Consider the following 72,089-nt stretch of genomic DNA (forward strand, 5'->3'; position numbering starts at 1 on the left):
CACATTGACGAATTAACACAGAAATTGCGTCGCTATGAAATACTATGGTTTCAATGACTTCTCTTTTTAAATCTAGTAACGTTTCTATGGTAACGACAGTATTTTCTTTTGGGATACGTGTATCTCCTTTCCGATGCACTATTCCTTCTTTACTACATCCCTCGCTCCCTCACAGTGGCGAATTAACACAGAAACTGCGTCGCTATGAAATACTTTGGGTTCTATGACTTTTCCTTCTAATCGAGTAACGTTTCTATGGAAACGACAGGATTTTCTTTTATGATACGACTATCTCCTCTGCGATGCACTATTCGTTCTTTACGGCATCCCTCGCTCCCTCACTTTGACGAATTGACATAGAAATTGCATCGCTATGAAATACAATGGCTTCTATGACATCACTTTCTAAATCGAGTAACGTTTCTATGGAAACGACAGGTTTTTCTTTGGGATGCGAGTGTCTCCGTTCCGATGCACTATTGCTTCTATACTGCATCCCTCGCTCCCTCACTTTGACGTATTTACACAGAAATTGCGTCGCTATCAAATACTATGGGTTCTATGACTTCTCCTTCTAAATCGATTAACGTTTCAATGGAAACGACAGGATTTTCTTTTGGGATACGCGTATATCCTTTCCGATGCACTATTCCTTCATTTCTGCATCCCTCGGTCCCTCACATTGACGAATAAACACAGTAACTGCAGCGCTATGAAATACTATGGGTTCTATGACATCTCCTTCTAAATCGACTAACGTTTCTATGGTAACGACAGTATTTTCTTTTGGGATTCGTGTATCTCCTTTCCGATGCACTATTCCTTCTTTACCACATCCCTCGCTCCCTCACATTGGCGAATTAACACAGAAACTGCGTCGCTATGAAATACTTTGGGTTCTATGACTTTTCCTTCTAATCGAGTAACGTTTCTATGGAAACGACAGGATTTTCTTTTGGGATACGACTATCTCCTCTGCGATGCACTATTCGTTCTTTACGGCATCCCTCGCTCCCTCACATTGACGAATTAACACAGAAATTGCGTCGCTTTGAAATACTATGGGTTCTATGGCTTCTCCTTCTAAATCGAGTAACGTTTTTATGGAACCGACAGGTTTTTCGTCTGGTATACGACTATCTCCTTTCCGATGAACTATTCCGTCTTTACTGCATCCCTCGCTCCCTCACATTGACGAATTAACACAGATATTGCGTCGCTATGAAATACTTTGTGTTCAGTGACATCACCTTCTAAATTGAGTAACGTTTCAATGGAAACGAGCGGATTTTCCTTTGGGGTACGAGTTTCTCCTTTCCGATCCACTAATCTCTCTTGACTGCACCCCAGGAGCCCTCACATTGACGAATGAACACAGAAATAGCGTCGGTATGAAATCCAATGGCTTCTATGACATCACTTTCTAAATCGAGTAACGTTTCTATGGAAACGACAGGGTTTTCTCTTGGGATACGAGTATCTCCTTTCCGATGCACTATTCCTTCTTAACTGCATCCCTCGCTCCCTCACTTTGACGAATTGACATAGAAATTGCATCGCTATGAAATACAATGGCTTCTATGACATCTCCTTCTAAATCGAGTAACGTTTCAATGGAAACGACAGGAATTTCTTTTGGGATACGAGTATCTCCTTTCCGATGCACTATTCCTTCTTTACTGCATCCCTCGCTCCCTCACATTGACGAATTGAAACAGAAATTTTGTCACTATGAAATACTATGGGTTCAATGACTTCTCTTTCTAAATCTAGTAACGTTTCTATGGTAACGACAGTGTTTTCTTTTGGGATACGTGTATCTCCTTTCAGAAGCACTATTCCTTCTTTACTACATCCCTCGCTCCCTCACATTGTCGAATTAACACAGAAATTGCGTCACTATGAAATACTTTGGGTTCTACGACTTTTCCTTCTAATCGAGTAACGTTACTATGGAAACGACAGGACTTTCTTTTGGGGTTACGACTATCTCCTCTCCGATGCACTCTGCGTTCTTTATGGCATCCCTCGCTCCCTCACATTGACGAATAAACACAGAAATTGCGTCGCTATGAAATACTATGGGTTCTATGACTTCTCCTTCTAAATCGAGTAACGTTTCCATGGAAACGACAGGATTTTCTTTTGGGATACGAGTTTCACCTTTCCGATGCACTATTCCTTCTTTTATGCATCCCTCGCTCCCTCACATTGACGAATTAGCACAGAAATAGCGTCGGTATGAAATCCAATGGCTTCTATGACATCACTTTCTAAATCGAGTAACGTTTCTATGGAAACGACAGGGTTTTCTCTTGGGATACGAGTATCTCCTTTCCGATGCACTATTCCTTCTTAACTGCATCCCTCGCTCCCTCACTTTGACGAATTCACATAGAAATTGCATCGCTATGAAATACAATGGCTTCTATGACATCACTTTCTAAATCGAGTAACGTTTCTATGGAAATGACAGGATTCTCTTTTGGGATACGAGTATCTCCTTTCCGATGCACTATTCCTTCTTTACTGCATCCCTCGCTCCCTCACATTGACGAATTAACTCAGAAATTGCATCGCTATGATATTCTATGGGTTCTATGACTTCTCCTTCCAAATCGAGTAACGTTCCTACGGAAACGACAGGAATTCCTTTTGGGATACGAGTATCTCCTTTCCGCTGCACTATTCCTTCTTTACTGCATCCCTCGCTCCCTCACATTGACGAATTAACACAGAAATTGCGTCGCTATGAAATACTATGGTTTCAATGACTTCTCTTTTTAAATCTAGTAACGTTTCTATGGTAACGACAGTATTTTCTTTTGGGATACGTGTATCTCCTTTCCGATGCACTATTCCTTCTTTACTACATCCCTCGCTCCCTCACAGTGGCGAATTAACACAGAAACTGCGTCGCTATGAAATACTTTGGGTTCTATGACTTTTCCTTCTAATCGAGTAACGTTTCTATGGAAACGACAGGATTTTCTTTTATGATACGACTATCTCCTCTGCGATGCACTATTCGTTCTTTACGGCATCCCTCGCTCCCTCACTTTGACGAATTGACATAGAAATTGCATCGCTATGAAATACAATGGCTTCTATGACATCACTTTCTAAATCGAGTAACGTTTCTATGGAAACGACAGGTTTTTCTTTGGGATGCGAGTATCTCCGTTCCGATGCACTATTGCTTCTATACTGCATCCCTCGCTCCCTCACCTTGACGTATTTACACAGAAATTGCGTCGCTATGAAATACTATGGGTTCTATGACTTCTCCTTCTAAATCGATTAACGTTTCAATGGAAACGACAGGATTTTCTTTTGGGATACGCGTATATCCTTTCCGATGCACTATTCCTTCATTTCTGCATCCCTCGGTCCCTCACATTGACGAATAAACACAGTAACTGCAGCGCTATGAAATACTATGGGTTCTATGACATCTCCTTCTAAATCGACTAACGTTTCTATGGTAACGACAGTATTTTCTTTTGGGGTTCGTGTATCTCCTTTCCGATGCACTATTCCTTCTTTACCACATCCCTCGCTCCCTCACATTGGCGAATTAACACAGAAACTGCGTCGCTATGAAATACTTTGGGTTCTATGACTTTTCCTTCTAATCGAGTAACGTTTCTATGGAAACGACAGGATTTTCTTTTGGGATACGACTATCTCCTCTGCGATGCACTATTCGTTCTTTACGGCATCCCTCGCTCCCTCACATTGACGAATTAACACAGAAATTGCGTCGCTTTGAAATACTATGGGTTCTATGGCTTCTCCTTCTAAATCGAGTAACGTTTTTATGGAACCGACAGGTTTTTCGTCTGGTATACGACTATCTCCTTTCCGATGAACTATTCCGTCTTTACTGCATCCCTCGCTCCCTCACATTGACGAATTAACACAGATATTGCGTCGCTATGAAATACTTTGTGTTCAGTGACATCACCTTCTAAATTGAGTAACGTTTCAATGGAAACGAGAGGATTTTCCTTTGGGGTACGAGTTTCTCCTTTCCGATCCACTAATCTCTCTTGACTGCACCCCAGGAGCCCTCACATTGACGAATGAACACAGAAATAGCGTCGGTATGAAATCCAATGGCTTCTATGACATCACTTTCTAAATCGAGTAACGTTTCTATGGAAACGACAGGGTTTTCTCTTGGGATACGAGTATCTCCTTTCCGATGCACTATTCCTTCTTAACTGCATCCCTCGCTCCCTCACTTTGACGAATTGACATAGAAATTGCATCGCTATGAAATACAATGGCTTCTATGACATCTCCTTCTAAATCGAGTAACGTTTCAATGGAAACGACAGGAATTTCTTTTGGGATACGAGTATCTCCTTTCCGATGCACTATTCCTTCTTTACTGCATCCCTCGCTCCCTCACATTGACAAATTGAAACAGAAATTTTGTCACTATGAAATACTATGGGTTCAATGACTTCTCTTTCTAAATCTAGTAACGTTTCTATGGTAACGACAGTGTTTTCTTTTGGGATACGTGTATCTCCTTTCAGAAGCACTATTCCTTCTTTACTACATCCCTCGCTCCCTCACATTGTCGAATTAACACAGAAATTGCGTCACTATGAAATACTTTGGGTTCTACGACTTTTCCTTCTAATCGAGTAACGTTACTATGGAAACGACAGGACTTTCTTTTGGGGTTACGACTATCTCCTCTCCGATGCACTCTGCGTTCTTTATGGCATCCCTCGCTCCCTCACATTGACGAATAAACACAGAAATTGCGTCGCTATGAAATACTATGGGTTCTATGACTTCTCCTTCTAAATCGAGTAACGTTTCCATGGAAACGACAGGATTTTCTTTTGGGATACGAGTTTCACCTTTCCGATGCACTATTCCTTCTTTTATGCATCCCTCGCTCCCTCACATTGACGAATTAGCACAGAAATAGCGTCGGTATGAAATCCAATGGCTTCTATGACATCACTTTCTAAATCGAGTAACGTTTCTATGGAAACGACAGGGTTTTCTCTTGGGATACGAGTATCTCCTTTCCGATGCACTATTCCTTCTTAACTGCATCCCTCGCTCCCTCACTTTGACGAATTCACATAGAAATTGCATCGCTATGAAATACAATGGCTTCTATGACATCACTTTCTAAATCGAGTAACGTTTCTACGGAAATGACAGGATTCTCTTTTGGGATACGAGTATCTCCTTTCCGATGCACTATTCCTTCTTTACTGCATCCCTCGCTACCTCACATTGACGAATTAACACAGAAATTGCATCGCTATGATATTCTATGGGTTCTATGACTTCTCCTTCCAAATCGAGTTACGCTTCTACGGAAACGACAGGAATTCCTTTTGGGATACGAGTATCTCCTTTCCGCTGCACTATTCCTTCTTTACTGCATCCCTCGCTCCCTCACATTGACGAATTAACACAGAAATTGCGTCGCTATGAAATACTATGGTTTCAATGACTTCTCTTTTTAAATCTAGTAACGTTTCTATGGTAACGACAGTATTTTCTTTTGGGATACGTGTATCTCCTTTCCGATGCACTATTCCTTCTTTACTACATCCCTCGCTCCCTCACAGTGGCGAATTAACACAGAAACTGCGTCGCTATGAAATACTTTGGGTTCTATGACTTTTCCTTCTAATCGAGTAACGTTTCTATGGAAACGACAGGATTTTCTTTTATGATACGACTATCTCCTCTGCGATGCACTATTCGTTCTTTACGGCATCCCTCGCTCCCTCACTTTGACGAATTGACATAGAAATTGCATCGCTATGAAATACAATGGCTTCTATGACATCACTTTCTAAATCGAGTAACGTTTCTATGGAAACGACAGGTTTTTCTTTGGGATGCGAGTATCTCCGTTCCGATGCACTATTGCTTCTATACTGCATCCCTCGCTCCCTCACCTTGACGTATTTACACAGAAATTGCGTCGCTATGAAATACTATGGGTTCTATGACTTCTCCTTCTAAATCGATTAACGTTTCAATGGAAACGACAGGATTTTCTTTTGGGATACGCGTATATCCTTTCCGATGCACTATTCCTTCATTTCTGCATCCCTCGGTCCCTCACATTGACGAATAAACACAGTAACTGCAGCGCTATGAAATACTATGGGTTCTATGACATCTCCTTCTAAATCGACTAACGTTTCTATGGTAACGACAGTATTTTCTTTTGGGATTCGTGTATCTCCTTTCCGATGCACTATTCCTTCTTTACCACATCCCTCGCTCCCTCACATTGGCGAATTAACACAGAAACTGCGTCGCTATGAAATACTTTGGGTTCTATGACTTTTCCTTCTAATCGAGTAACGTTTCTATGGAAACGACAGGATTTTCTTTTGGGATACGACTATCTCCTCTGCGATGCACTATTCGTTCTTTACGGCATCCCTCGCTCCCTCACATTGACGAATTAACACAGAAATTGCGTCGCTTTGAAATACTATGGGTTCTATGGCTTCTCCTTCTAAATCGAGTAACGTTTTTATGGAACCGACAGGTTTTTCGTCTGGTATACGACTATCTCCTTTCCGATGAACTATTCCGTCTTTACTGCATCCCTCGCTCCCTCACATTGACGAATTAACACAGATATTGCGTCGCTATGAAATACTTTGTGTTCAGTGACATCACCTTCTAAATTGAGTAACGTTTCAATGGAAACGAGAGGATTTTCCTTTGGGGTACGAGTTTCTCCTTTCCGATCCACTAATCTCTCTTGACTGCACCCCAGGAGCCCTCACATTGACGAATGAACACAGAAATAGCGTCGGTATGAAATCCAATGGCTTCTATGACATCACTTTCTAAATCGAGTAACGTTTCTATGGAAACGACAGGGTTTTCTCTTGGGATACGAGTATCTCCTTTCCGATGCACTATTCCTTCTTAACCGCATCCCTCGCTCCCTCACTTTGACGAATTGACATAGAAATTGCATCGCTATGAAATACAATGGCTTCTATGACATCACTTTCTAAATCGAGTAACGTTTCTATGGAAATGACAGGATTTTCTTTTGGGACACGAGTATCTCCTTTCCGATGCACTATTCCTTCTTTACTGCATCCCTCGCTCCCTCACATTGACGAATTAACACAGAAATTGCGTCGCTATGAAATACTATGGGTTCTATGACATCTCCTACTACATCGAGTAACGTTTCTATGGAAACGACAGGAATTTCTTTTGGAATACGCGTATATCCTTTCCGATGCACTATTCCTTCATTTCTGCATCCCTCGGTCCCTCACATTGACGAATAAACACAGTAACTGCAATGCTATGAAATACTATGGGTTCTATGACATCTCCTTCTAAATCGAGTAACGTTTCAATGGAAACGACAGGAATTTCTTTTGGGATACGAGTATCTCCTTTCCGATGCACTATTCCTTCTTTACTGCATCCCTCGCTCCCTCACATTGACGAATTAAAACAGAAATTTTGTCACTATGAAATACTATGGGTTCAATGACTTCTCCTTCTAAATCGAGTAACGTTTATATGGAAACGACAGGATTTTCTTTTGGGATACGAGTTTCACCTTTCCGATGCACTATTCCTTCTTTTATGCATCCCTCGCTCCCTCACATTGACGAATTAGCACAGAAATAGCGTCGGTATGAAATCCAATGGCTTCTATGACATCACTTTCTAAATCTAGTAACGTTTCTATGGTAACGACAGTGTTTTCTTTTGGGATACGTGTATCTCCTTTCAGAAGCACTATTCCTTCTTTACTACATCCCTCGCTCCCTCACATTGTCGAATTAACACAGAAATTGCGTCACTATGAAATACTTTGGGTTCTACGACTTTTCCTTCTAATCGAGTAACGTTACTATGGAAACGACAGGACTTTCTTTTGGGGTTACGACTATCTCCTCTCCGATGCACTCTGCGTTCTTTATGGCATCCCTCGCTCCCTCACATTGACGAATAAACACAGAAATTGCGTCGCTATGAAATACTATGGGTTCTATGACTTCTCCTTCTAAATCGAGTAACGTTTATATGGAAACGACAGGATTTTCTTTTGGGATACGAGTTTCACCTTTCCGATGCACTATTCCTTCTTTTATGCATCCCTCGCTCCCTCACATTGACGAATTAGCACAGAAATAGCGTCGGTATGAAATCCAATGGCTTCTATGACATCACTTTCTAAATCGAGTAACGTTTCTATGGAAACGACAGGGTTTTCTCTTGGGATACGAGTATCTCCTTTCCGATGCACTATTCCTTCTTAACTGCATCCCTCGCTTCCTCACTTTGACGAATTCACATAGAAATTGCATCGCTATGAAATACAATGGCTTCTACGACATCACTTTCTAAATCGAGTAACGTTTCTATGGAAATGACAGGATTCTCTTTTGGGATACGAGTATCTCCTTTCCGATGCACTATTCCTTCTTTACTGCATCCCTCGCTCCCTCACATTGACGAATTAACACAGAAATTGCGTCGCTTTCAAATACTATGGGTTCTATGGCTTCTCCTTCTAAATCGAGTAACGTTTCTATGGAAACGACAGGTTTTTCTTTTGGGATGCGACTAACTCCTCTCCGATGCACTATTCGTTCAATAAGGCATCCCTCGCTCCCTCACATTGACGAATTAACACAGAAATTGCGTCGCTATGAAATACTATGGGTTCAATGACTTCTCTTTCTAAATCTAATAACGTTTCTATTGTAACGACAGTATTGTCTTTTGGGATACGTGTATCTCCTTTCCAATGCACTATTCCTTCTTTACTACATCTCTCGCTCCCTCACATTGGCGAATTAACGCAGAAACTGCGTCGCTATGAAATACATTGGGCTCTATGACTTTTCCTTCTAATCGAGTACCGTTTCTATGGAAACGACAGGATTTTCTTTTGGGATACGACTATCTCCTCTGCGAGGCACTATTCTTTCTTTACGGCATCCCTCGCTCCCTCACATTGACGAATTAACACAGAAATTGCGTCGCTATGAAATACTACGGGTTCTATGGCTTCTCCTTCTAATTCGAATAACGTTTTTATAGAAACGACAGGTTTTTCATCTCGTATCCGACTATCTCTTTTCTGATGAACTATTCCTTCTTTACTGCATCCCTCGCTCCCTCGCATTGACGAATTAAGACAGAAATTGTGTCGCTAAGAACTACCATGGGGTCTATGGAAACGACAGGATTTTCTTTTGGAATACGCGTATCTCCTTTCCGATGCACTATTCCTTCATTTCTGCATCCCTCGCTCCCTCACACTGACGAATCAACACAGTAATTGCATCACTATGAAATACTATGTGTTCTATGACTTGTCCTTCTAAATCGAGTAACGTTTCTATGGAAACGACAGGAATTTCTTTTGGGATACGTGTAACTAATTTCGGATGCACTATTCTTTCTTTACTACATCCCTCGCTCCCTCACATTGGCGAATTAACACAGAAACTGCGTCGCTATTAAATACTTTGGCTTCTATGACTTTTCCTTCTAATCGAGTAACGTTTCTATGGAAACGACAGGATTTTCTTTTGGGATCCGACTATCTCCTCTCCGATGCACTATTCGTTCTTTACGGCAATTCTCGCTCCCTCACATTGACGAATTAACACAGAAATTGCGTCGCTATGAAATACTATGGGTTCTATGGCTTCTCCTTCTAAATCGAGTAACGTTTCCATGGAAACGGCAGGATTTTCTTTTGGGTTACGAGTTTCACCACTCCGATGCACTATTCCTTCTTTACTGCATCCCTCTCTCCCTCACGTTGACGAATTAACACAGAAATTGCATCGCTATGATATTCTATGGGTTCTATGGCTTCTCCTTCTAACTGGAGTAACGTTTCTACGGAAACGACAGGAATTTCTATTGGGATACGAGTATCTCCTTTCCGATGCACTATTCCTTCTTTACTGCATCCCTCGCTCCCTCACATTGACGAATTAACACAGAAATTGCGTCGCTATGAAATACTATGGGTTCAATGACTTCTCTTTCTAAATCTAGTAACGTTTTTATGGTAACGACAGTATTTTCTTTTGGGATACGTGTATCTCCTTTCCGATGCACTATTCCTTCTTTACTACATCCCTCGCTCCCTCACATTGGCGAATTATCACAGAAACTGCGTCGCTATGAAATACTTTGGGTTCTATGACTTTTCCTTCTAATCGAGTAACGTTTCTATGGAAACGACAGGATTTCCTTTTGGATTACGAGTTTCACCTTTCCGATGCACTATTCCTTCTTTACTGCATCAGTCGCTCCCTCACATTGACGTATTAACACAGAAATTGCATCGCTGTGATATTCTATGGGTTCTATGACTTCTCCTTCTTAATCGGGTAACGTTTCTACGGAAACGACAGGAATTTCTTTTGGGATACGAGTATCTCCTTTCCGATGCACTATTCCTTCTTTACTGCATCCCTCGCTCCCTCACAAGGACGAATTAACACAGAAAATGCGTCGCTATGAAATACTATGGGTTCAATGACTTCAATTTCTAAATCTAGTAACGTTTCTATGGTAACAACAGTATTTTCTTTTGAGATACGTGTATCTCCTTTCCGATGCACTATTCCTTCTTTACTACATCCCTCGCTCCCTCACATTGGCGATTAACACAGAAATTGCGTCGCTATGAAATACTTTACGTTCTATGACTTTTCCTTCTAATCGAGTAACGTTTCTAAGGAAACGACAGGATTTTCTTTTGGGATACGACTATCTCCTCTGCGATGCACTATTCTTTCTTTACGGGATCCCTCGCTCCCTCACACTGACGAATTAACACAGAAATTGCGTCGCTATGAAATACTATGGGTTCTATAGCTTCTCCTTCTAAATCGAGTAACGTTTTTGTGGAAACGACAGTTTTCTCGTCTCGTATACGTCTATCTCCTGTCCGATGAACTATTCCTTTTTTACGGCATCCCTCGCTCCCTCACATTGACGAATTAACACAGATATTGCGTCGCTATGAGCTACTATGGTTTCCAAAACTTCTCCTTCAAAATCGAGTAACGTATCTATGGAAACGACAGGATTTTCTTTTGGGATACGTCAATTTCCTTTCCGATGCAGTATTCCTTCTTTACTGCATCCTTCAATACCACACATTGACGATTTAACACAGAAATTGCGGGGCTATTTAATACTATGTGTTCTATGACATCTCCTTCTTAATCGAGTACGTTTCTATGGAAACGACAGGATTTTCTTTTGGGTTACCAGTATCTCCTTTCCGATGCACTATCCCTTCTTTACTGCAACCCTCGCTCCCTCTTTTGAATAATTAACAAAGAAATTGCGTCGCTATGAAATACAGTGGCTTCTATGCCATCTCCTTGTAAATCGAGTAGCGTTTCAATGGAAACGACAGGATTTTTTTGGGATACGTCTATCTCCATTCCGATGCACTATTCCTTCTTTACTCCAACCCTCGCTCCCTCACATGGAAGAATTAACACAGAAATTGCGTCGCTATAAAATACTGTGAGGTCTATGACTTCTCCTTCTAAATCGAGTAACGTTTCAATGGAAACGACAGGAATTTCTTTTGGGATACGACTATCTCCTCTGCGATGCACTGTTCGTTCTTTACGGCATCCCTCGCTCCCTCACATTGACGAATTAACACAGAAATTGCGTCGCTATGAAATACTATGGGTTCTATGGCTTCTCCATCTAAATCGAGTAACGTTTTTATGGAAACGACAGGTTTTTCGTCTGGTGTAGGACTATCTCCTTTCCGATGAACTATTCCTTCTTTACTGCATCCCTCGCTCCCTCGCATTGACGAATTAAGACAGAAATTGCGTCGCAAAGAACTACCATGGGTTCTATGGCATCTCCTTCTAAATCGAGTTACGTTTCTATGGAAACGACAGGATTTTCTTTTGGAATACGCGTATCTCCTTTCCGATGCACTATTCCTTCATTTCTGCATCCCTCGCTCCCTCACATTGACGAATTAACACAGAAATTGCATCGCTATGAAATACTATGGGTTCTATAACTTGTCCTTCTAAATCGAGTAACGTTTCTATGGAAACGACAGGAATTTCCTTTGGGATACGTGTATCTCCTTTCCGATGCACTATTCCATCTTTACTACATCCCTCGCTCCGTCACATTGGCGAATTGACACAGAAACTGCGTCGCTATTGAATACTTTGGGTTCTATGACTTTTCCTTCTAATCGAGTAACGTTTCTATGGAAACGACAGGATTTTCTTTTGGGATCCGACTATCTCCCCTCCGATGCACTATTCGTTCTTTACGGCATCTCTCGCTCCCTCACATTGACGAATTAACACAGAAATTGCGTCGCTATGAAATACTATGGGTTCTATGGCTTCTCCTTCTAAATCGAGTAACGTTTCCATGGAAACGGCAGGATTTTCTTTTGGGTTACGAGTTTCACCTCTCCGATGCCCTATTCCTTCTTTACTGCATCCCTCGCTCCCTCACATCGACGAATTAACACAGAAATTGCATCGCTATGATATTCTATGGGTTCTATGACTTCTCTTTCTAAATCGAGTAACGTTTCTACGGAAACGACGGGAATTTCTTTTGGGATACGAGTATCGCCTTTCCGATGCACTATTCCTTCTTTACTGCAACCCCTCGCTCCCTCACATTGACGAATTAACACAGAAATTGCGTCGCTATGAAATACTATGGGTTCAATGACTTCTCTTTCTAAAGCTAGTAACGTTTCTATGGTAACGACAGTATTTTCATTTGGGATACGTGTATCTCCTTTCCGATGCACTATTCCTTCTTTACTACATCCATCGCTCCCTCACATTGGCGAATTAACACAGAAACTGCGTCGCTATGAAATATTTTAGGTTCTATGACTTTTCCTTCTAATCGAGTAACGTTTCTATGGAAACGACGGGATTTTCTTTTGGGATACGACTATCTCCTCTGCGATGCACTATTCTTTCTTTACGGCATCCCTCGCTCCCTCACATTGACGAATTAACACAGAAATTGCGTCGCTATGATATACTATGGGTTCTATGGCTTCTCCTTCTAAATCGAGTAACGTTTCTATGGAAACGACAGGTTTCTCTTATGGGATGCGAGTATCTCCTCTCCGAAGCACTATTCGTTCAATAAGGCATCCCTCGCTGCCTCACACTGACGAATTAGCACAGAAATTGCGTCGCTATGAAATACTATGGGTTCTATGGCTTCTCCTTCTAAATCGAGTAACGTTTCCATGGAAACGGCAGGATTTTCTTTTGGGATACGAGTTTCACCTTTCCGATGCACTATTCCTTCTTTACTGCTTCCCTCGCTCCCTCACATTGACGAATTAACACAGAAATTGCATCGCTATGATATTCTATGGGTTCTATGACTTCTCCTTCTAAATCGAGTAACGTTTCTACGGAAACGATTGGAATTTCTTTTGGGATACGAGTATCTCCTTTCCGATGCACTATTCCTTCTTTACTGCACCCCTCGCTCCCTCACATTGACGAATTAACACGGAAATTGCGTCGCTATGAAATACTATGGGTTCAATGTCTTCTCCTTCTAAATCGAGTAACGTTTTTATGGACACGACAGGTTTTTCGTCTGGTATACGACTATCTCCTTTCCGATGAACTATTCCTTCTTTACTGCATCCCTCGCTCCCTCACATTGACGAATTAACACCGATATTGCGTCGCCATGAAATACTTTGTGTTCAATGACATCACCTTCTAAATCGAGTAATGTTTCAATGGAAACGACAGGATTTTCCTTTGGGATACGAGTTTCTCCTTTCCGATCCACTAATCTCTCTAGACTGCACCCCAGGAGCCCTCACATTGACGAATGAACACAGAAATTGCGTCGCTTTGAAATACTATGCGTTCTATGACTTCTCCTTGGAAATCGTGTAACGTTTGTATGGAAACGACAGGATTCTCTTTTGGGATACGACTATCTCCTTTCCGATGAACTATTCCTTCTTTACTGCATCCCTCGCTCCCTCGCATTGACGAATTAAGACAGAAATTGCGTCGCAAAGAACTGCCATGGGTTCTATGGCAACTCCTTCTAAATCGAGTAACGTTTCTATGGAAACGACAGGATGTTCTTTTGGAATACGCGTATCTCCCTTCCGATGCACTATACCTTCATCTCTGCATCCCTCGCTCCCTCACATTGACGAATCAACACAGTAATTGCATCGCTATGAAATACTATGGGTTCTATGACTTGTCCTTCTAAATCGAGTAACGTTTCAATGGAAACGACAGGATTTTCCTTTGGGATACGAGTTTCTCCTTTCCGATCCACTAATCTCTCTAGGCTGCACCCCAGGAGCCTTCACATTGACGAATGAACACAGAAATTGCGTCGCTTTGAAATACTATGCGTTCTATGACTTCTCCTTGTAAATCGTGTAACGTTTGTATGGAAACGACAGGATTTTCTTTTGGGATCCGACTAACTCCTCTCCGATGCACTATTCGTTCTTTACGGCGTCCCTCGCTCCCTCACATTGACGAATTAACACAGAAATTGCGTCGCGATGAAATACTATTGGTTCTATGGCTTCTCCTTCTTAATCGAGTAACGTTTCCATGGAAACGGCAGGATTTTCTTTTGGGTTACGAGTTTCACCTTTCCGATGCACTATTCCTTCTTTACTGCATCCCTCGCTCCCTCACATTTACGAATTAACACAGAAATTGCATCGCTATGATCTATGGGTTCTATGACTTCTCCCTCTAAATCGAGTAACGTTTCTACGGAAACGACAGGAATTTCTTTTGGGATACGAGTATCTCCTTTCCGATGCACTATTCCTTCTTTACTGCATCCCTCGCTCCCTCACATTGACGAATTAACACAGAAATTGCGTCGCTATGAAATACTATGGGTTCAATGACTTCTCTTTCTAAATCTAGTAACGTTTCTATTGTAACGACAGTATTTTCTTTTGGGATACGTGTATCTCCTTTCCAATGCACTATTCCTTCTTTACTACATCCCTTGCTCCCTCACATTGGCGAATTAACGCAGAAACTGCGTCGCTATGAAATACTTTGGGGTCTATGACTTTTCCTTCTAATCGAGTAAAGTTTCTATGGAAACGACAGGATTTTCTTTTGGGATACGACTATCTCCTCAGCGATGCACTATTCTTTCTTTACGGCAACCCTCGCTCCCTTACATTGACGAATTAACACAGAAATTGCGTCGCTATGAAATACTATGGGTTCTATGGCTTTTCCTTCTAATTCGAGTAACGTTTTTATGGAAACGACAAGTTTTTCGTCTCGTATCCGACTATCTCCTTTCTGATGAACTATTCCTTCTTTACTGCATCCCTCGCTCCCTCGCATTGACGAATGAAGACAGAAATTGTGTCGCTAAGAACTACCATGGGGTCTATGGAAGCGACAGGATTTTCTTTTGGAATACGCGTATCTCCTTTCCGATGCACTATTCCTTCATTTCTGCATCCCTCGCTCCCTCACACTGACGAATCAACACAGTAATTGCATCACTATGAAATACTATGTGCTCTATGACTTGTCCTTCTAAATCGAGTAACGTTTCTATGGAAACGACAGGAATTTCTTTTGGGATACGTGTAACTCCTTTCCGATGCACTATTCCTTCTTTACTACATCCCTCGCTCCCTCACATTGGCGAATTAACACAGAAACTGCGTCGCTATTAAATACTTTGGGTTCTATGACTTTTCCTTCTAATCGAGTAACGTTTCTATGGAAACGACAGGATTTTCTTTTGGGATCCGACTATCTCCTCTCCGATGCACTATTCGTTCTTTACGGCATCCCTCGCTCCCTCACATTGACGAATTAACACAGAAATTGCGTCGCTATGAAATACTATTGGTTCTATGGCTTCTCCTTCATAATCGAGTAACGTTTCCATGGAAACGGCAGGATTTTCTTTTGGGTTACGAGTTTCACCTTTCCGATGCACTATTCCTTATTTACTGCATTCCTCGCTCCCTCACATTGACGAATTAACACAGAAATTGCATCGCTATGATATTCTATGGGTTATATGACTTCTCCTTGTAAACCGAGTAACGTTTCTACGGAAACGACAGGAATTTCTTTTGGGTTACGAGTTTCACCTTTCCGATGCACTATTCCTTATTTACTGCATCCCTCGCTCCCTCGCATTGACGAATTAAGACAGAAATTGCATCGCAAAGAACTACCATGGGTTCTATGGCATCTCCTTCTAAATCGAGTGACGTTACTATGGAAACGAAAGGATTTTCTTTTGGAATACGCGTATCTCCTTTCCGATGCACTATTCGTTCATTTCTGCATCCCTCGCTCCCTCACATTGGCGAATCAACACAGTAATTGCATCGCTATGAAATACTATGGGTTCTATGACTTGTCCTTCTAAATCGAGTAACGTTTCTATGGAAACGACAGGAATTTCCTTTGGGATACGTGTATCTCCTTTCCGATGCACTATTCCTTCTTTACTACATCCCTCGCTCCCTCACATTGGCGAATTAACACAGAAACTGCGTCGCTATTAAATACTTTGGGTTCTATGACTTTTCCTTCTAATCGAGTAACGTTTCTATGGAAACGACAGGATTTTCTTTTGGGATCCGACTATCTCCTCTCCGATGCACTATTCGTTCTTTACGGCATCCCTCGTTCCCTCACATTGAAGAATTAACACAGAAATTGCGTCGCTATGAAATACTATGGGTTCTATGGCTTCTCCTTCTAAATCGAGTAACGTTTTTATGGAAACGACAGGTTTTTCGTCTGATATACGACTATCTCCTTTCCGATGAACTATTCCTTCTTTACTGCATCCCTCGCTCCCTCACATTGACGACTTAACACCGATATTGCGTCGCCATGAAATACTTTGTGTTCAATGACATCACCTTCTAAATCGAGTAACGTTTCAATGGAAACGACAGGATTTTCCTTTGGGATACGAGTTTCTCCTTTCCGATCCACTAATCTCTCTAGACTGCATCCCAGGAGCCCTCACATTGACGAATGAACGCAGAAATTGCTTCGCTTTGAAATACTATGCGTTCTATGACTTCTCCTTGGAAATCGTGTAACGTTTGTATGGAAACGACAGGATTCTCTTTTGGGATACGACTATCTTCTTTCCGATGAACTAGTCTTTCTTTACGGCATCCCTCGCTCCCTCACATTGACGAATTAACACAGAAATTGCGTCGCTATGAAATACTATGGGTTCTAAGGCTTCTCCTTCTAATTCGAATAACGTTTTTATGGAAACGACAGGTTTTTCGTCTTGTATCCGACTATCTCTTTTCTGATGAACTATTCCTTCTTTACTGCATCCGTCGCTCCCTCGCATTGACGAATTAAGACAGAACTTGTGTCGCTAAGAACTACCATGGGGTCTATGGAAACGACAGCAATTTCTTTTGGAATACGCGTACCTCCTTTCCGATGCACTATTCCTTCATTTCTGCATCCCTCGCTCCCTCACATTGACGAATCAACACAGTAATTGCATCGCTATGAAATACTATGTGTTCTATGACTTGTCCTTCTAAATCGAGTAACGTTTCTATGGATACGACAGGAATTTCTTTTGGGACACGTGTATATTCCTTTCCGATGCACTATTCCTTCTTTACTACATCCCTCGCTCCCTCACATTGGCGAATTAACACAGAAACTGTGTCGCTATTAAATACTTTGGGTTCTATGACTTTTCCTTCTAATCGAGTAACGTTTCTATGGAAACGACAGGATTTTCTCTTGGGATCCGACTATCTCCTCTCCGATGCACTATTCGTTCTTTACGGCATCCCTCGCTCCCTCACATTGACGAATTAACACTGAAATTGCATCGCTATGATCTATGGGTTCTATGACTTCTCCTTCTAAATCGAGTAACGTTTCTACGGAAACGACAGGAATTTCTTTTGGGATACGAGTATCTCCTTTCCGATGCACTATTCCTTCTTTACTGCACCCCTCGCTCCCTCACATTGACGAATTAACAACGAACTTGCGTCGCTATGAAATACTATGGGTTCAATGACTTCTCTTTCTAAATCTAATAACGTTTCTATTGTAACGACAGTATTGTCTTTTGGGATACGTGTATCTCCTTTCCAATGCACTATTCCTTCTTTACTACATCTCTCGCTCCCTCACATTGGCGAATTAACGCAGAAACTGCGTCGCTATGAAATACATTGGGCTCTATGACTTTTCCTTCTAATCGAGTACCGTTTCTATGGAAACGACAGGATTTTCTTTTGGGATACGACTATCTCCTCTGCGAGGCACTATTCTTTCTTTACGGCATCCCTCGCTCCCTCACATTGACGAATTAACACAGAAATTGCGTCGCTATGAAATACTACGGGTTCTATGGCTTCTCCTTCTAATTCGAATAACGTTTTTATAGAAACGACAGGTTTTTCATCTCGTATCCGACTGTCTCTTTTCTGATGAACTATTCCTTCTTTACTGCATCCCTCGCTCCCTCGCATTGACGAATTAAGACAGAAATTGTGTCGCTAAGAACTACCATGGGGTCTATGGAAACGACAGGATTTTCTTTTGGAATACGCGTATCTCCTTTCCGATGCACTATTCCTTCATTTCTGCATCCCTCGCTCCCTCACACTGACGAATCAACACAGTAATTGCATCACTATGAAATACTATGTGTTCTATGACTTGTCCTTCTAAATCGAGTAACGTTTCTATGGAAACGACAGGAATTTCTTTTGGGATACGTGTAACTAATTTCGGATGCACTATTCTTTCTTTACTACATCCCTCGCTCCCTCACATTGGCGAATTAACACAGAAACTGCGTCGCTATTAAATACTTTGGCTTCTATGACTTTTCCTTCTAATCGAGTAACGTTTCTATGGAAACGACAGGATTTTCTTTTGGGATCCGACTATCTCCTCTCCGATGCACTATTCGTTCTTTACGGCAATTCTCGCTCCCTCACATTGACGAATTAACACAGAAATTGCGTCGCTATGAAATACTATGGGTTCTATGGCTTCTCCTTCTAAATCGAGTAACGTTTCCATGGAAACGGCAGGATTTTCTTTTGGGTTACGAGTTTCACCACTCCGATGCACTATTCCTTCTTTACTGCATCCCTCTCTCCCTCACGTTGACGAATTAACACAGAAATTGCATCGCTATGATATTCTATGGGTTCTATGGCTTCTCCTTCTAACTGGAGTAACGTTTCTACGGAAACGACAGGAATTTCTATTGGGATACGAGTATCTCCTTTCCGATGCACTATTCCTTCTTTACTGCATCCCTCGCTCCCTCACATTGACGAATTAACACAGAAATTGCGTCGCTATGAAATACTATGGGTTCAATGACTTCTCTTTCTAAATCTAGTAACGTTTTTATGGTAACGACAGTATTTTCTTTTGGGATACGTGTATCTCCTTTCCGATGCACTATTCCTTCTTTACTACATCCCTCGCTCCCTCACATTGGCGAATTATCACAGAAACTGCGTCGCTATGAAATACTTTGGGTTCTATGACTTTTCCTTCTAATCGAGTAACGTTTCTATGGAAACGACAGGATTTCCTTTTGGGATACGACTATCTCCTCTGCGATGCACTATTCTCTCTTTACGGCATCCCTCGCTCCCTCACATTGACGAATTAACACAGAAATTGCATCGCTATGATATTCTATGGGTTCTATGGCTTCTCCTTCTAAATCGAGTAACGTTTCTACGGAAACGACAGGAATTTCTTTTGGGATACGAGTATCTCTTTTCCGATGCACTATTCCTTCTTTACTGCATCCCTCGCTCCCTCACATTGACGAATTAACACAGAAATTGCGTCGCTATGAAATACTATGGGTTCAATGACTTCTCTTTCTAAATCTAGTAACGTTTCTATGGTAACGACATTATTTACCTTAGGGGATACGAGTATCTCCTTTTCGATGCACTATTCCTTCTTTACTACATCCCTCGCTCCCTCACATTGGCGAATTAACACAGAAACTGCGTCGCTATGAAATACTTTGGGCTCTATGACTTTTCCTTCTAATCGAGTAACGTTTCTATGGAAACGACAGGATTTTCTTTTGGGATACGACTATCTCCTCTGCGATGCACTATTCTTTCTTTACGGCATCCCTCGCTCCCTCACATTGACGAATTAACACAGAAATTGCGTCGCTATGAAATACTATAGGTTCTATGGCTTCTCCTTCTAATTCGAGAAACGTTTTTATGGAAACGACAGGTTTTCCGTCTCGTATCCGACTATCTCCTTTCTGATGAACTATTCCTTCTTTACTGCATCCCTCGCTCCCTCGCATTGACGAATTAAGACAGAAATTGTGTCGCTAAGAACTACGATGGGGTCTATCGCATCTCCTTCTAAATCGAGTAACGTTTCCATGGAAACGACAGGATTTTCTTTTGGAATACGCGAATCTCCTTTCCGATGCACTATTCCTTCATTTCTGCATCCCTCGCTCCCTCACATTGACGAATCAACACAGTAATTGCATCGCTATGAAGCACTATGTGTTCTATGACTTGTCCTTCTAAATCGAGTAACGTTTCTATGGAAACGATAGGAATTTCTTTTGGGATACGTGTATCTCCTTTCCGATGCACTATTCCTTCTTTACTACATTCCTCGCTCCCTCACATTGGCCAATTAACACAGAAACTGCGTCGCTATTAAATACTTTGGGTTTTATGACTTTTCCTTCTAATCGAGTAACGTTTCTATGGAAACGACAGGATTTTCTTTTGGGATCCGACTATCTCCTCTCCGATGCACTATTCGTTCTTTACGGCATCCCTCGCTCCCTCACATTGACGAATTAACACAGAAATTGCGTCGCTATGAAATACTATGGGTTCTATGGCTTCTCCTTCTAAATCGAGTAACGTTTCTATGGAAGCGACAGGTTTTTCTTTTGGGATGCGACTATGTCCTCTCCGATGCACTATTCGTTCAATAAGGCATCCCTCGCTCCCTCACATTGACGAATTAACACAGTAAATGCATCGCTATGATATTCTGTGGGTTCTATGACTTCTCCTTCTAAATCGAGTAACGTTTCTACGGAATCGACAGGAATTTCTTTTGGGATACGAGTATCTCCTTTCCGATGCACTATTCCTTCTTTACTACATTCCTCGCTCCCTCGCATTGACGAATTAAGACAGAAATTGCGTCGCTATGAAATACTATGGGTTCAATGACTTCTCTTTCTAAATCTAGTAACGTTTCTATGGTAACGACAGTATTTTCTTTTGGGATACGTGTATCTCCTTTCCGATGCACTATTCCTTCTTTACTACATCCCTCGCTCCCTCACATTGACGAATTAACACAGAAATTGCGTCGCTATGAAATACTATGGGTTCAATGACTTCTCTTTCTGAATCTAGTAACGGTTCTACGGTAACGACAGTATTTTCTTTTGGCATACGAGTATCACCTCTGCGATGCACTAGTCGTTCTTTACGGCATCCCTCGCTCCCTCACATTGACGAAATAACACAGAAATTGCGTCGCTATGTAATACTATGGGTTCTATGGCTTCTCCTTCTAAATCGATTAACGTTTCTATGGAAACGACAGGTTTTTCTTTTTGGATGCTACTATCTCCTCTCCGATGCACTATTCGTTCAATAAGGCATCCCTCGCTCCCTCACATTGACGAATTAACACAGAAATTGCATCGCTATGATATTCTATGGGTTCTATGACTTCTCCTTCTAAATCGAGTAACGTTTCTACGGAAACGACAGTATTTTCTTTTGGGATACGAGTATCTCCTTTCCGATGCACTATTCCTTCTTTACTGCATCCCTCGCTCCCTCACATTGACGAATTAACACAGAAATTGCGTCGCTATGAAATACTATGGGTTCAATGACTTCTCTTTCTGAATCTAGTAACGGTTCTACGGTAACGACAGTATTTTCTTTTGGCATACGAGTATCTCCTTTCCGATGCACTATTCCTTCTTTACTGTATCCCTCGCTCCCTCACATTGACGAATTAACACAGAAATTGCGTCGCTATGAAATACTATGGGTTCAATGTCTTCTCTTTCTGAATCTAGTAACGTTTCTATGGTAACGACAGTATTTTCTTTTGGGATACGAGTATCTCCTTTCCGATGAACTATTCCTTCTTTACTGCATCCCTCGCTCCCTCGCATTGACGAATTAAGACAGAAATCGCGTCGCAAAGAACTACCATGGGTTCTATGGCATCTCCTTCTAAATCGAGTAACGTTTCTATGGAAACGACAGGATTTTCTTTTGGAATACGCGTATCTCCTTTCCGATGCACCATTCCTTCATCTCTGCATCCCTCGCTCCCTCACATTGACGAATCAACACAGTAATTGCATCGCTATGAAATACTATGGGTTCTATGACTTGTCCTTCTAAATCGAGTAACGTTTCTATGGACACGACAGGAATTTCCTTTGGGATACGTGTATCTCCTTTCCGATGCACTATTCCTTCTTTACTACATCCCTCGCTCCCTCACATTGGCGAATTAACACAGAAACTGCGTCGCTATTAAATACTTTGGGTTCTATGACTTTTCCTTCTAATCCAGTAACGTTTGTATGGAAACGACAGGATTTTCTTTTGGGATCCGACTATCTCCTCTCCGATGCACTATTCGTTCTTTACGGCATCCCTCGCTCCCTCACATTGACGAATTATCACAGAAATTGCGTCGCTATGAAATACTATGGGTTCTATGGCTTCTCCTTCTAAATCGATTAAACGTTTCTATGGAAACGACAGGTTTTTCTTTTGGGATGCGACTATCTCCTCTCCGATGCACTATTCGTTCAATAAGGCATCCCTCGCTCCCTCACATTGACGAATTAACACAGAAATTGCGTCGCTATTAAATACTATTGGTTCTATGGCTTCTCCTTCTTAATCGAGTAACGTTTCCATGGAAACGGCAGGATTTTCTTTTGGGATACGACTATCTCCTTTCCGATGAACTATTCCTTCTTTACTGCATCCCTCGCTCCCTCACATTGACGAATCAACACAGTAATTGCATTGCTATGAAATACTATGGGTTCTATGACTTGTCCTTCTAAATCGAGTAACGTTTCTATGGAAACGACAGGAATTTCCTTTGGGATACGTGTATCTCCTTTCCGATGCACTATTCCTTCTTTCCTACATCCCTCGCTCCCTCACTTTGGCGAATTAACACAGAAACTGCGTCGCTATTAAATACTTTGGGTTCTATGACTTTTCCTTCTAATCGAGTAACGTTTCTATGGAAACGACACGATTTTCTTTTGGGATCCTACTATCTCCTATTCGATGCACTAGTCTTTCTTTACGGAATCCCTCGCTCCCTCACATTGACGAATTAACACAGAAATTGCGTCGCTATGAAATACTATGGGTTCTATGGCTTCTCCTTCTAAATCGAGTAACGTTTCTATGGAAACGAAACGTTTTTGTTTTGGGATGCGACTATCTCCTCTCCGATGCACTATTCGTTCAATAAGGCATCCCTCGCTCCCTCACATTGACGAATTAACACAGAAATTGCGTCGCTATGAAATACTATGGGTTCTATGGCTTCTCCTTCTAAATCTAGCAACGTTACTATGGTAACGACAGTGTTTTCTTTTGGGATACGTGTATCTCCTTTCCGATGCACTATTCCTTCTTTACTACATCCCTCGCTCCCTCACATTGGCGAATTAACACAGAAACTGCGTCGCTATGAACTACTTTGGGATCTATGACTTTTCCTTCTACTCGAGTAACGTTTCTATGCAAACGACAGGGTTTTCTTTTGGGATACGAGTATCTCCTTTCCGATGCACTATACCTTCTTAAATGCATCCCTCGCTCCCTCACTTTGACGAATTAACACAGATATTGCATCCCTATGAAATACAATGGCTTCTATGACATCACTTTCTAAATCTAGTAACGTTTCTATGGAAACGACAGGATTTCCTTTTGGGATACGACTATCTCCTTTCCGATGAACTATTCCTTCTTTACTGCATCCCTCGCTCCCTCGCATTGACGAATTAAGACAGAAATTGCGTCGCTAAGAACTACCATGGGTTCTATGGCATCTCCTTCTAAATCGAGTAACGTTTCTATGGAAACTGGATTTTCTTTTGGAATACGGCATCTCCTTTCCGAAGCTCCATTCCTTTTTTACTGCATCCGTCGCTCCCTCACATTGACTAATTAACACAGAAATTGCGTCGCTATGAAATACAGTGGCTTCTATGACATCTCCTTGTATATCGAGTAGCGTTTCAATGGAAACGACAGTATTTTTTGGGATACATCTATCTCCATTCCGATGCACTATTCCTTCTTTACTCCAACCCTCGCTCCCTCACATGGAAGAATTAACACAGAAATTGCGTCGCTATGACATACTGTGAGGTCTATGACTTCTCCTTCTAAATCGAGTAACGTTTCAATAGAAACGACAGTAAATTCTTTTGTGATCCGAGTATTTGCTTTCCGATGCACTATTGCTTCTTTACGGCATTCCTCGCTTCCTACCATAGACGAATTAACACAGAAATTGCGTCGCTATGAAATACTATGTGTTCTATGACTACTCCTTCTAAATCGCGTAACGTTTCTATGGAAACGACAGGGTTTTCTTTTGGGATACGAGTATCTCCCTTCCGGTGCACTATTCGTCCCTTACTGCATCCCTCGCTCCCTCACATAGACGAATTAACACAGAAATTGCGTCGCTATGAAATACTATGGGTTCTATGACATCTCCTTCTAAATCGAGTAACGTTTCTATGGAAACGACAGGAATTTATTTTGGAATACGCGTATATCCTTTCCGATGCACTATTCCTTCATTTCTGCATCCCTCGGTCCCTCACATTGACGAATAAACACAGTAACTGCAGCGCTATGAAATACTATGGGTTCTATGACATCTCCTTCTAAATCGACTAACGTTTCTATGGAAACGACAGGAATTTCTTTTGGGATACGAGTATCTCCTTTCCGATGCACTATTCCTTCTTTACTGCATCCCTCGCTCCCTCACATTGACGAATTGAAACAGAAATTTTGTCGCTATGAAATACTATGGGTTCAATGACTTCTCTTTCTAAATCTAGTAACGTTTCTATGGTAACGACAGTGTTTTCTTTTGGGATACGTGTATCTCCTTTCAGAAGCACTATTCCTTCTTTACTACATCCCTCGCTCCCTCACATTGTCGAATTAACACAGAAATTGCGTCACTATGAAATACTTTGGGTTCTACGACTTTTCCTTCTAATCGAGTAACGTTTCTATGGAAACGACAGGACTTTCTTTTGGGGTTACGACTATCTCCTCTCCGATGCACTATGCGTTCTTTATGGCATCCCTCGCTCCCTCACATTGACGAATTAACACAGAAATTGCGTCGCTATGAAATACTATGGGTTCTATGACTTCTCCTTCTAAATCGAGTTACGTTTCCATGGAAACGACAGGATTTTCTTTTGGGATACGTGTATCTCCTTTCAGAAGCACTATTCCTTCTTTACTACATCCCTCGCTCCCTCACATTGTCGAATTAACACAGAAATTGCGTCACTATGAAATACTTTGGGTTCTACGACTTTTCCTTCTAATCGAGTAACGCTTCTATGGAAACGACAGGACTTTCTTTTGGGGTTACGACTATCTCCTCTCCGATGCACTATGCGTTCTTTATGGCATCCCTCGCTCCCTCACATTGACGAATTAACACAGAAATTGCGTCGCTATGAAATACTATGGGTTCTATGACTTCTCCTTCTAAATCGAGTTACGTTTCCATGGAAACGACAGGATTTTCTTTTGGGATACGTGTATCTCCTTTCAGAAGCACTATTCCTTCTTTACTACATCCCTCGCTCCCTCACATTGTCGAATAAACACAGTAACTGCAGCGCTATGAAATACTATGGGTTCTATGACATCTCCTTCTAAATCGAGTAACGTTTCAATGGAAACGACAGGAATTTCTTTTGGGATACGAGTATCTCCTTTCCGATGCACTATTCCTTCTTTACTGCATCCCTCGCTCCCTCACATTGACGAATTGAAACAGAAATTTTGTCACTATGAAATACTATGGGTTCAATGACTTCTCTTTCTAAATCTAGTAACGTTTCTATGGTAACGACAGTGTTTTCTTTTGGGATACGTGTATCTCCTTTCAGAAGCACTATTCCTTCTTTACTACATCCCTCGCTCCCTCACATTGTCGAATTAACACAGAAATTGCGTCACTATGAAATACTTTGGGTTCTACGACTTTTCCTTCTAATCGAGTAACGCTTCTATGGAAACGACAGGACTTTCTATTGGGGTTACGACTATCTCCTCTCCGATGCACTATGCGTTCTTTATGGCATCCCTCGCTCCCTCACATTGACGAATAAACACAGAAATTGCGTCGCTATGAAATACTATGGGTTCTATGACTTCTCCTTCTAAATCGAGTAACGTTTCCATGGAAACGACAGGATTTTCTTTTGGGATACGAGTTTCACCTTTCCGATGCACTATTCCTTCTTTTATGCATCCCTCGCTCCCTCACATTGACGAATTAGCACAGAATTAGCGTCGGTATGAAATCCAATGGCTTCTATGACATCACTTTCTAAATCGAGTAACGTTTCTATGGAAACGACAGGGTTTTCTCTTGGGATACGAGTATCTCCTTTCCGATGCACTATTCCTTCTTAACTGCATCCCTCGCTCCCTCACTTTGACGAATTCACATAGAAATTGCATCGCTATGAAATACAATGGCTTCTATGACTTCACTTTCTAAATCGAGTAACGTTTCTATGGAAATGACAGGATTCTCTTTTGGGATACGAGTATCTCCTTTCCGATGCACTATTCCTTCTTTACTGCATCCCTCGCTCCCTCACATTGACGAATTAACACAGAAATTGCATCGCTATGATATTCTATGGGTTCTATGACTTCTCCTTCCAAATCGAGTAACGTTTCTACGGAAACGACAGGAATTTCTTTTGGGATACGAGTATCTCCTTTCCGCTGCACTATTCCTTCTTTACTGCATCCCTCGCTCCCTCACATTGACGAATTAACACAGAAATTGCGTCGCTATGAAATACTATGGTTTCAATGACTTCTCTTTTTAAATCTAGTAACGTTTCTATGGTAACGACAGTATTTTCTTTTGGGATACGTGTATCTCCTTTCCGATGCACTATTCCTTCTTTACTACATCCCTCGCTCCCTCACAGTGGCGAATTAACACAGAAACTGCGTCGCTATGAAATACTTTGGGTTCTATGACTTTTCCTTCTAATCGAGTAACGTTTCTAAGGAAACGACAGGATTTTCTTTTGGGATACGACTATCTCCTCTGCGATGCACTATTCTTTCTTTACGGCATCCCTCGCTCCCTCACACTGACGAATTAACACAGAAATTGCGTCGCTATGAAATACTAAGGGTTCTTTGGCTTCTCCTTCTAAATCGAGTAACGTTTTTGTGGAAACGACAGTTTTCTCGTCTCGTATACGTCTATCTCCTTTGCGATGAACTATTCCTTTTTTACGGCATCCCTCGCTCCCTCACATCGACGAATTAACACAGATATTGCGTCGCTATGAGCTACTATGGTTTCCAAAACTTCTCCTTCAAAATCGAGTAACGTATCTATGGAAACGACTAGATTTTCTTTTGGGATACGTCAATTTCCTTTCCGATGCAGTATTCCTTCTTTACTGCATCCTTCAATACCTCACATTGACGATTTAACACAGAAATTGCGGGGCTATTAAATACTATGTGTTCTATGACATCTCCTTCTTAATCGAGTACGTTTCTATGGAAACGACAGGAATTTCTTTTGGGTTACCAGTATCTCCTTTCCGATGCACTGTCCCTTCTTTACTGCAACCCTCGCTCCCTCATATCGAATAATTAACAAAGAAATTGCGTCGCTATGAAATACAGTGGCCTCTATGCCATCTCCTTGTAAATCGAGTAGCGTTTCAATGGAAACGACAGGATTTTTTTGGGATACGTCTATCTCCATTCCGATGCACTATTCCTTCTTTACTCCAACCCTCGCTCCCTCACATGGAAGAATTAACACAGAAATTGCATCGCTATGAAATACTATGGGTTCAATGACTTCTCTTTCTAAATCGAGTAACGTTTCTACGGAAACGACGGGAATTTCTTTAGGGATACGAGTATCACCCTTCCGGTGCACTATTCGTCCCTTACTGCATCCCTCGCTCCCTCACATAGACGAATTAACACTGAAATTGCGTCGCTATGAAATACTATGGGTTCTATGACATCTCCTTCTAAATCGAGTAACGTTTCTATGGAAACGACAGGAATTTCTTTTGGAATACGCGTATATGCTTTCCGATGCACTATTCCTTCATTTCTGCATCCCTCGGTCCCTCACATTGACGAATAAACACAGTAACTGCAGCGCTATGAAATACTATGGGTTCTATGACATCTCCTTCTAAATCGAGTAACGTTTCCATGGAAACGGCAGGAGTTTCTTTTGGGTTACGAGTTTCACCTCTCCGATGCACTATTCCTTCTTTACTGCATCCCTCGCTCCCTCACATTGACGAATTAACACAGAAATTGCATCGCTATGATATTCTATGGGTTCTATGACTTCTCTTTCTAAAATGAGTTACGTTTCTACGGAAACGACGGGAATTTCTTTAGGGATACGAGTATCGCCTTTCCGATGCACTATTCCTTCTTTACTGCAACCCCTCGCTCCCTCACATTGACGAATTAACACAGAAATTGCGTCGCTATGAAATACTAGGGGTTCAATGACTTCTCTTTCTAAATCTAGTAACGTTTCTATTGTAACGACAGTATTTTCTTTTGGGATACGTGTATCTCCTTTCCAATGCACTATTCCTTCTTTACTACATCCCTCGCTCCCTCACATTGGCGAATTAACGCAGAAGCTGCGTCGCTATGAAATACTTTGGGCTCTATGACTTTTCCTTCTAATCGAGTACCGTTTCTATAGAAACGACAGGATTTTCTTTTGGGGGTACGACTATTTCCTCTGCGATGCACTATTCTTTCTTTACGGCATCCCTCGCTCACTCACAATGACGAATTAACACAGAAATTGCATCGCTGTGATATTCTATGGGTTATATGACTTCTCCTTCTAAATCGAGGAACGTTTCTACGGAAACGACAGGAATTTCTTTTGGGATAAGAGTATCTCCTTTCCGATGCACTATTCCTTCTTTACTGCATCCCTCGCTCCCTCACATTGACGAATTAACACGGAAATTGCGTCGCTATGAAATACTATGGGTTCAATGACTTCTCTTTCTAAATCTAGTAACGTTTCTATGGCAATGACAGTATTTTCTTGTTTGATACGTGTATCTCCTTTCCAATGCACTATTCCTTCTTTACTACATCCCTCGCTCCCACACATTGGCGAATTAACACAGAAACTGCGTCGCTATGAAATACTTTGGGCTCTATGACTTTTCCTTCTAATCGAGTAACGTTTCTATGGAAACGACAGGATTTTCTTTTGGGATACGACTATCTCCTCTGCGATGCACTATTCTTTCTTTACGGCATCCCTCGCTCCCTTACATTGACGAATTAACACAGAAATTGCGTCGCTATGAAATACTATGGGTTCTATGGCTTCTCCTTCCAAATCGAGTAACGTTTCTATGGAAACGACAGGTTTTTCTTTTGGGATGCGACTATCTCCTCTCCGATGCACTATTCGTTCAATAAGGCATCCCTCGCTCCCTCACATTGACGAATTAAGACAGAAATTGTGTCGCTAAGAACTACCATGGGGTCTATGGCATCTCCTTCTAAATCGAGTAACGCTTCTATGGAAACGACAGGATTTTCTTTTGGAATACGCGTATCTCCTTTCCGATGCACTATTCCTTCATTTCTGCATCCCTCGCTCCCTCACATTGACGAATCAACACAGTAATTGCATCGCTATGAAATACTATGTGTACTATGACTTGTCCTTCTAAATCGAGTAACGTTTCTATGGAAACAACAGGAATTTCTTTTGGGATACGTGTATCTCCTTTCCGATGCTCTATTCCTTCTTTACTACATCCCTCGCTCCCTCACATTGGCGACTTAACACAGAAACTGTGTCACTATTAAATACTTTATGTTCTATGACTTTTCCTTCTAATCGAGTAACGTTTCTATGGAAACGACAGGATTTTCTTTTGGGATCCGACTATCTCCTCTCCGATGCACTATTCGTTCTTTACGGCATCCCTCGCTCCCTCACATTGACGAATTAACACAGAAATTGCGTCGCTATGAAATACTATGGGTTCTATGGCTTCTCCTTCCAAATCGAGTAACGTTTCTATGGAAACGACAGGTTTTTCTTTTGGGATGCGACTATCTCCTCTCCGATGCACTATTCGTTCAATAAGGCATCCCTCGCTCCCTCACATTGACGAACTAACACAGAAATTGCGTCGCTATGAAATACTATGGGTTCTATGGCTTCTCCTTCTAAATCGAGTAACGTTTCAATAGAAACGACAGGATTTTCCTTTGGGTTACGATTTTCTCCTTTCCGATCCTCTAATCTCTCTTGACTGCACCCCAGGAGCCCTCATATTGACGAATGAACACAGAAATTGCGTCGCTTTGAAGTACTATGCATTCTATGACTTCTCCTTGTAAATCGTGTAACGTTTGTATGGAAACGACAGGATTTTCTTTTGGGATACGACTATATCCATTCCGATGTACTATTCGTTCTTTACGGCATCCCTCGCTCCCTCGCATCGACGAATTAAGACAGAAATTGCGTCGCAAAGAACTACCATGGGTTCTATGGCATCTCCTTCTAATTCGAGTAACGTTACTATGGAAACGACATGATTTTCTTTTGGAATACGCGTATCTCCTTTCCGATGCACTATTCGTTCATTTCTGCATCCCTCGCTCCCTCACATTGACGAATCAACACAGTAATTGCATCGCTATGAAATACTATGGGTTCTATGACTTGTCCTTCTAAATCGAGTAACGTTTCTATGGAAACGACAGGAATTTCCTTTGGGATCCGTGTATCTCCTTTCCCATGCACTATTCCTTCTTTACTACATCCCTCGCTTCCTCACATTGGCGAATTAACACAGAAACTGCGTCGCTATTAAATACTTTGGGTCCTATGTATTTTCCTTCCAATCGAGTAACGTTTCTATGGAAACGACAGGATTTTCTTTTGGGATCCGACTATCTCCTCTCCGATGCACTATTCGTTCTTTACGGCATCTGTCGCTCCCTCACATTGACGAATTAACACAGAAATTGCGTCGCTATGAAATACTATAGGTTCTATGGCTTCTCCTTCTAAATCGAGTAACGTTTCCATGGAAACGGCAGGATTTTCTTTTGGGTTACGAGTTTCACCACTCCGATGCACTATTCCTTCTTTACTGCATCCCTCGCTCCCTCACGTTGACGAATTAACACAGAAATTGCGTCGCTATGATATTCTATGGGTTCTATGACTTCTCCTTCTAACTGGAGTAACGTTTCTACGGAAACGACAGGAATTTCTATTGGGATACGAGTATCTCCTTTCCGATGCACTATTCCTTCTTTACTGCATCCCTCGCTCCCTCACATTGACGAATTAACACAGAAATTGCATCGCTATGATATTCTATGGGTTCTATGACTTCTCCTTCTAAATCGAGTAACGTTTCTACGGAAACGACAGGAATTTCTTTTGGGATACGAGTATCTCCTTTCCGATGCACTATTCCTTCTTTACTGCATCCCTCGCTCCCTCACATTGACGAATTAACACAGAAATTGCGTCGCTATGAAATACTATGGGTTCAATGACTTCTCTTTCTAAATCAAGTAACGTTTCTGTGGTAACGACAGTATTTTCTTTTGGGATACGTGTATCTCCTTTCCGATGCGCTATTCCTTCTTTACTACATCCCTCGCTCCCTCACACTTGCGAATTAACACAGAAACTGCGTCGCTATGAAATACTTTACGTTCTATGTCTTTTCCTTCTAATCGAGTAACGTTTCTAAGGAAACGACAGGATTTTCTTTTGGGATACGACTATCTCCTCTGCGATGCACTATTCTTTCTTTACGGCATCCCTCGCTCCCTCACACTGACGAATTAACACAGAAATTGCGTCGCTATGAAATACTATGGGTTCTTTGGCTTCTCCTTCTAAATCGAGTAACGTTTTTGTGGAAACGACAGTTTTCTCGTCTCGTATACGTCTATCTCCTTTGCGATGAACTATTCCTTTTTTACGGCATCCCTCGCTCCCTCACATTGACGAATTAACACAGATATTGCGTCGCTATGAGCTACTATGGTTTCCAAAACTTCTCCTTCAAAATCGAGTAACGTATCTATGGAAACGACTAGATTTTCTTTTGGGATACGTCAATTTCCTTTCCGATGCAGTATTCCTTCTTTACTGCATCCCTCAATACCTCACATTGACGATTTACCACAGAAATTGCGGGGCTATTAAATACTATGTGTTCTATGACATCTCCTTCTTAATCGAGTACGTTTCTATGGAAACGACAGGAATTTCTTTTGGGTTACCAGTATCTCCTTTCCGATGCACTGTCCCTTCTTTACTGCAACCCTCGCTCCCTCATATCGAATAATTAACAAAGAAATTGCGTCGCTATGAAATACAGTGGCCTCTATGCCATCTCCTTGTAAATCGAGTAGCGTTTCAATGGAAACGACAGGATTTTTTTGGGATACGTCTATCTCCATTCCGATGCACTATTCCTTCTTTACTCCAACCCTCGCTCCCTCACATGGAAGAATTAACACAGAAATTGCATCGCTATGAAATACTATGGGTTCAATGACTTCTCTTTCTAAATCGAGTAACGTTTCTACGGAAACGACGGGAATTTCTTTAGGGATACGAGTATCACCCTTCCGGTGCACTATTCGTCCCTTACTGCATCCCTCGCTCCCTCACATAGACGAATTAACACAGAAATTGCGTCGCTATGAAATACTATGGGTTCTATGACATCTCCTTCTAAATCGAGTAACGTTTCTATGGAAACGACAGGAATTTCTTTTGGAATACGCGTATATGCTTTCCGATGCACTATTCCTTCATTTCTGCATCCCTCGGTCCCTCACATTGACGAATAAACACAGTAACTGCAGCGCTATGAAATACTATGGGTTCTATGACATCTCCTTCTAAATCGAGTAACGTTTCCATGGAAACGGCAGGAGTTTCTTTTGGGTTACGAGTTTCACCTCTCCGATGCACTATTCCTTCTTTACTGCATCCCTCGCTCCCTCACATTGACGAATTAACACAGAAATTGCATCGCTATGATATTCTATGGGTTCTATGACTTCTCTTTCTAAAATGAGTAACGTTTCTACGGAAACGACGGGAATTTCTTTAGGGATACGAGTATCGCCTTTCCGATGCACTATTCCTTCTTTACTGCAACCCCTCGCTCCCTCACATTGACGAATTAACACAGAAATTGCGTCGCTATGAAATACTATGGGTTCAATGACTTCTCTTTCTAAATCTAGTAACGTTTCTATTGTAACGACAGTATTTTCTTTTGGGATACGTGTATCTCCTTTCCAATGCACTATTCCTTCTTTACTACATCCCTCGCTCCCTCACATTGGCGAATTAACGCAGAAACTGCGTCGCTATGAAATACTTTGGGCTCTATGACTTTTCCTTCTAATCGAGTACCGTTTCTATAGAAACGACAGGATTTTCTTTTGGGGGTACGACTATTTCCTCTGCGATGCACTGTTCTTTCTTTACGGCATCCCTCGCTCCCTCACATTGACGAATTAACACAGAAATTGCGTCGCTATGAAATACTATGGGTTCTATGGCTTCTCCTTCTACATCGAGTAACGTTTCTATGGAAACGACAGGTTTTTCTTTTGGGATGCGACTATCTCCTCTCCGATGCACTATTCGTTCAATAAGGCATCCCTCGCTCCCTCACATTGACGAATTAACACAGAAATTGCGTCGCTATGAAATACTATTGGTTCTATGGCTTCTCCTTAATCGAGTAACGTTTCCATGGAAACGGCAGGATTTTCTTTTGGGTTACGAGTTTCACCTTTCCGATGCACTATTCCTTCTTTACTGCATCCCTCGCTCACTCACAATGACGAATTAACACAGAAATTGCATCGCTGTGATATTCTATGGGTTATATGACTTCTCCTTCTAAATCGAGGAACGTTTCTACGGAAACGACAGGAATTTCTTTTGGGATAAGAGTATCTCCTTTCCGATGCACTATTCCTTCTTTACTGCATCCCTCGCTCCCTCACATTGACGAATTAACACGGAAATTGCGTCGCTATGAAATACTATGGGTTCAATGACTTCTCTTTCTAAATCTAGTAACGTTTCTATGGCAATGACAGTATTTTCTTGTTTGATACGTGTATCTCCTTTCCAATGCACTATTCCTTCTTTACTACATCCCTCGCTCCCACACATTGGCGAATTAACACAGAAACTGCGTCGCTATGAAATACTTTGGGCTCTATGACTTTTCCTTCTAATCGAGTAACGTTTCTATGGAAACGACAGGATTTTCTTTTGGGATACGACTATCTCCTCTGCGATGCACTATTCTTTCTTTACGGCATCCCTCGCTCCCTTACATTGACGAATTAACACAGAAATTGCGTCGCTATGAAATACTATGGGTTCTATGGCTTTTCCTTCTAATTCGAGCAACGTTTTTATGGAAACGACAGGTTTTTCGTCTCGTATCCGACTATCTCCTTTCTGATGAACTATTCCTTCATTACTGCATCCCTCGCTCCCTCGCATTGACGAATTAAGACAGAAATTGTGTCGCTAAGAACTACCATGGGGTCTATGGCATCTCCTTCTAAATCGAGTGACGCTTCTATGGAAACGACAGGATTTTCTTTTGGAATACGCGTATCTCCTTTCCGATGCACTATTCCTTCTTTTCTGCATCCCTCGCTCCCTCACATTGACGAATCAACACAGTAATTGCATCGCTATGAAATACTATGTGTACTATGACTTGTCCTTCTAAATCGAGTAACGTTTCTATGGAAACAACAGGAATTTCTTTTGGGATACGTGTATCTCCTTTCTGATGCTCTATTCCTTCTTTACTACATCCCTCGCTCCCTCACATTGGCGACTTAACACAGAAACTGTGTCACTATTAAATACTTTATGTTCTATGACTTTTCCTTCTAATCGAGTAACGTTTCTATGGAAACGACAGGATTTTCTTTTGGGATCCGACTATCTCCTCTCCGATGCACTATTCGTTCTTTACGGCATCCCTCGCTCCCTCACATTGACGAATTAACACAGAAATTGCGTCGCTATGAAATACTATGGGTTCTATGGCTTCTCCTTCCAAATCGAGTAACGTTTCTATGGAAACGACAGGTTTTTCTTTTGGGATGCGACTATCTCCTCTCCGATGCACTATTCGTTCAATAAGGCATCCCTCGCTCCCTCACATTGACGAACTAACACAGAAATTGCGTCGCTATGATATACTATGGGTTCTATGGCTTCTCCTTCTAAATCGAGTAACGTTTCAATAGAAACGACAGGATTTTCCTTTGGGTTACGATTTTCTCCTTTCCGATCCTCTAATCTCCCTTGACTGCACCCCAGGAGCCCTCATATTGACGAATGAACACAGAAATTGCGTCGCTTTGAAATACTATGCATTCTATGACTTCTCCTTGTAAATCGTGTAACGTTTGTATGGAAACGACAGGATTTTCTTTTGGTATACGACTATATCCATTCCGATGTACTATTCGTTCTTTACGGCATCCCTCGCTCCCTCGCATCGACGAATTAAGACAGAAATTGCGTCGCAAAGAACTACCATGGGTTCTATGGCATCTCCTTCTAATTCGAGTAACGTTACTATGGAAACGACATGATTTTCTTTTGGAATACGCGTATCTCCTTTCCGATGCACTATTCGTTCATTTCTGCATCCCTCGCTCCCTCACATTGACGAATCAACACAGTAATTGCATCGCTATGAAATACTATGGGTTCTATGACTTGTCCTTCTAAATCGAGTAACGTTTCTATGGAAACGACAGGAATTTCCTTTGGGATCCGTGTACCTCCTTTCCCATGCACTATTCCTTCTTTACTACATCCCTCGCTCCCTCACATTGGCGAATTAACACAGAAACTGGGTCGCTATTAAATACTTTGGGTCCTATGTATTTTCCTTCCAATCGAGTAACGTTTCTATGGAAACGACAGGATTTTCTTTTGGGATCCGACTATCTCCTCTCCGATGCACTATTCGTTCTTTACGGCATCTGTCGCTCCCTCACATTGACGAATTAACACAGAAATTGCGTCGCTATGAAATACTATGGGTTCTATGGCTTCTCCTTCTAAATCGAGTAACGTTTCCATGGAAACGGCAGGATTTTCTTTTGGGTTACGAGTTTCACCACTCCGATGCACTATTCCTTCTTTACTGCATCCCTCGCTCCCTCACGTTGACGAATTAACACAGAAATTGCGTCGCTATGATATTCTATGGGTTCTATGACTTCTCCTTCTAACTGGAGTAACGTTTCTACGGAAACGACAGGAATTTCTATTGGGATACGAGTATCTCCTTTCCGATGCACTATTCCTTCTTTACTGCATCCCTCGCTCCCTCACATTGACGAATTAACACAGAAATTGCGTCGCTATGAAATACTATGGGTTCAATGACTTCTCTTTCTAAATCTAGTAACGTTTTTATGGTAACGACAGTATTTTTTTTTGGGATACTTGTATCTCCTTTCCGATGCACTATTCCTTCTTTACTACATCCCTCGCTCCCTCACATTGGCGAATTATCACAGAAACTGCGTCGCTATGAAATACTTTGGGTTCTATGACTTTACCTTCTAATCGAGTAACGTTTCTATGGAACCGACAGGATTTCCTTTTGGGATACGACTATCTCCTCTGCGATGCACTATTCTTTCTTTACGGCATCCCTCGCTCCCTCACATTGACGGGTTAACACAGACATTGCGTCGCTATGAAATACTATGGGTTCTATGGCTTCTCCTTCTAATTCGAGTAACGTTTTTATGGAAACGACAGGATTTCCTTTTGGGATACGAGTTTCACCTTTCCGATGCACTATTCCTTCTTTACTGCATCCCTCGCTCCCTCACATTGACGAATTAACACAGAAATTGCGTCGCTATGAAATACTATGGGTTCAATGACTTCTCTTTCTAAATCTAGTAACGTTTCTATGGTAACGACATTATTTTCTTTTGGGATACGAGTATCTCCTTTCCGATGCACTATTCCTTCTTTACTACATCCCTCGCTCCCTCACATTGGCGAATTAACACAGAAACTGCGTCGCTATTAAATACTTTGTGTTCTATGACTTTTCCTTCTAATCGAGTAACGTTTCTATGGAAACGACAGGATTTTCTTTTGGGATCCGACTATCTCCTCTCCGCTATGAAATACTATGTGTTCTATGACTACTCCTTCTAAATCGCGTAACGTTTCTACGGAAACGACAGGATTTTCTTTTGGGATACGAGTATCTCCCTTCCGATGCACTATTCGTCCCTTACTGCATCCCTCGCTCCCTCACATAGACGAATTAACACAGAAATTGCGTCGCTATGAAATACTATGGGTTCTATGACATCTCCTTCTAAATCGAGTAACGTTTCTATGGAAACAACAGGAATTTCTTTTGGAATACGCGTGTATCCTTTCCGATGCATTATTCCTTCATTTCTGCATCCCTCGGTCCCTCACATTGACGAATAAACACAGTAACTGCATCGCTATGAAATACTATGGGTTCTATGACATCTCCTTCTAAATCGAGTAACGTTTCTATGGAAACGACAGGAATTTCTTTTGGGATACGAGTATCTCCTTTCCGATGCACTATTCCTACTTAACTGCATCCCTCGCTCCCTGACTTTGACGAATTGACATGGAAACTGCATCGCTATGAAATACAATGGCTTCTATGACATCACTTTCTAAATCGAGTAACGTTTCTATGGAAACGACAGGATTTTCTTTTGGGATACGGGTATCTGCTTTTCGATGCACTATTCCTTCTTTACTGCGTTCCTCGCTCCCTCACATTGACGAATTAACACAGAAATTGCATCGCTATGATATTCTATGAGTTCTATGACTTCTCCTTCTAAATCGAGTAACGTTTCTATGGAAACGACAGGAATTTCTTTTGGGATACGAGTATCTCCTTTCCGCTGCACTATTCCTTCTTTACTGCATCCCTCGCTCCCTCACATTGACGAATTAACACAGAAATTGCGTCGCTATGAAATACTATGGGTTCAATGACTTCTCTTTTTAAATCTAGTAACGTTTCTATGGTAACGACAGTATTTTCTTTTGGGATACGTGTATCTCCTTTCCGATGCACTATTCCTTCTTTACTACATCCCTCGCTCCCTCACATTGGCGAATTAACACAGAAACTGCGTCGCTATGAAATACTTTGGGTTCTATGACTTTTCCTTCTAATCGAGTAACGTTTCTATGGAAACGACCGGATTTTGTTTTATGATACGACTATCTCCTCTGCGATGCACTATTCGTTCTTTACCGCATCCCTCGCTCCCTCACATTGACGAATTAACACGGAAATTGCGTCGCTATGAAATACTATGGGTTCTATGGCTTCTCCTTCTAAATCGAGTAACGTTTCTATGGAAACGACAGGTTTTTCTTTGGGATGCGAGTATCTCCGTTCCGATGCACTATTGCTTCTACACTGCATCCCTCGCTCCCTCACCTTGACGTATTAACACAGAAATTAAGTCGCTATGAAATACTATGGGTTCTACGACTTCTCCTTCTAAATCGAGTAACGTTTCTAGGGAAAGCACAGGAATAGCTTTTGGGATGCGAGTATGTCCTTTCCGATGCACTATTCCTTTTTTACTGCATCCCTCGCTCCCTCCCATAAACGAATTAACACAGATATTGCGTCGCTATGAAATACTATGGGTTCTATGACATCTCCTCTAAATCGAGTAACGTCTCTATGGAAACGACAGGATTTTCTTTTGGGATACGCGTATCTCCTTTCCGATGCACTATTTCTTCATTAGTGCATCCCTCGCTCCCTCACACTGACGAATCAACACAGTAATTGCTTCGCTGTGAAATACTATGGGTTCTATGACTTCTCCTTCTAAATCGGGTAACGTTTCTATGGAAACGACAGGAATTACTTCTGGGATGCGAGTATTTCCTCTCCGATCCACTATTGCTTCTTTACTGCATCCCTCGCTCCCTCACATAGACGAATTAACACAGAAATTGCGTCGCTATGAAATACTATGGGTTCTATGACTTCTCCTTCTAAATCGAGTAACGTTTCTATGGAAACGACAGGAATTTCTTTTGGGATACGAGTATCTCCTTTCCGATGCACTATTCCTTCTTTACAGCATCCCTCGCTCCCTCACATTGACGAATTGACACAGAAATTGCATCGCTATGATATTCTATGGGTTCTATGACTTCTCCTTCTAAATCGAGTAACGTTTCTACGGAAACGACAGGCTTTTCTTTTGGGATACGAGTATCTCCTTTCCGCTGCACTATTCCTTCTTTACTGCATCCCTCGCTCCCTCACATTGACGAATTAACACAGAAATTGCGTCGCTATGAAATACTATGGGTTCAATGACTTCTCTTTCTAAATCTAGTAACGTTTCTATGGTAACGACAGTATTTTCTTTTGGGATACGTGTATCTCCTTTCCGATGCACTATTCCTTCATTACTACATCCCTCGCTCCCTCACATTGGCGAATTAACACAGAAACTGCGTCGCTATGAAATACTTTGGGTTCTATGACTTTTCCTTCTAATCGAGTAACGTTTCTATGGAAACGACAGGATTTTCTTTTATGATACGACTATCTCCTCTGCGATGCACTATTCGTTCTTTACGGCATCCCTCGCTCCCTCGCATTGACGAATTAACACAGAAATTGCGTCGCTATGAAATACTATGGGTTCTATGGCTTCTCCTTCTAAATCGAGTAACGTTTCTATGGAAACGACAGGTTTTTCCTTGGGATGCGAGTATCTCCGTTCCGATGCACTATTGCTTCTATACTGCATCCCTCGCTCCCTCACCTTGACGTATTAACACAGAAATTGCGTCGCTATGAAATACTATGGGTTCTATGACATCACTTTCTAAATCGAGTATCGTTTCTATGGAAACGACAGGATTTTCTTTTGGAATCCGGATAATTCCTTTCCGATGCACTATTGCTTCTTTACTGCATCCCTCGCTCCCTCACATAGACGAATTATCACAGATTGCGTCGCTATGAAATACTATTGGTTCTGTGACATCTCCTTCTAAATCGCGGAATGCTTCTATGGAAACGACAGGATTTTCTTTTGTGATTCACGTAACTCCTTTCCGATGCACTATTCCTTCTTTACAGCATCCCTCGCTCCCTCACATTGACGAATTAACTAAGATATTCCATCGCTATGAAATACTATGGGTTATACGACTTCTCCTTCTAAATCGAGTAACGTTTCTATGGAAACCACAGGAATATCTTTTGGGATGCGAGTATGTCCTTTCCGATGCACTATTCCTTTTTTACTGCATCCCTCGCTCCCTCCCATAGACGAATTAACACAGAAATTGCGTCGCTATGAAATACTATGGGTTCTATGACATCTCCTCTAAATCGAGTAACGTCTCTATGGAAACGACAGGATTTTCTTTTGGGATACGCGTATCTCCTTTCCGATGCACTATTTCTTCATTAGTGCATCCCTCGCTCCCTCACACTGACGAATCAACACAGTAATTGCTTCGCTGTGAAATACTATGGGTTCTATGACTTCTCCTTCTAAATCGGGTAACGTTTCTATGGAAACGACAGGAATTACTTCTGGGATGCGAGTATTTCCTCTCCGATGCACTATTGCTTCTTTACTGCATCCCTCGCTCCCTCACATAGACGAATTAACACAGAAATTGCGTCGCTATGAAGTACTATGGGTTCTATGACTTCTCCATCTAAATCGAGTAACGTTTCTATGGAAACGACAGGAATTTCTTTTGGGATACGAGTATCTCCTTTCCGATGCACTATTCCTTCCTTACTGCATCCCTCGCTCCCTCGCATTGACGAATTAACACAGAAATTGCGTCTCTATGAAATACTATGGGTTCAATGACATCTCATTCTAAATCGAGTAACGTTTCTATGGAAACGACAGGATTTTCTTTTGGGATACGCGTATCTCCTTTCCGATGCACTATTGCTTCTTTACTGCATCCCTCGCTCCCTCACATTGACAAATTAACACAGAAATTAAGTCGCTATGAATTGCTATGTGTTCTATGACATCTCCTTCGAAATCGAGTAACATTTCTATGGAAACGACAGGATTTTCTTTTGGGATACGAGTATCTCCTTTCCGATAAACTGTTCCTTCTTTACTGCATTCCTCGCTCCCTCACATTGACGAATTAACACAGAAATTGCGTCGCAATGAAATACTATGGGTTCAATGACATCTCCTTATAAATCAAGTAACATTTCTATGGAAACGACAGGATTTTCTTTTGGGATACGAGTATCTCCTTTCCGATGCACTATTCCTTCTTTACTGCATCCCTCGCTCCCTCACATTGACGAATTAACACAAACATTTCGTCGCTTTGATATACTATGGGTTCTATGACATCTCCTTCTAAATCGAGTAACGCTTCTATGGAATCGACAGAATTTTCTTTTGGGATTCGCGTAACTGCTTTCCGATGCACTATTCCTTCTTTACAGCATCCCTCATTCCCTCACATTGACGAATTAACACAGATATTGCATCGCTATGATATACAATAGGTTCTATGACTTCTCCTTCTAAATCGAGTAACGTTTCTATGGAAACGACAGGAATATCTTTTGGGATGCGGGTATGTCCTTTCCGATGCACTATTCCTTCTTTACTGCATCCCTCGCTCCCTCCCATAGACGAATTAACACAGAAATTGCGTCGCTATGAAGTACTATGGGTTCTTTGACATCTCCTTCTAAATCGAGTAACGTTTCTATGGAAACGACAGGATTTTCTTTTGGGATACGCGTATCTCCTTTCCGATGCACTATTCCTTTATTTCTGCATCCCTCGCTCCCTCACATTGACGAATCAACACTGTAATTGCATCGCTATGGAGTACTATGGGTTCTATGACATCTCCTTCGAAATCGAGTAACATTTCTATGGAAACGACAGGATTTTCTTTTGGGATACGAGTAACTCCTCTCCGATGCACTATTCCTTCTTTACTGCATCCCTCGCTCTCTCACATTGACGAATTAACACAGAAATTGCATCGCTATGATATTCTATGGGTTCTATGACTTCTCCTTCTAAATCGAGTAACGTAACTATAGAAACGACTGGATTTTCTTTTGGGATACGACTATCTAATTTCCGATGCACTATTCCTTCTTTACTGCATCCCTAGCTCCCTCACATTGACGAATTAACTCAGAAATTGCATCGCTATTAAATACTATGGGTTCTATGACTTCTCCTTGTAAATCGTGTAACGTTTGTATGGAAACGACAGGATTTCCTTTTGGGATACGACTATCTCCTTTCCGATGAACTATTCCTTCTTTACTGCATCCCTCGCTCCCTCGCATTGACGAATTAAGACTGAAATTGCGTCTCTAAGAACTACCATGGGTTCTATGGCACCTCCTTCTAAATCGAGTAACGTTTCTATGGAAACTGGATTTTCTTTTGGAATACGGCATCTCCTTTCCGAAGCTCCATTCCTTCTTTACTGCATTCCTCGCTCCCTCACATTGACTAATTAACACAGATATTGCGTCGCTATGAGCTACTATGGTTTCCAAAACTTCTCCTTCAAAATCGAGTAACGTATCTATGGAAACGACAGGATTTCCTTTTGGGATACGACTATTTCCTTTCCGATACAGTATTCCTTCTTTACTGGATCCTTCAATACCTCACATTGACGATTTAACACAGAAATTGCGGCGCTACTAAATACTATGTGTTCTATGACATCTCCTTCTTAATCGAGTACGTTTCTATGGAAACGGCAGGAAATTCTTTTGGGTTACCAGTATCTCCTTTCCGATGCACTATCCCTTCTTTACTGCAACCCTCGCTCCCTCATATTGAATAATTAACACAGAAATTGAGTCGCTATGAAATACAGTGGCTTCTATGACATCTCCTTGTATATCGAGTAGCGTTTCAATGGAAACGACAGTATTTTTTTGGGATTCATCTATCTCCATTCCGATGCACTATTCCTTCTTTACTCCAACCCTCGCCCCCTCACATGGAAGAATTAACACAGATATTGCGTCGCTATGAAATACCGTGAGGTCTATGACTTCTCCTTCTAAATCGAGTAACGTCTCTATGGAAACGACAGGATTTTCTTTTGGGATACGCGTATCTCCTTTCCGATGCACTATTTCTTCATTAGTGCATCCCTCGCTCCCTCACACTGACGAATCAACACAGTAATTGCTTCGCTGTGAAATACTATGGGTTCTATGACTTCTCCTTCTAAATCGGGTAACGTTTCTATGGAAACGACAGGAATTACTTCTGGGATGCGAGTATTTCCTCTCCGATCCACTATTGCTTCTTTACTGCATCCCTCGCTCCCTCACATAGACGAATTAACACAGAAATTGCGTCGCTATGAAATACTATGGGTTCTATGACTTCTTCTTCTAAATCGAGTAACGTTTCAATGGAAACGACAGGAATTTCTTTTGGGATACGAGTATCTCCTTTCCGATGCACTATTCCTTCATTATTGCATCCCTCGCTCCCTCGCATTGACGAATTAACACAGAAATTGCGTCTCTATGAAATACTATGGGTTCAATGACATCTCATTCTAAATCGAGTAACGTTTCTATGGAAACGACAGGATTTTCTTTTGGGATACGCGTATCTCCTTTCCGATGCACTATTCCTTCATTAGAGCATCCCTCGCTCCCTCACATTGACGAATCAACACAGTAATTGCTTCGCTGTGAAATACTATGTGTTCTATGGCTTCTCCATCTAAATCGAGTAACAATTCTATGGAAACGACAGGATTTTCTTTTGGGAACGACTAACTCCCTTCCGATGCACTATTCCTTCTTTATTGCTTCCCTCGCTCCCTCACATTGACGAACCAACACAGAAATTGTGTCGCAATGAAATACTACGGGTTCAATGACATCTCCTTCTAAATAGAGTAACATTTCTATGGAAACGACAGGATTTTCTTTTGGATACGAGTATCTCCTTTCCGATGCACTATTCCTTCTTTACTGCATCCCTCGCTCCCTCACATTGACGAATTGACACAGAAATTGCATCGCTATGATATTCTATGGGTTCTATGACTTCTCCTTCTAAATCGAGTAACGTTTCTACGGAAACGACAGGAATTTCTATTGGGATACGAGTATCTCCTTTCCGCTGCACTATTCCTTCTTTACTGCATCCCTTGCTCCCTCACAATGACGAATTAACACAGAAATTGCGTCGCTATGAAATACTATGGGTTCAATGACTTCTCTTTCTAAATCTAGTAACGTTTCTATGGTAAGGACAGTATTTTCTTTTGGGATACGTGTATCTCCTTTCCGATGCACTATTCCTTCTTTACTACATCCCTCGCTCCCTCACATTGGCGAATTAACACAGAAACTGCGTCGCTATGAAATACTTTGGGTTCTATGACTTTTCCTTCTAATCGAGTAACGTTTCTATGGAAACGACAGGATTTTCTTTTATGATACGACTATCTCCTCTGCGATGCACTATTCGTTCTTTACGGTATCCCTCGCTCCCTCGCATTGACGAATTAACACAGAAATTGCGTCGCTATGAAATACTATGGGTTCTATGGCTTCTCCTTCTAAATCGAGTAACGTTTCTATGGAAACGACAGGTTTTTCCTTGGGATGCGAGTATCTCCGTTCCGATGCACTATTGCTTCTATACTGCATCCCTCGCTCCCTCACCTTGACGTATTAACACAGAAATTGCGTCGCTATGAAATACTATGGGTTCTATGACTTCTCCTTCTAAATCGAGTAACGTTTCCATGGAAACGACAGGATTTTTTTGGGGGTACGAGTTTCAAGTTTCCGATGCACTATTCCTTCTTTACTGCATCCCTCGCTCCCTCACATTGACGAATTAACACAGAAATAGCGTCGGTATGAAATACAATGGCTTCAATGACATCACTTTCTAAATCGAGTATCGTTTCTATGGAAACGACAGGATTTTCTTTTGGAATCCGGAAATTTCCTTTCCGATGCACTATTGCTTCTTTACTGCATCCCTCGCTCCCTCACATAGACGAATTATCACAGAAATTGCGTCGCTATGAAATACTATTGGTTCTGTGACATCTCCTTCTAAATCGAGGGATGCTTCAATGGAAACGACAGGATTTTCTTTTGTGATTCGCGTAACTCCTTTCCGATGCACTATTCCTTCTTTACAGCATCCCTCGCTCCCTCACATTGATATTCCATCGCTATGAAATACTATGGGTTATACGACTTCTCCTTCTAAATCGAGTAACGTTTCTATGGAAACCACAGGAATATCTTTTGGGATGCGAGTATGTCCTTTCCGATGCACTATTCCTTTTTTACTGCATCCCTCGCTCCCTCCCATAGACGAATTAACACAGAAATTGCGTCGCTATGAAATACTATGGGTTCTATGTCATCTCCTCTAAATCGAGTAACGTCTCTATGGAAACGACAGGATTTTCTATTGGGATACGCGTATCTCCTTTCCGATGCACTATTTCTTCATTAGTGCATCCCTCGCTCCCTCACACTGACGAATCAACACAGTAATTGCTTCGCTGTGAACTACTATGGGTTCTATGACTTCTCCTTCTAAATCGGGTAACGTTTCTATGGAAACGACAGGAATTACTTCTGGGATGCGAGTATTTCCTCTCCGATGCACTATTGCTTCTTTACTGCATCCCTCGCTCCCTCACATAGACGAATTAACACAGAAATTGCGTCGCTATGAAATACTATGGGTTCTATGACTTCTCCATCTAAATCGAGTAACGTTTCTATGGCAACGACAGGAATTTCTTTTGGGATACGAGTATCTCCTTTCCGATGCACTATTCCTTCTTTACTGCATCCCTCGCTCCCTCGCATTGACGAATTAACACAGAAATTGCGTCGCAATGAAATACTATGGGTTCAATGACATCTCCTTCTAAATCGAGTAACGTTTCTATGGAAACGACAGGAATATCTTTTGGGATGCGGGTATGTCCTTTCCGATGCACTATTCCTTCTTTACTGCATCCCTCGCTCCCTCCCATAGACGAATTAACACAGAAATTGCGTCGCTATGAAGTACTATGGGTTCTTTGACATCTCCTTCTAAATCGAGTAACGTTTCTATGGAAACGACAGGATTTTCTTTTGGGATACGCGTATCTCCTTTCCGATGCACTATTCCTTTATTTCTGCATCCCTCGCTCCCTCACATTGACGAATCAACACTGTAATTGCATCGCTATGGAGTACTATGGGTTCTATGACATCTCCTTCGAAATCGAGTAACATTTCTATGGAAACGACAGGATTTTCTTTTGGGATACGAGTCACTCCTCTCCGATGCACTATTCCTTCTTTACTGCATCCCTCGCTCTCTCACATTGACGATTTAACACAGAAATTGCATCGCTATGATATTCTATGGGTTCTATGACTTCTCCTTCTAAATCGAGTAACGTAACTATAGAAACGACTGGATTTTCTTTTGGGATACGACTATCTAATTTCCGATGCACTATTCCTTCTTTACTGCATCCCTAGCTCCCTCACATTGACGAATTAACTCAGAAATTGCATCGCTATTAAATACTATGGGTTCTATGACTTCTCCTTGTAAATCGTGTAACGTTTGTATGGAAACGACAGGATTTCCTTTTGGGATACGACTATCTCCTTTCCGATGAACTATTCCTTCTTTACTGCATCCCTCGCTCCCTCGCATTGACGAATTAACACAGATATTGCGTCGCTATGAGCTACTATGGTTTCCAAAACTTCTCCTTCAAAATCGAGTAACGTATCTATGGAAACGACAGGATTTTCTTTTGGGATACGACTATTTCCTTTCCGATGCAGTATTCCTTCTTTACTGGATCCTTCAATACCTCACATTGACGATTTAACACAGAAATTGCGGCGCTACTAAATACTATGTGTTCTATGACATCTCCTTCTTAATCGAGTACGTTTCTATGGAAACGGCAGGAAATTCTTTTGGGTTACCAGTATCTCCTTTCCGATGCACTATCCCTTCTTTACTGCAAGCCCTCGCTCCCTCATATTGAATAATTAACACAGAAATTGCGTCGCTATGAAATACAGTGGCTTCTATGACATCTCCTTGTATATCGAGTAGCGTTTCAATGGAAACGACAGTATTTTTTTGGGATTCATCTATCTCCATTCCGATGCACTATTCCTTCTTTACTCCAACCCTCGCTCCCTCACATGGAAGAATTAACACAGATATTGCGTCGCTATGAAATACCGTGAGGTCTATGACTTCTCCTTCTAAATCGAGTAACGTTTCAATGGAAACGACAGTAAATTCTTTTGGGATCCGAGTGTTTCCTTTCCGATGCACTATTGCTTCTTTACAGCATCCCTCGCTCCCTCACATAGACGAATTAACACAGATATTGCGTCGCTATGAAATACTATGTGTTCTATGACTACCCCTTCTAAATCGCGTAACGTTTCTATGGAAACGACAGGATTTTCTTTTGGGATACGAGTATCTCCCTTCCGATGAACTATTCGTCCCTTACTGCATCCCTCGCTCCCTCACATAGACGAATTAACACAGAAATTGCGTCGCTATGAAATACTATGTGTTCTATGACATCTCCTTCTAAATCGAGTAACGTTTCTATGGAAACGACAGGAATTTCTTTTGGAATACGCGTATATCCTTTCCGATGCACTATTCCTTCATTACTGCATCCCTCGCTCCCTCACATTGACGAATAAACACAGTAACTGCATCGCTATGAAATACTATGGGTTCTATGACATCTCCTTCTAATTCGAGTAACGTTTCTATGGAAACGACAGGAATTTCTTTTGGGATACGAGTATCTCCTTTCCGATGGACTACTCCTTCTTTACTGCATCCCTCGCTCCCTCACATTGACGAATTGAAACAGAAATTTCGTCACTATGAAATACTATGGGTTCAATGACTTCTCTCTCTAAATCTAGTAACGTTTCTATGGTAACGACAGTGTTTTCTTTTGGGATACGTGTGTCTCCTTTCAGATGCACTATTCCTTCTTTACTACATCCCTCGCTCCCTCACATTGGCGAATTAACACAGAAACTGCGTCACTATGAAATACTTTGGGTTCTATGACTTTTCCTTCTAATCGAGTAACGTTTCTATGGAAACGAAAGGACTTTCATTTGGGATACGACTATCTCCTCTCCGATGCACTATGCGTTTTTTACGGCATCCCTCGCTCCCTCACATTGACGAATTAACACAGAAATTGCGTCGCTATGAAATACTATGGGTTCTATGACTTTTCCTTCTAAATCGAGTAACGTTTCCATGGAAACGACAGGATTTTCTTTTGGGATACGAGTTTCACCTTTCCGATGCACTATTCCTTCTTTTATGCATCCCTCGCTCCCTCACATTGACCAATTAGCACAGAAATAGCGTCGGTATGAAATACAATGGCTTCTATGACATCACTTTCTAAATCGAGTAACGTTTCTATGGAAACGACAGGGTTTTCTTTTGGGATACGAGTATCTCCTTTCCGATGCAGTATTCCTTCTTAACTGCATCCCTCGCACCCTCACTTTGACGAATTGACGTAGAAATTGAATCGCTATGAAATACAATGGCTTCTATGACATCACTTTCCACATCGAGTAACGTTTCTATGGAAACGACAGGATTTTCTTTTATGATACGACTATCTCCTCTGCGATGCACTATTCGTTCTTTACGGCATCCCTCGCTCCCTCACATTGACGAATTAACACAGAAATTGCGGCGCTATGAAATACTATGTGTTCTATGGCTTCTCCTTCTAAATCGAGTAACGTTTCTATGGAAACGACAGGTTTTTCTTTGGGATGCGAGTATCTCCGTTCCGATGCACTATTGCTTCTATACTGCATCGCTCGCTCCCTCACCTTGACGTATTTACACAGAAATTGCGTCGCTATGAAATACTATGGGTTCTATGACTTCTCCTTCTAAATCGATTAACGTTTCAATGGAAACGACAGGATTTTCTTTTGGGATACGAGTTTCACCTTTCCGATGCACTATTCCTTCTTTACTGCATCCCTCGCTCCCTCACATTGACGAATTACCACAGAAATAGCGACGGTATGAAATACAATGGCTTCAATGACATCACTTTCTAAATCGAGTATCGTTTCTACGGAAACGACAGGATTTTCTTTTGGAATGCGGATATTTTCTTTCCGATGCACTATTGCTTCTTTACTGCATCCCTCGCTCCCTCACATTGACGAATTATCACAGAAATTGCGTCGTTATGAAATACTATTGGTTCTGTGACATCTCCTTCTAAATCGAGGAATGCTTCTATGGAAACGACTGGATTTTCTTTTGTGATTCGCGTAACTCCTTTCCGATGCACTATTCCTTCTTTACTGCATCCCTCGCTCCCTCACATTGACGAATTAACAAGTGAAATTGCATTGCTATGAAATACTATGGGTTATACGACTTCTCCTTCTAAATCGAATAACGTTTCTATGGAAACGACAGGATTTTCTTTTGGGAACGACTAACTCCCTTCCGATGCACTATTCCTTCTTTATTGCTTCCCTCGCTCCCTCACATTGACGAACCAACACAGAAATTGTGTCGCAATGAAATACTACGGGTTCAATGACATCTCCTTCTAAATAGAGTAACATTTCTATGGAAACGACAGGATTTTCTTTTGGATACGAGTATCTCCTTTCCGATGCACTATTCCTTCTTTACTGCATCCCTCGCTCCCTCACATTGACGAATTGACACAGAAATTGCATCGCTATGATATTCTATGGGTTCTATGACTTCTCCTTCTAAATCGAGTAACGTTTCTACGGAAACGACAGGAATTTCTATTGGGATACGAGTATCTCCTTTCCGCTGCACTATTCCTTCTTTACTGCATCCCTTGCTCCCTCACAATGACGAATTAACACAGAAATTGCGTCGCTATGAAATACTATGGGTTCAATGACTTCTCTTTCTAAATCTAGTAACGTTTCTATGGTAAGGACAGTATTTTCTTTTGGGATACGTGTATCTCCTTTCCGATGCACTATTCCTTCTTTACTACATCCCTCGCTACCTCACATTGGCGAATTAACACAGAAACTGCGTCGCTATGAAATACTTTGGGTTCTATGACTTTTCCTTCTAATCGAGTAACGTTTCTATGGAAACGACAGGATTTTCTTTTATGATACGACTATCTCCTCTGCGATGCACTATTCGTTCTTTACGGTATCCCTCGCTCCCTCGCATTGACGAATTAACACAGAAATTGCGTCGCTATGAAATACTATGGGTTCTATGGCTTCTCCTTCTAAATCGAGTAACGTTTCTATGGAAACGACAGGTTTTTCCTTGGGATGCGAGTATCTCCGTTCCGATGCACTATTGCTTCTATACTGCATCCCTCGCTCCCTCACCTTGACGTATTAACACAGAAATTGCGTCGCTATGAAATACTATGGGTTCTATGACTTCTCCTTCTAAATCGAGTAACGTTTCCATGGAAACGACAGGATTTTTTTGGGGGTACGAGTTTCAAGTTTCCGATGCACTATTCCTTCTTTACTGCATCCCTCGCTCCCTCACATTGACGAATTAACACAGAAATAGCGTCGGTATGAAATACAATGGCTTCAATGACATCACTTTCTAAATCGAGTATCGTTTCTATGGAAACGACAGGATTTTCTTTTGGAATCCGGAAATTTCCTTTCCGATGCACTATTGCTTCTTTACTGCATCCCTCGCTCCCTCACATAGACGAATTATCACAGAAATTGCGTCGCTATGAAATACTATTGGTTCTGTGACATCTCCTTCTAAATCGAGGGATGCTTCAATGGAAACGACAGGATTTTCTTTTGTGATTCGCGTAACTCCTTTCCGATGCACTATTCCTTCTTTACAGCATCCCTCGCTCCCTCACATTGATATTCCATCGCTATGAAATACTATGGGTTATACGACTTCTCCTTCTAAATCGAGTAACGTTTCTATGGAAACCACAGGAATATCTTTTGGGATGCGAGTATGTCCTTTCCGATGCACTATTCCTTTTTTACTGCATCCCTCGCTCCCTCCCATAGACGAATTAACACAGAAATTGCGTCGCTATGAAATACTATGGGTTCTATGACATCTCCTCTAAATCGAGTAACGTCTCTATGGAAACGACAGGATTTTCTATTGGGATACGCGTATCTCCTTTCCGATGCACTATTGCTTCTTTACTGCATCCCTCGCTCCCTCACATTGACAAATTAACACAGAAATTAAGTCGCTATGAATTGCAATGTGTTCTATGACATCTCCTTCAAAATCGAGTAACGTTTCTATGGAAACGACAGGATTTTCTTTTGGGATACGAGTATCTCCTTTCCGATAAACTGTTCCTTCTTTACTGCATTCCTCGCTCCCTCACATTGACGAATTAACACAGAAATTGCGTCGCAATGAAATACTATGGGTTCAATGACATCTCCTTCTAAATCGAGTAACATTTCTATGGAAACGACAGGATTTTCTTTTGGGATACGAGTATCTCCTTTCCGATGCACTATTCCTTCTTTACTGCATCCCTCGCTCCCTCACATTGACGAATTAACACAAACATTTCGTCGCTTTGATATACTATGGGTTCTATGACATCTCCTTCTAAATCGAGTAACGCTTATATGGAATCGACAGAATTTTCTTTTGGGATTCGCGTAACTGCTTTCCGATGCACTATTCCTTCTTTACAGCATCCCTCGCTCCCTCACATTGACGAATTAACACAGATATTGCATCGCTATGATATACAATAGGTTCTATGACTTCTCCTTCTAAATCGAGTAACGTTTCTATGGAAACGACAGGAATATCTTTTGGGATGCGGGTATGTCCTTTCCGATGCACTATTCCTTCTTTACTGCATCCCTCGCTCCCTCCCATAGACGAATTAACACAGAAATTGCGTCGCTATGAAGTACTATGGGTTCTTTGACATCTCCTTCTAAATCGAGTAACGTTTCTATGGAAACGACAGGATTTTCTTTTGGGATACGCGTATCTCCTTTCCGATGCACTATTCCTTTATTTCTGCATCCCTCGCTCCCTCACATTGACGAATCAACACTGTAATTGCATCGCTATGGAGTACTATGGGTTCTATGACATCTCCTTCGAAATCGAGTAACATTTCTATGGAAACGACAGGATTTTCTTTTGGGATACGAGTAACTCCTCTCCGATGCACTATTCCTTCTTTACTGCATCCCTCGCTCTCTCACATTGACGATTTAACACAGAAATTGCATCGCTATGATATTCTATGGGTTCTATGACTTCTCCTTCTAAATCGAGTAACGTAACTATAGAAACGACTGGATTTTCTTTTGGGATACGACTATCTAATTTCCGATGCACTATTCCTTCTTTACTGCATCCCTAGCTCCCTCACATTGACGAATTAACTCAGAAATTGCATCGCTATTAAATACTATGGGTTCTATGACTTCTCCTTGTAAATCGTGTAACGTTTGTATGGAAACGACAGGATTTCCTTTTGGGATACGACTATCTCCTTTCCGATGAACTATTCCTTCTTTACTGCATCCCTCGCTCCCTCGCATTGACGAATTAACACAGATATTGCGTCGCTATGAGCTACTATGGTTTCCAAAACTTCTCCTTCAAAATCGAGTAACGTATCTATGGAAACGACAGGATTTTCTTTTGGGATACGACTATTTCCTTTCCGATGCAGTATTCCTTCTTTACTGGATCCTTCAATACCTCACATTGACGATTTAACACAGAAATTGCGGCGCTACTAAATACTATGTGTTCTATGACATCTCCTTCTTAATCGAGTACGTTTCTATGGAAACGGCAGGAAATTCTTTTGGGTTACCAGTATCTCCTTTCCGATGCACTATCCCTTCTTTACTGCAAGCCCTCGCTCCCTCATATTGAATAATTAACACAGAAATTGCGTCGCTATGAAATACAGTGGCTTCTATGACATCTCCTTGTATATCGAGTAGCGTTTCAATGGAAACGACAGTATTTTTTTGGGATTCATCTATCTCCATTCCGATGCACTATTCCTTCTTTACTCCAACCCTCGCTCCCTCACATGGAAGAATTAACACAGATATTGCGTCGCTATGAAATACCGTGAGGTCTATGACTTCTCCTTCTAAATCGAGTAACGTTTCAATGGAAACGACAGTAAATTCTTTTGGGATCCGAGTGTTTCCTTTCCGATGCACTATTGCTTCTTTACAGCATCCCTCGCTCCCTCACATAGACGAATTAACACAGATATTGCGTCGCTATGAAATACTATGTGTTCTATGACTACCCCTTCTAAATCGCGTAACGTTTCTATGGAAACGACAGGATTTTCTTTTGGGATACGAGTATCTCCCTTCCGATGAACTATTCGTCCCTTACTGCATCCCTCGCTCCCTCACATAGACGAATTAACACAGAAATTGCGTCGCTATGAAATACTATGTGTTCTATGACATCTCCTTCTAAATCGAGTAACGTTTCTATGGAAACGACAGGAATTTCTTTTGGAATACGCGTATATCCTTTCCGATGCACTATTCCTTCATTACTGCATCCCTCGCTCCCTCACATTGACGAATAAACACAGTAACTGCATCGCTATGAAATACTATGGGTTCTATGACATCTCCTTCTAATTCGAGTAACGTTTCTATGGAAACGACAGGAATTTCTTTTGGGATACGAGTATCTCCTTTCCGATGGACTACTCCTTCTTTACTGCATCCCTCGCTCCCTCACATTGACGAATTGAAACAGAAATTTCGTCACTATGAAATACTATGGGTTCAATGACTTCTCTCTCTAAATCTAGTAACGTTTCTATGGTAACGACAGTGTTTTCTTTTGGGATACGTGTGTCTCCTTTCAGATGCACTATTCCTTCTTTACTACATCCCTCGCTCCCTCACATTGGCGAATTAACACAGAAACTGCGTCACTATGAAATACTTTGGGTTCTATGACTTTTCCTTCTAATCGAGTAACGTTTCTATGGAAACGAAAGGACTTTCATTTGGGATACGACTATCTCCTCTCCGATGCACTATGCGTTTTTTACGGCATCCCTCGCTCCCTCACATTGACGAATTAACACAGAAATTGCGTCGCTATGAAATACTATGGGTTCTATGACTTTTCCTTCTAAATCGAGTAACGTTTCCATGGAAACGACAGGATTTTCTTTTGGGATACGAGTTTCACCTTTCCGATGCACTATTCCTTCTTTTATGCATCCCTCGCTCCCTCACATTGACCAATTAGCACAGAAATAGCGTCGGTATGAAATACAATGGCTTCTATGACATCACTTTCTAAATCGAGTAACGTTTCTATGGAAACGACAGGGTTTTCTTTTGGGATACGAGTATCTCCTTTCCGATGCAGTATTCCTTCTTAACTGCATCCCTCGCACCCTCACTTTGACGAATTGACGTAGAAATTGAATCGCTATGAAATACAATGGCTTCTATGACATCACTTTCTACATCGAGTAACGTTTCTATGGAAACGACAGGATTTTCTTTTATGATACGACTATCTCCTCTGCGATGCACTATTCGTTCTTTACGGCATCCCTCGCTCCCTCACATTGACGAATTAACACAGAAATTGCGGCGCTATGAAATACTATGTGTTCTATGGCTTCTCCTTCTAAATCGAGTAACGTTTCTATGGAAACGACAGGTTTTTCTTTGGGATGCGAGTATCTCCGTTCCGATGCACTATTGCTTCTATACTGCATCGCTCGCTCCCTCACCTTGACGTATTTACACAGAAATTGCGTCGCTATGAAATACTATGGGTTCTATGACTTCTCCTTCTAAATCGATTAACGTTTCAATGGAAACGACAGGATTTTCTTTTGGGATACGAGTTTCACCTTTCCGATGCACTATTCCTTCTTTACTGCATCCCTCGCTCCCTCACATTGACGAATTACCACAGAAATAGCGACGGTATGAAATACAATGGCTTCAATGACATCACTTTCTAAATCGAGTATCGTTTCTATGGAAACGACAGGATTTTCTTTTGGAATGCGGATATTTTCTTTCCGATGCACTATTGCTTCTTTACTGCATCCCTCGCTCCCTCACATTGACGAATTATCACAGAAATTGCGTCGTTATGAAATACTATTGGTTCTGTGACATCTCCTTCTAAATCGAGGAATGCTTCTATGGAAACGACTGGATTTTCTTTTGTGATTCGCGTAACTCCTTTCCGATGCACTATTCCTTCTTTACTGCATCCCTCGCTCCCTCACATTGACGAATTAACAAGTGAAATTGCATTGCTATGAAATACTATGGGTTATACGACTTCTCCTTCTAAATCGAATAACGTTTCTATGGAAACGACAGGATTTTCTTTTGGGAACGACTAACTCCCTTCCGATGCACTATTCCTTCTTTATTGCTTCCCTCGCTCCCTCACATTGACGAACCAACACAGAAATTGTGTCGCAATGAAATACTACGGGTTCAATGACATCTCCTTCTAAATAGAGTAACATTTCTATGGAAACGACAGGATTTTCTTTTGGATACGAGTATCTCCTTTCCGATGCACTATTCCTTCTTTACTGCATCCCTCGCTCCCTCACATTGACGAATTGACACAGAAATTGCATCGCTATGATATTCTATGGGTTCTATGACTTCTCCTTCTAAATCGAGTAACGTTTCTACGGAAACGACAGGAATTTCTATTGGGATACGAGTATCTCCTTTCCGCTGCACTATTCCTTCTTTACTGCATCCCTTGCTCCCTCACAATGACGAATTAACACAGAAATTGCGTCGCTATGAAATACTATGGGTTCAATGACTTCTCTTTCTAAATCTAGTAACGTTTCTATGGTAAGGACAGTATTTTCTTTTGGGATACGTGTATCTCCTTTCCGATGCACTATTCCTTCTTTACTACATCCCTCGCTACCTCACATTGGCGAATTAACACAGAAACTGCGTCGCTATGAAATACTTTGGGTTCTATGACTTTTCCTTCTAATCGAGTAACGTTTCTATGGAAACGACAGGATTTTCTTTTATGATACGACTATCTCCTCTGCGATGCACTATTCGTTCTTTACGGTATCCCTCGCTCCCTCGCATTGACGAATTAACACAGAAATTGCGTCGCTATGAAATACTATGGGTTCTATGGCTTCTCCTTCTAAATCGAGTAACGTTTCTATGGAAACGACAGGTTTTTCCTTGGGATGCGAGTATCTCCGTTCCGATGCACTATTGCTTCTATACTGCATCCCTCGCTCCCTCACCTTGACGTATTAACACAGAAATTGCGTCGCTATGAAATACTATGGGTTCTATGACTTCTCCTTCTAAATCGAGTAACGTTTCCATGGAAACGACAGGATTTTTTTGGGGGTACGAGTTTCAAGTTTCCGATGCACTATTCCTTCTTTACTGCATCCCTCGCTCCCTCACATTGACGAATTAACACAGAAATAGCGTCGGTATGAAATACAATGGCTTCAATGACATCACTTTCTAAATCGAGTATCGTTTCTATGGAAACGACAGGATTTTCTTTTGGAATCCGGAAATTTCCTTTCCGATGCACTATTGCTTCTTTACTGCATCCCTCGCTCCCTCACATAGACGAATTATCACAGAAATTGCGTCGCTATGAAATACTATTGGTTCTGTGACATCTCCTTCTAAATCGAGGGATGCTTCAATGGAAACGACAGGATTTTCTTTTGTGATTCGCGTAACTCCTTTCCGATGCACTATTCCTTCTTTACAGCATCCCTCGCTCCCTCACATTGATATTCCATCGCTATGAAATACTATGGGTTATACGACTTCTCCTTCTAAATCGTGTAACGTTTCTATGGAAACCACAGGAATATCTTTTGGGATGCGAGTATGTCCTTTCCGATGCACTATTCCTTTTTTACTGCATCCCTCGCTCCCTCCCATAGACGAATTAACACAGAAATTGCGTCGCTATGAAATACTATGGGTTCTATGTCATCTCCTCTAGATCGAGCAACGTCTCTATGGAAACGACAGGATTTTCTATTGGGATACGCGTATCTCCTTTCCGATGCACTATTTCTTCATTAGTGCATCCCTCGCTCCCTCACACTGACGAATCAACACAGTAATTGCTTCGCTGTGAACTACTATGGGTTCTATGACTTCTCCTTCTAAATCGGGTAACGTTTCTATGGAAACGACAGGAATTACTTCTGGGATGCGAGTATTTCCTCTCCGATGCACTATTGCTTCTTTACTGCATCCCTCGCTCCCTCACATAGACGAATTAACACAGAAATTGCGTCGCTATGAAATACTATGGGTTCTATGACTTCTCCATCTAAATCGAGTAACGTTTCTATGGCAACGACAGGAATTTCTTTTGGGATACGAGTATCTCCTTTCCGATGCACTATTCCTTCTTTACTGCATCCCTCGCTCCCTCGCATTGACGAATTAACACAGAAATTGCGTCTCTATGAAATACTATGGGTTCAATGACATCTCATTCTAAATCGAGTAACGTTTCTATGGAAACGACAGGATTTTCTTTTGGGATACGCGTATCTCCTTTCCGATGCACTATTGCTTCTTTACTGCATCCCTCGCTCCCTCACATTGACAAATTAACACAGAAATTAAGTCGCTATGAATTGCAATGTGTTCTATGACATCTCCTTCAAAATCGAGTAACGTTTCTATGGAAACGACAGGATTTTCTTTTGGGATACGAGTATCTCCTTTCCGATAAACTGTTCCTTCTTTACTGCATTCCTCGCTCCCTCACATTGACGAATTAACACAGAAATTGCGTCGCAATGAAATACTATGGGTTCAATGACATCTCCTTCTAAATCGAGTAACATTTCTATGGAAACGACAGGATTTTCTTTTGGGATACGAGTATCTCCTTTCCGATGCACTATTCCTTCTTTACTGCATCCCTCGCTCCCTCACATTGACGAATTAACACAAACATTTCGTCGCTTTGATATACTATGGGTTCTATGACATCTCCTTCTAAATCGAGTAACGCTTATATGGAATCGACAGAATTTTCTTTTGGGATTCGCGTAACTGCTTTCCGATGCACTATTCCTTCTTTACAGCATCCCTCGCTCCCTCACATTGACGAATTAACACAGATATTGCATCGCTATGATATACAATAGGTTCTATGACTTCTCCTTCTAAATCGAGTAACGTTTCTATGGAAACGACAGGAATATCTTTTGGGATGCGGGTATGTCCTTTCCGATGCACTGTTCCTTCTTTACTGCATCCCTCGCTCCCTCCCATAGACGAATTAACACAGAAATTGCGTCGCTATGAAGTACTATGGGTTCTTTGACATCTCCTTCTAAATCGAGTAACGTTTCTATGGAAACGACAGGATTTTCTTTTGGGATACGCGTATCTCCTTTCCGATGCACTATTCCTTTATTTCTGCATCCCTCGCTCCCTCACATTGACGAATCAACACTGTAATTGCATCGCTATGGAGTACTATGGGTTCTATGACATCTCCTTCGAAATCGAGTAACATTTCTATGGAAACGACAGGATTTTCTTTTGGGATACGAGTAACTCCTCTCCGATGCACTATTCCTTCTTTACTGCATCCCTCGCTCTCTCACATTGACGATTTAACACAGAAATTGCATCGCTATGATATTCTATGGGTTCTATGACTTCTCCTTCTAAATCGAGTAACGTAACTATAGAAACGACTGGATTTTCTTTTGGGATACGACTATCTAATTTCCGATGCACTATTCCTTCTTTACTGCATCCCTAGCTCCCTCACATTGACGAATTAACTCAGAAATTGCATCGCTATTAAATACTATGGGTTCTATGACTTCTCCTTGTAAATCGTGTAACGTTTGTATGGAAACGACAGGATTTCCTTTTGGGATACGACTATCTCCTTTCCGATGAACTATTCCTTCTTTACTGCATCCCTCGCTCCCTCGCATTGACGAATTAACACAGATATTGCGTCGCTATGAGCTACTATGGTTTCCAAAACTTCTCCTTCAAAATCGAGTAACGTATCTATGGAAACGACAGGATTTTCTTTTGGGATACGACTATTTCCTTTCCGATGCAGTATTCCTTCTTTACTGGATCCTTCAATACCTCACATTGACGATTTAACACAGAAATTGCGGCGCTACTAAATACTATGTGTTCTATGACATCTCCTTCTTAATCGAGTACGTTTCTATGGAAACGGCATGAAATTCTTTTGGGTTACCAGTATCTCCTTTCCGATGCACTATCCCTTCTTTACTGCAAGCCCTCGCTCCCTCATATTGAATAATTAACACAGAAATTGCGTCGCTATGAAATACAGTGGCTTCTATGACATCTCCTTGTATATCGAGTAGCGTTTCAATGGAAACGACAGTATTTTTTTGGGATTCATCTATCTCCATTCCGATGCACTATTCCTTCTTTACTCCAACCCTCGCTCCCTCACATGGAAGAATTAACACAGATATTGCGTCGCTATGAAATACCGTGAGGTCTATGACTTCTCCTTCTAAATCGAGTAACGTTTCAATGGAAACGACAGTAAATTCTTTTGGGATCCGAGTGTTTCCTTTCCGATGCACTATTGCTTCTTTACAGCATCCCTCGCTCCCTCACATAGACGAATTAACACAGATATTGCGTCGCTATGAAATACTATGTGTTCTATGACTACCCCTTCTAAATCGCGTAACGTTTCTATGGAAACGACAGGATTTTCTTTTGGGATACGAGTATCTCCCTTCCGATGAACTATTCGTTCCTTACTGCATCCCTCGCTCCCTCACATAGACGAATTAACACAGAAATTGCGTCGCTATGAAATACTATGTGTTCTATGACATCTCCTTCTAAATCGAGTAACGTTTCTATGGAAACGACAGGAATTTCTTTTGGAATACGCGTATATCCTTTCCGATGCACTATTCCTTCATTACTGCATCCCTCGCTCCCTCACATTGACGAATAAACACAGTAACTGCATCGCTATGAAATACTATGGGTTCTATGACATCTCCTTCTAATTCGAGTAACGTTTCTATGGAAACGACAGGAATTTCTTTTGGGATACGAGTATCTCCTTTCCGATGGACTATTCCTTCTTTACTGCATCCCTCGCTCCCTCACATTGACGAATTGAAACAGAAATTTCGTCACTATGAAATACTATGGGTTCAATGACTTCTCTCTCTAAATCTAGTAACGTTTCTATGGTAACGACAGTGTTTTCTTTTGGGATACGTGTGTCTCCTTTCAGATGCACTATTCCTTCTTTACTACATCCCTCGCTCCCTCACATTGGCGAATTAACACAGAAACTGCGTCACTATGAAATACTTTGGGTTCTATGACTTTTCCTTCTAATCGAGTAACGTTTCTATGGAAACGAAAGGACTTTCATTTGGGATACGACTATCTCCTCTCCGATGCACTATGCGTTTTTTACGGCATCCCTCGCTCCCTCACATTGACGAATTAACACAGAAATTGCGTCGCTATGAAATACTATGGGTTCTATGACTTTTCCTTCTAAATCGAGTAACGTTTCCATGGAAACGACAGGATTTTCTTTTGGGATACGAGTTTCACCTTTCCGATGCACTATTCCTTCTTTTATGCATCCCTCGCTCCCTCACATTGACCAATTAGCACAGAAATAGCGTCGGTATGAAATACAATGGCTTCTATGACATCACTTTCTAAATCGAGTAACGTTTCTATGGAAACGACAGGGTTTTCTTTTGGGATACGAGTATCTCCTTTCCGATGCAGTATTCCTTCTTAACTGCATCCCTCGCACCCTCACTTTGACGAATTGACGTAGAAATTGAATCGCTATGAAATACAATGGCTTCTATGACATCACTTTCTACATCGAGTAACGTTTCTATGGAAACGACAGGATTTTCTTTTATGATACGACTATCTCCTCTGCGATGCACTATTCGTTCTTTACGGCATCCCTCGCTCCCTCACATTGACGAATTAACACAGAAATTGCGGCGCTATGAAATACTATGTGTTCTATGGCTTCTCCTTCTAAATCGAGTAACGTTTCTATGGAAACGACAGGTTTTTCTTTGGGATGCGAGTATCTCCGTTCCGATGCACTATTGCTTCTATACTGCATCGCTCGCTCCCTCACCTTGACGTATTTACACAGAAATTGCGTCGCTATGAAATACTATGGGTTCTATGACTTCTCCTTCTAAATCGATTAACGTTTCAATGGAAACGACAGGATTTTCTTTTGGGATACGAGTTTCACCTTTCCGATGCACTATTCCTTCTTTACTGCATCCCTCGCTCCCTCACATTGACGAATTACCACAGAAATAGCGACGGTATGAAATACAATGGCTTCAATGACATCACTTTCTAAATCGAGTATCGTTTCTATGGAAACGACAGGATTTTCTTTTGGAATGCGGATATTTTCTTTCCGATGCACTATTGCTTCTTTACTGCATCCCTCGCTCCCTCACATTGACGAATTATCACAGAAATTGCGTCGTTATGAAATACTATTGGTTCTGTGACATCTCCTTCTAAATCGAGGAATGCTTCTATGGAAACGACTGGATTTTCTTTTGTGATTCGCGTAACTCCTTTCCGATGCACTATTCCTTCTTTACTGCATCCCTCGCTCCCTCACATTGACGAATTAACAAGTGAAATTGCATTGCTATGAAATACTATGGGTTATACGACTTCTCCTTCTAAATCGAATAACGTTTCTATGGAAACGACAGGAATTACTTCTGGGATGCGAGTATTTCCTCTCCGATGCACTATTGCTTCTTTACTGCATCCCTCGCTCCCTCACATAGACGAATTAACACAGATATTGCATCGCTATGAAATACTATGGGTTCTATGACTTCTCCTTCTAAATCGAGTAACGTTACTTTGGATACGACAGGAATATCCTTTGGGATGCGAGTATGTCCTTTCCCATGTACTATTCCTTCTTTACTGCATCCCACTCTCCCTCCCATAGACGAATTAATACAGTAATTGCTTCGCTGTGAAATACTATGTGTTCTATGGCTTCTCCATCTAAATCGAGTAACGTTTCTATGGAAACGACAGGATTTTCTTTTGGGAACGACTAACTCCCTTCCGATGCACTATTCCTTCTTTACTGCATCCCTCGCTCCCTCACATTGACGAACTAACACAGAAATTGCGTCGCTATGAAATAATATGGGTTCTATGACATCTCCTTCGAAATCGAGTAACGTTTCCATGGTAACGACAGGATTTTTTTTTGGGATCAGAGTATCTCATTTCCGATGCACTATTCCTTCTTTACCGAATCCCTCGCTCCCTCACATTGACGAACTAACAGAAATTGCGTCGCTATGAAATAATATGGGTTCTATGACATCTCCTTCGAAATCGAGTAACGTATTTACACAGAAATTGCGTCGCTATGAAATACTATGGGTTCTATGACTTCTCCTTCTAAATCGATTAACGTTTCAATGGAAACGACAGGATTTTCTTTTGGGATACGAGTTTCACCTTTCCGATGCACTATTCCTTCTTTACTGCATCCCTCGCTCCCTCACATTGACGAATTACCACAGAAATAGCGACGGTATGAAATACAATGGCTTCAATGACATCACTTTCTAAATCGAGTATCGTTTCTATGGAAACGACAGGATTTTCTTTTGGAATGCGGATATTTTCTTTCCGATGCACTATTGCTTCTTTACTGCATCCCTCGCTCCCTCACATTGACGAATTATCACAGAAATTGCGTCGCTATGAAATACTATGGGTTCTATGACATTTCCTTCTAAATCGAGTAACGTTTCTATGAAACGACAGGATTTTCTTTTGGGATACGCGTATCTCCTTTCCGATGCACTATTCCTTCATTTCTGCATCCCTCGCTCCCTCACATTGACGAATCAACACAGTAATTGCATCGCTATGGAGTACTATGTGTTCTATGACATCTCCTTCGAAATCGAGTAACGTTTCTATGGAAACGACGGGATTTTCTTTTGGGATACGAGTATCTCCTTTCCGATAAGCTATTCCTTCTTTACTGCATTCCTCGCTCCCTCACATTGACGAATTAACACAGAAATTGCGTCGCAATGAAATACTATGGGTTCAATGACATCTCCTTCTAAATCGAGTAATATTTCTATGGAAACGATAGGATTTTCTTTTGGGATACGAGTATCTCCTTTCCGATGCACTATTCCTTCTTTACAGCGTCCCTCGCTCCCTCACATTGACGAATTAACACAGATATTGCATCGCTATGAAATACTATAGGTTCAATGACTTCTCCCTCTAAATCGAGTAACGTTTCTATGGAAACGACAGGAATATCTTTTGGGATGCGAGTATGTCCTTTCCGATGCACTATTCCTTCTTTACTGCATCCATCGCTCCCTCCCATAGACGAATTAACACAGAAATTGCGTCGCTATGAAATACTATGGGTTCTTTGACATCTCCTTCTAAATCGAGTAACGTTTCTATGGAAACGACAGGATTTTCTTGTGGGATACGCGTATCTCCTTTCCGATGCACTATTCCTTCATTAGTGCATCCCGTGCTCCCTCACATTGACGAATCAACACAGCAATTGCTTCGCTCTGAAATACTATTGGTTCTATGACTTCTCATTCTAAATCGAATAACGTTTCTACGGAAACATCAGGATTTTCATTTGGGATACGATTATCTCCTTTCCGATGCACTATTCGCTCATTACGGCATCCCTCGCTAGCTCACATTGACGAATTACCACCGAAATTGAGTCGCTATGAAATAGTATGGGTTCAATGACATCTCCTTCTAAATCGAGTAACATTTCTATGGAAACGACTGGATTTTCTTTTGGAATACGAGTATCTCCTTTCCGATGCAGTTTTTCCTTCTTTACTGCATCCCTCGCTGCCTCACATTGACGAATTAACACAGAAATTGCGTCGGTATGAAATAGAATGGCTTCTATGACATCAATTTCTAAATCGAGTAACGTTTCTACGAAAACGACATGATTTTCTTTTGGGATACGAATATCAACTTTCCGATGCACTATTCCTTCTTTACTGCATCCCTCGCTCCCTCACATTGACGAATTAACGCAGAAATTGCATCGCTATGAAATTCTATGGGTTCTATGACTTCTGCTTCTAAATCGAGCAACATTACTATGGAAACGACAGGATTTTCTTTTGGGATGCGGGTATCTCCTTTCCGATGCACTATTCGTTCTGTACTGCATCCCTCGCTACCTCATGTTGACGAATTAACACAGAAATTGCGTCGCTATGAAATTCTATGGGTTCTATGGCTTCTCCTTCTAAATCGAGTAACGTCTCTAAGGAAACGACGGGATTTTCTTTTGGGAACGACTAACTCCTTTTTCTAAGCACTATTCCTTCATTACTGCCTCACTCGCTCCCTCACATTGTCGAACTAACACAGAAATTGCGTCGCTATGAAATACTATGGGATAAATGCCTTCTCCATCTAAATCGAGTAACGTTTCTATCGTAACGACAGGATTTTCTTTTGGGATACGAGTATCTCCTTTCCGATGCACTATTCCTTCTTTACTGCATCCCTCGCTCCCGCACATTGACGAATTAACACAGAAATTGCGTCGCTGTGATATACCATCTACATCTACATCTATACTCCGCGAGCCACCTTACGGTGTGTGGCGGAGGGTACTTATTGTACCACTATCTGATCCCCCCTTCCCTGTTCCATTCACGAATTGTGCGTGGGAAGAACGACTGCTTGTAAGTCTCCGTATTTGCTCTAATTTCTCGGATCTTTTCGTTGTGATCATTACGCGAGATATATGTGGGTGGTAGTAATATGTTGCCCATCTCTTCCCGGAATGTGCTCTCTCGTAATTTCGATAATAAACCTCTCCGTATTGCGTAGCGCCTTTCTTGAAGTGTCCACCACTGGAGCTTGTTCAGCATCTCCGTAACGCTCTCGCGCTGACTAAATGTCCCCATGACGAATCGCGCTGCTTTTCGCTGGATCATGTCTATCTCTTCTATTAATCCAACCTGGTAAGGGTCCCATACTGATGAGCAATACTCAAGAACCGGTCGAACAAGCGTTTTGTAAGCTACTTCTTTCGTCGATGAGTCACATTTTCTTAGAATTCTTCCTATGAATCTCAACCTGGCGCCTGCTTTTCCCACTATTTGTTTTATGTGATCATTCCACTTCAGATCGCTCCGGATAGTAACTCCTAAGTATTTTGCGGTCGTTACCGCTTCCAATGACCTACCACCTATGGCATAATCGTACTGGAATGGATTTCTGCCCCTATGTATGCGCATTATATTACATTTATCTACGTTTAGGGAAAGCTGCCAGCTGTCGCACCATGCATTAATCCTCTGCAGGTCCTCCTGGAGTACGTACGAGTCTTCTGATGTTGCTACTTTCTTGTAGACAACCGTGTCATCTGCAAATAGCCTCACGGAGCTACCGATGTTGTCAACTAAGTCATTTATGTATATTGTAAACAATAAAGGTCCTATCACGCTTCCCTGCGGTACTCCCGAAATTACCTCTACATCTGCAGATTTTGAACCGTTAAGAATGACATGTTGTGTTCTTTCTTCTAGGAAATCCTGAATCCAATCACAAACCTGGTCCGATATTCCGTAAGCTCGTATTTTTTTCACTAAACGTAAGTGCGGAACAGTATCAAATGCCTTCCTGAAGTCCAGGAATACGGCATCAATCTGCTCGCCAGTGTCTACGGCACTGTGAATTTCTTGGGCAAATAGGACGAGCTGAGTTTCACATGATCTCTGTTTGCGGAATCCATGTTGGTTATGATGAAGGAGATTTGTATTATCTAAGAACGTCATAATACGAGAACACAAAACATGTTCCATTATTCTACAACAGATTGACGTAAGCGAAATAGGCCTATAATTATTCGCATCTGATTTATGACCCTTCTTGAAAATGGGAACGACCTGCGCTTTCTTCCAGTCGCTAGGTACTTTACGTTCTTCCAGCGATCTACGATAAATTGCTGATAGAAAGGGGGCAAGTTCTTTAGCATAATCACTGTAGAATCTTAAGGGTATCTCGTCTGGTCCGGATGCTTTTCTGCTACTAAGTGATAGCAGTTGTTTTTCAATTCCGATATCGTTTATTTCAATATTTTCCATTTTGGCGTCCGTGCGACGGCTGAAGTCAGGGACCGTGTTACGATTTTCCGCAGTGAAACAGTTTCGGAACACTGAATTCAGTATTTCTGCCTTTCTTCGGTCGTCCTCTGGGTTCGATGACTTCTCCTTGTAAATGTAGTAACGTTTCTATGGTAACGACAGGGTTTTCTTTTGGGATACGTGTGTAAGTAGGCTGTTTATGTTTTCTCTATGTAAGTAGGCTGTTTATGTTTTCTCTATGTAAGTAGGCTGTTTATGTTTTCTCTATGTAAGTAGGCTGTTTAGGTTTTTTATTGGTAACGCCACCTCTGTATGACAAACACTGGCTGTGCTGTGTGCATTCTGTGGCTGCTTTGCATTGTTGTAATACTCGCCATTGTAGTGTTAGGCAGCTGGCTGTGAACAGCGCGTAGCGTTGCGCAGTTGGAGGTGAGCCGCCAGCAGTGGTGGATGTGGGGAGAGAGATGGCGGAGTTTTGTAATTTTTCATGAACTGCTATATTTATATATGATGATATCAAGGTAAATACATTGTTTGTTCTCTATTAATATCTTTCATTTGCTAACTACCCCTATCAGTAGTTAGTGCCTTCAGTAGTTTGAATCTTTTATTTAGCTGGCAGTAGTGGCGCTTGCTGTATTGCAGTAGCTTGAGCAGCGAAGATTGTTGTGAGGTAAGTGATTTGTGAAGGGTATAGTTTAATGTTAGTCAGGGCCATTCTTTTGTAGGGAATTTTGAAAGTCAGATTGCGTTGCGCTAACAAAGTATTGTGTGTCAGGTTAAGCACAGTCCTATATAAATTGTTCAAAGGGGACGTTTCATATGTCGACCCTTAGCCCAGGATACCTCACTGGAATCTTCTGATTTTTTCTTGTAGTTTGTGTATTTAGTGTAGCTTTTGTTTATTGCTAGCGCGTAATTGTAGAGAGAATCTCCTTTGTAGTTGTAGTTTTTCATTGTTGTAGAGTAAAACAGTTGTGGCATGCATGTAGATTTGCACCAAGTATTTCGCAGCTGCAATTAACTAGACATTATTTCCATTGCTACGTTATTTTATTTTGCTCTTCAAATTGTGTTTTTCTGTGTTGTCGTGTGAAATACTGTGACAATAATGGCGTGTGAAAAACGTAATACTAGGCTCCAAAGTAAACTGAGAAATGACAGTGAAAATGAAAGCAGTATGTTAGCGCCACCGAGTAATGAATTAACTGATGTTCAAAGTAGTAATTTGGTAATTGTGCATAGGGAAATGGAGCGGGCGGCAAACAATGGCGTGGACAGTGAAACAATTAGTGAAGAGGGAAGCATTATCGATCGATCGGTCGGCAATAGCTCGCCTCAGGAAGCCGAAATGACACGACACGATTTCGCAAATACTGTAGATTCAGGTTTTGGATCCTCACCGTTTTCTCAAATAAGTCAAGACACATTTTCTGCTTGTCAAAATGTGAATGTTTCCGGTGCAAATTCACAGCCGAAAAGCACTGAGGAACATGTTTCAGACACCAATGCATTGTTATTACAATTAATACAACAAATGGGACAAACACAGCAAAAGCTTCAAAAGTTAGACACAATGGAACAAAATCAGAGACAAACACAGCAAAAGCTTCAAAAGTTAGACACAGTGGAACAAAATCTTAAAAAGTTAGACACAGTGGAACAAAATCTTAAAAAGTTAGACACAATGGAAAAAAATCTTCGGAAGTTAGACACCACACTTGAACAAACACGTGAAGATTTAACTACTGAGTTACATAACATTGAATCGAAATGTCAAAAAGTGTGTAATGACGTAAAAACACAAATTTGTGAGCATTTTCAGCCTATTTTTTCGCGGCATGAAAATGCATCACAGAATCACGAAGCAGCCATAAAAGAACTGCAAACCATTGTTCATGAAAATCATGAGACCTTGTGGGCTAAAATTGACTCAGTTGCATCTACCGATTCGGTTACACAACTTGCAAAAACTCAGGAAAACTTTAAGGACACAGTAGATATTCTGAAACTTGGTTCAGAAAAACACACTGAAGAAATAAGTACACTATCGGAGAAAGTAGCCGAACTTTCGGATCAGGTCACTAACTTATCTACAAAGGTAGATGATGATCTGAATGACACAAGACCCGTAGCCTTCACTGACACAGAAGAGTATGAACAAATCAGAAAATTCAAACAAAATCAGAATCAAATTAATACACAACACCAAAGAGAAATCCGGGAAGTACAAGATCAGCTGACACAGGTAATACAAGAATTACGTATTTCAGAGGACACTCGCGCTCCAACACGGGAAGAGGGACTTAGAAACACGGAAAAGCCGCAAAATAATAACACAGGGCATTTCGGAAGTTGTGAAAGAAATTGGCAATGTGCACCGAATTTTGAGATGGAACGGCCGACACGACCTAACAATGACCGATATGCGACTCGCCGACATGACGATTTTGACTATAAGCTGTTCATTACTACACGTAAATTCAAAACATTTAAGAATTCTGGCAACGACATTCATCCACAAGCATGGCTCCATCAATTCTCTCATTGTTTTCCTCCCAACTGGTCGTTGGAACACAGATTAGAATTTATGTGTGGCTACTTAGAGAATGAACCAGCTGTAAGAATGCGATCGGTCATTCACGATTGCGACAGTGAAGGAGAATTTTACCATGCCTTCCTCTCAGCGTATTGGTCTCAAGCCACACAAGACCGCGTAAAACATAACATCATAATGATGAAACATTTCGAACAATCTGAATTTTCCAGTCTTGTCAAATATTTTGAAGACATGTTGCACAAGAATCAGTACCTGTCAAACCCATACAGCCCCTCAGAACTCATCCGCATTTGCTTAATCAAACTGCCCGAACATTTGAGACATATTATTTTAGCAGGACGTTGCAAAGACGACATTGAAGCTTTTCAGGGACTGTTACAAGAACTAGAAATTGACACTGATAATCGCGGAACGCGGAAACAAGGACACAACAATTACAGGTCACATCCGTCACAATTCCGTGACGACAGAAACAATAACTGGACACGACTGGTCTATTCTTACAACGCAAATCGTGACCAAAATAGACACCACCCGTACGACAACCGTTGGCAGAGTAGTAATAATTACAGGGAAAGATCACCTCTCCGCGGTAGTGACTATCACAGAGACAATCAGAGAAACAGACAATATGGGAACCAAAATAATTATTATCAAGGGAGACAGAATAACTTCAGACGGAACAGTTCAGCGCGCAGTTACGATTCAGGGAGAAATTCTCCACCACTTAACCGACAAGAAAGAAACTACAGGAACTACCGACATGACGACAGACGATGTGATCGTAACGACAGACCTGAATTGCATCAGAACTGGCGGGATTCAAACAGAGCAGGGCCCTCTCGAGGAGGTGAATTTGTAGAAGTTAGGTCTCCAAATCCCAATAACGACGCGCGCCAACAAAGAGACAATAGGCAATGACTCACACCGCTGGCAGCCACAAAACGTTCTTATGACACTAACGACGCATCTGCCGTAGCTAGTAATTACGTAAAAATGGAAAACATTAGGGACATCTTACTCCAGGAACACGACGTAAAACATAACAACATTGCATATCCTGTGATTCACATTACTGTAAATGACGTAAAATTTACGGCAGTACTTGACTCTGGCAGTCCCATTTCAGTAATTAGTGAAACAGCTTTTAGCAAATGCAACAAATCGAACGATTGCCCCATACTTCCGTTACGTAAGATTAAATTACAAGGTGCAATCTTTGGAAAAAGTGTAGATGTACGCCAACAAACCAATTTAGAATTCTTTTGCCAAAGCCACAGCTTCTCTATGAACTTTTTTATTGTTCCATTATTGTCGACGGAAATTATACTGGGAGTAGACTTTTTGAATGAATACAAAGCAATCTTAAGCTTTCACGATGCTGAAATAAGTTTAGAGAAAGAAGGTAAGTCAATAGCTTTGAAATTTGAAGACTGGCTCTCAAACCATGACGAGGAAATTAATCGGCTTTACCTTCTGTTAGACAACAGTTCGGACTTTTCTACGGAACTAGACACTAACAATCACTCTGCAAGTACTGACAGGGATGATATCGACGGCGCATTTGACATTAATAAGTTAATTCAGAATAAAATTCAAACAATTGAGAATTGTAATGACACTGATAGGCAGGACCTTTTTGAGATTTTACAAGCACATTCCACAGTTTTTACTCATAAAACAGGAACAATCAAGGGATTTCAATACCAATTTCGTGTTCGTGAGCATACTAAATTTTGTGTTAGACCATATGTAATTCCAGCACATTATAGGGACCGTGTTAGAACAGAAATACAATCTATGCTTGACGAGGGCATTATTGAGCCCGCAGTAAGCTCATACAACAATCCATTACATGTTGTTGAAAAGAAAAGTGGATCGATCAGACTTGTCTTAGATTCGAGACAAATCAATACTATCATTATTCCTGAAACAGACAGGCCGCAGACGATGGAAGAACTTCTTCAAAATTTTAATGGTGTAAAAGTGTTGTCTTCCATTGATCTCAGATCCAGCTTTTATCAGATCGAACTTCATCCAGAATGCAGAAAATACACAGCTTTCCTTTGTTTCGGCGTTTGTTATCAGTTTCGGAAACTTCCCTTTGGTTTGAACATTTCTTCAGCAGCATTTATTCGCGGGCTAAATTCCATATTACCTGAGTTCTTAAAACGTCACATCACCTTATATGTGGACGATATTCTAATAGCGGAAGCTTCATGGGAACAACATAATCGCATCCTCAACAGTCTGTTACGTATTTTTGCAGAATCTGGAATTACAGTTAACTTGGAAAAGTCTGAATTCGGTAGGTCAAAGGTGAGGTTTTTGGGACATATTATTTCTTCTGAAGGCATTCAGCCGGATCCTGAAAAGTTAGAAGCAATCAGAGCCATTCCAGTTCCATCCACAAAAAGACAAGTCCGCAGTTTTCTAGGTCTCGTAAATTTTTACCGTCGTTTTCTGAATATGCAAATTCTAGTTACACCAAAACTTTGTTCTCTCACTGGAAAAAATACTATTTGGAACTGGGACGAACAAGCACAGTTGGAATTCAATTCTTTGAAAGAAGCGTTACTTCACGCGCCAATACTAGCTCATCCTGA

This window comes from Schistocerca americana, chromosome 4, assembly GCF_021461395.2.
Source record: "Schistocerca americana isolate TAMUIC-IGC-003095 chromosome 4, iqSchAmer2.1, whole genome shotgun sequence".
In the NCBI taxonomy this organism is placed as follows: domain Eukaryota; kingdom Metazoa; phylum Arthropoda; class Insecta; order Orthoptera; family Acrididae; genus Schistocerca; species Schistocerca americana.